This window comes from Stegostoma tigrinum, chromosome 14 (genome assembly GCF_030684315.1).
Source record: "Stegostoma tigrinum isolate sSteTig4 chromosome 14, sSteTig4.hap1, whole genome shotgun sequence".
NCBI lineage: Eukaryota > Metazoa > Chordata > Chondrichthyes > Orectolobiformes > Stegostomatidae > Stegostoma > Stegostoma tigrinum.
In genome coordinates, this window is record NC_081367.1 from 68,834,290 (window position 1) to 68,906,378 (window position 72,089).

The window sequence follows — 72,089 nt, forward strand, 5'->3', positions numbered from 1 at the left end:
CACCTGAGATGCTGCTGGCCTGCTGTGTTCATCCAGCCTCACATTTTATTCTCTTGGATTCTCCAGCATCTGCAGTTCCCATTATCACTGTGGCCTAAACATGTCCTGTACAGCCACAACATGACCTCCCAACTCCTATACTCAATGCACTGACCAATAAGGGCAAGCATACCAAACACCATCTTCATTATCCTATCTACCTGCGACTCCACATTCAATGAACTATGAACCTGAGTCCCAAGGACCTCTTTGTTCAACAACACTTCTCAGGACCTCACCATTAAATGTATAAGTCCTGCCTTGTTTTACCTTTTCCAAAATGCAACACTTCATATTTTTCTAAATTAAACTCCCTCTGCCACTCCTCGGCCCATTGGCCCATCCGATCAATATCCTGTTGTGCTCTGGGGTAACATTCTTCGCTGACCACTACACCTCCAATTTTATCATCAGGATGCATTTGCCCACTCACTTAATTTATTCAAATTGCACTGAAGCATCTCTGCATATTTCTCACAGCCCACACTCCCACCCAACTTTGTGCCATCTGCAAACATGGAGATATTAGAGTTCCAGCTGTCAGTAATGCTGCTTTAAGCATTAATCCCTGCAGTGCCCCACCAGTCACTCGCTGTCACTCAGAAAATGACCTGTTCATTCCTAAAATTGGGGATTCTCAAGTTACCTCATATTTTGGATTAGATAATCACCTCATAATTGAATGAGATGATCAGAATTCGCAGAGCTTTCTGGAGACGGAGGAGACTGCAGCGATAGGGAAGACCAAGATCCGGGAGAGATTTGGAAAACAAGGATGAGTATTTTGAAATTGAGATTTTGCTTGATCAGGAGCCAACTCAGCACAGAGCACAAGGCTGCTGGGTAAGTGGGATTGGGTGAGACCAATGACATAGACAGCAAAGTTTTGGATGACCCATAAGTCCACAGAGAGTAGAATACAGGAGGTTGGCTGGGAATGTTTTGGGATAATTAAGTGTATAGAAGTATGGGTGAGCATTTTGCAACACACAAGTTGAGGCAGAGACTAGTCAGGCAGTTGTCAAGATGGACATAAGTAACCTTAGGTACAGAGAAGTGGTCAGGAGTTTGTCTTGCGGTCAAATAAGATACCAAGGTTGTGTTTGATCTAATTCAATATCAGATAGCTATCAGGGAGAGGGTGGATGGTGATATTTAGTGAACAGAGTTTATGTTGGGATTGAAAACAATGGCTTCACTCTCCCAATATTTAGTTGGTCAGGCAGCATCAGAGGAGCAGGAAAGCTGACGTTTCAGGTTTACACCCTTCATTAGGATGCTGCCTGACTTGCTGTGTTCCTCCAGATCCACACTATATTGACTTTGACTCCAGCATCTGCAGTTCTTGCCATCCCCAATATTTAGCTATTGGAAATTTCTGCTCATTCAGCATTGAATAGTAAGTTGGCTACTTACTTTTCATTCTTCTGAATTTAAGAAACCCATTCTAGGACAAGAGAGAATCAATCTGGTGAACCTTCAGTATACTGCTTATCGACTGCAGCCCATAAGGCAGCTTGACACCATGTTGCTCACTGATTAGTCTTTGTATCTTTGCAGCCTCTTTATATCCTTCTCACAGCTTATCCAACCAGCTTTGTATTTCCAGCAAACGTAGACACATTGCTCTTGTCAACACTTGTCAATCTTTGTCTGAGAAATGAATATAGATTGTAAATAGCTGATAACATAGCATCGACCCTTGATCACAGTCCATCAATTCAAAAATGTCCTGTTCATTCCTTCTTGCTGCTTTCAGTTCATGAACCAATCCATGACCCGGACTAATATGACATTCCCTTATTTGTGTATTAACATTACATGAGGCATCTTATTGAATTCCACTTGGAAACCCAAGTGTTAATGCATCTACAGTTCCTCGTTATCTCACCTATTAGTTACATGCTTTAAAAAAATACAATAAATTTGCCAAATGGAATTTCCCTTTTGTAAAACCATGTTGACTTTGCCTGATTCTACTCTGATTTTCCAAATCTGTTTGGAAGCATTTGCTCCGAAAACAATCGCTCCATAGCAGGGATCATCCAAGTGAACCTTCTCTGAACTGCCTCCAATGAAATGACTTTCCCTAACAAAAGGACCAAAGCTGTATCCCAGATGTGGTCTTACCACAGCATCTTGCACAGTTGCAGTAAAACTTCCCTAGTCTTGTACTCCAACCCCTTCTGAAATAAGCACCAACATTTCATTCGCCTTTCTGACTGCAGTGCCAGTGTGCTAGCTTTCTGGTGTCTGGCTTTCTGAGTGTTCTTGGTGTCCTGTAGGTAAGTGGTGGTGTGAAAGTGGGTGTGAAGAATGTCAGGTACATAATCCTATCGAATGGCACAGCAGGCTCGAGGAATTGTTCAGTGTATTTCTGTTCCTATTTCGTATGGTTTTACGCAGAGTACTCCATCACACTCTTGACTATGCCTTATAGATGGGGAATAGACTTTGGAGACTCAGAAGGTGAGTTAGTTGCTGCAGCATTCCTAGCCTCTAACCTATTGTGTGAAATTTTACTTTCTTGCACTCACACCAAGGAATTCTTTTCTCTTTATTCAATTCACATAATGAGGATGTCACTGGTTAGGCAGCATTTACTGCCCATCCCTAATTGCCCAGAGGGCAGTTAAGAGGCAACCACATTGCTGTGGGTCCGGAGTCACTTGTAGGCCAAACCAGGTAAGGATGGCAGTTTCCTTTCCTGAAGGGCATGAGTGAACCAGATGGGTTCTTTCCTGACAACGGATTCATGGTCACCATTAGACTGTTAATTCCAGATACTTGTTGAGTTCAAATTCCACTATCTGCCATGGCAGGATTCGAATGCAGGCCTGCAGAACATTAGCTGGGTCTTTGGATTAACAGTCCAGCGATAATACCACTAGGCCATTGCACCCCCTTAAGAATACAAAGCACAAAGCTTCAGCAATATATTTATTTCAAAATAAAGGGAAACTTAGTTAAAGCACAGATGTTATGTAGTGAATGTCTGGAACGTTCTATCCCAGATAGTTGCAGTGGTTAGACCATTGAAAATATTAAAAGAGGAGGTAGGTAGATGTTTGAAATATCACGGAACTGAGGATGATGAGGAGCTGGCAGGAAATAGGAATTGAGATCCTCGGGCAGATCAGCCATGATTCTGATGTATCGTAGAATCCCTTCAGTGTGGAAGCAGGCAATTCAGCCCATTGAGGCTACACCAACCCCCAGAAGAGCACCCCACCCAGACACACCCCCAACCCTATTCCTGTAACTCTATATTTCCATTGGCTAATCCATCTAGCCTGCACATCCCTGGACACTGCGGGGCAATTCAGCCTGGCCAGTCTGTCTAACCTGCACATCTTTGGGCTGTGGGAGGAAACTAGAGTCCCCAGGGGAATATCATGCAGCCATGGAGAGAATGTACAAACTCCACACAGTAGCCCAAGGCTGGAATCAAATGCAAGTCTCTGGTACTGTGAGGCAGCAGTGCTAAGCACTGAGTCACCTTGCCAACTCACTGTGGGATAGAGAATTGTGGGGCCATATGGTCTACTCCTGATGCTATTTCTTAGGATTATGTCCATGAAGCTCAGGGATCTGGGTCTCTGAAGGGAATGATCAAGGATGTTAAAATGCCTCTTGAAGAGAAGTGGTAACCTTGTGGTCTAACAATTGTGTGAAAAGGTTCCTGATAGATAAGTACATAAGATGTAACTCTATTTTGAAATGAGGATTGCAGGAGGGTGTGATTGATGAAGATTAATGTAATGTAGATTGTGGTGAGATTTGTGATTGTTCACTGAAGAAATATTCATTGTTACCGATGAAAGAATATTTCAAACAGAAACTAAAAGAGTTCTACTGAAGCTCAGCAGATTTATTATTTGGAAAATAATTTAGCAATGGATTTTTTCAAGTTCATAGATAATAAATGTCACGGCGAACAAATTGAACTGAAGTGAGTAAATGATTCTGATCATATCATTGATGATATATTTTATTTCTGTTGCTAGGAGCTGACAGAGGAAGGATTGCAATGTTATAAATGTTTTGAATATCCATAAAAAGAGACAATCCATTAAGAATTGAGAGGTGCAAGTCTCACTAATGACATGTTAGGAAATATATTGATTTTTAGTTGGGCAAGAGACTATAACCATTAAAGCTGTGTGCATTATATTTCCTTTATCACCAGTAAGGGAACATTGCTAATCATGTGTTTTCATCTTATAGTTATTGGTTAGTGATTGAGATTTCTGTTACGAACATGCTTTGCTTGTGCATTAATTTCTTCAAAGTATTTGTTCAAGTTTAGTGGCTCAGTGTTCAGGTATGCTACCTTGGAGGGATTACTGTAAGATTTGTTTAGTCAGTGCTGTAAAATTTGGACAGGACGTATATTGTTAGAAAAATATTAAGTGTGGAAACTCCAATGTCTGAAGTTCATTTAAATTCTTGCATTTGTGACTGCGTTCCAACATAAATATTTTTGTGCGCTCCATGTACAGTGGTTTCTGACCATATTATGAGTACAGCTTCCATGCTCAATACATACTCGAGTGGTACTTAATCCAAGAAATCTTGCTGTAGTGGAGGGATGCTATCCACTGGGCCACAACATATCATATCTGCCTCTTGAATGCATTTGTACTCTCCACCTCAACCACTCTATGTGATATTGAGTTGTACATTGTAACCACTTACTGCAACATGAATGACCCAAAAGAGACATGGTTCAAGGTCACTAAGGCTGGGACATATATTATAACCACGCACTATAATGTGCATGACTGGATAGAGACATGGTCGCAAAGTGACAAAGGCTGGGGCATGAATAATGAAAGGATTTTTGATGTTTCAACATGATAGGAAGTTAGGAAAAGGTGCTGGCACATCTAAATGTATAAGCAGACATTTAATAACTGTCAGAAAATATAAAATATTCCAGTTCAAAATAATACTTCTTGGAGAGTGGCAGCCCATAGATAAACAAGATGTTAAGTTCAGTAATAATTTGAAAGAAACAGAGTAAAGGCACTCCACAACAAATGATATGGTTGAACTGTTTCCCGAGTATCAGCCTGCCTCTCTGGATTACTAATCCAAAGATATCACTGTTTCACCATTATCCACTGTAGCTCGATGCAGAAGGATTTGTATACATAACTCACAAGAGGTTACGTTGTTAGTACAGCAAGTGATAAGGACCATAAGAGACAGGAACAGAATGAGGCCATTCAGCCCAATGTGTCTGGCTCTACCGGTTCATCATGACTGATAAATTGCCTTCTCTCCATAATCTTTGATCCTCTACAAAACAAGGACCTATCTATCTCTGCCTTAAATATACTCAATGATTTGGCCTCCACAGCTTTCTGCAGCAATGATTTCCACGGAGGTACCACCCTCTAACTGAATAAATTCCTCTTCGTGCCAGTTCTAAAGGATTGCCCCTTGACCCTGAGGTTTTGCCATCAGGTCCTGGTCTCTCCTGCTAGTGGAAGCATTCTCTTCAAGTCCACTCTATCCAGACCTCATGGTATTCAGTCAGTTTCAATCAGATCTCCCGTCATCCTCCTAAGAAACAGAGTCCATATCTGCTTCTCATATGACAAGTCCTTCGGTCCCAGGATTACTCTTGTAAACTTCTTTTAACCATAAGAGAATCCTGAAGTAGAACTCTCAAGTCTCCTTGTGCTTCAGATTTCCAAAGCATTTCCTGATTTAGAAAATATTCTGCTCTTCTATTCTTCCTACCAAAATGTATAACCTCGCAATGTCCCACACTGTAGTCCATCTGCCACTACTTTGCCCACTGTCCTAGCCTGTCCAAGTCCTTCTGCAGCCTCCCTGTTTCCTCAACACTACCTCCGTCAACCTACCTTTGTGTCATCTGTAAACTGAGCAACGATGCCCTCAGTTCCTTCGTTTACAACCTTAATGTATAACGTGACTAGTTGTGTTCCCAGCACTGACCCCTGTAGCACTTCTTTAGGCACCATTCTGAAAAGACGCCTTTATCCCTACTCTCTGCCTTCTGCCAGTCGGCCAATCCTCTACCGAGGTCAGTACCTTGCTCCTAACATTATTTTGTTTAGTAGCTTCCAGTGCAGCACCTTCTCAAAGGCCTTCTGGATACCCAGAAAGGCCACATAATCTCACTCTTCTTTGTCTAACTTTTTGTTACCTTCTCAAAGAATTCTAACAGATTTGTCAGGCATGGCCTCCCCTTAATAATGCTGACTCCATCCCATTTTACCATGAATTTCCAAGTACTCTACAATCCCAGCCTTGACAATGGACTCTTAACATCTTACCAACGAGGTCAAGCTAACTGACTCACAGTTACCTACCTCTGCCTGTTTACCTTCTTAAATAGGGATGTTACATTAACAATTTTCTAGTCCCCTGGCACCTTCGCTGGCCCCAATGATTCCTGAAAAATCACCACCAATGCCTCTGCTATCTCCTCAGCAATGTCCTTCAAAAATCTGGGGCGTAGTCCATTCTGTCCAAGTGATTTATCCACCTTCAGACCTTTCAGCTTCCTCAACACCATTTCCTTAGGGATCGTCACCGTGCTCACCTCTGCCCCCTGACTGTCTTGAAGTTCTGTTATGATGCTAATATCTTCCACTGAGAAAAATGATGCAAAGTACCTATCTAATTCCTCCGCCATTTCTTTGTTCCCCATTACTACTTCTCCAGGCACATTTTCCAGTGTTCCAATGTCCACTCTTACCTTTTTAACTATCCAAAAAACACTTGTAATTCTTCTTTCCTATTAGCAGCTATTACTCAGACACTTCATCTTGCCCCCCTATTGATTTGTTAGTTATCCTCTGCTGGTTTTTACAGACTTACTGCGCTGTAATCTTCACTGCATTGCATGGTTTTTCTTTTGATTTTGTGCTGTCCCTGACTTCCCTTGTCAGCTACGATTGCCTCACCCTTCCTTTAGGATGTTTCTTGTTCCTTGGGATGAATTTCTGCTGGGCCTCCTGAATTACTCCCCAGAAACTCCAACCAGTTGCTCTGCTGTCTGCCCTGCTAGGCTTACCTCAGGAAAGGCAAGTAGGAATGTTGCTGTTTGTTGCAAAGTGAATGGAATATACAGTCTTAGAGTCATAGAAATATACAGCATCGAAACAGACCCTTCGGCCCAACTAGTCCATGCTGACCAGGTATCCTATATAAATCTAGACCCATTTGCCAGCATTTGGTCTATATCCCTCTAAAGATTTTCTACTCATAAACCCATCCAGATGTCTTTTAAATGTGATCATACCAGACCCCAAAACTTCCTCTGGCAGCTTATTCCATACATACATCACACTCTGTGTGAAAAAATTGCCCCCTTCGGCCCCTTCTAAATCTTTCCCTGGTGGGTCAGTGCTTAGCACTGCACCCTCACAGCGCCAGGGACCCGGGTTCGATTCCACCCTTGGGTGACTGTCTGTGTGGAGTTTGCACACCCTCCCCGTGTCTGTGTGGGTTTCCTCTGGGTGCTCCGGTTTCCTCCCACAGTCCAAAGATGTGCAGGCTAGGTGGATTGGCCATGCTAAATTGCCCATAGTGCTCAAGGCTGTGTGGGTTATAGGGGGATGGGTCTGGGTGGGATGCTTCAAGGGGCGGTGTGGACTTGTTGAGCTGAATGGCCTGTTTCCACATTCTAGGGAATCTAATCTAATCTAATCACCTTAAACCTATGCCCTCTAGTTTTGGACTTCTCTGCCCTGGGGAAAAGACCTTGACTATTCACCCTATCCATGCCCTTCGTGATTAAGTAGAAAATTTATACAGAATTTTAGTAAGAGCGCATTTGGATTCTTGTGTGCAATCATGATCTCCTTAGTCTTAAAAGCATGTTATTTCATTAGAAGCAGTTTAGAGAAAGTTCACAGAACATATTCTTAGGGCGAGGCATTTATTTTATGAAGAAAGATTGAGCAGGTTGGTCCCATACCAATGAGTTCATGAGATTGTAAGATGAATTTTTTGAAACATGTAAAATCTTAAGGCACCTTGACAGGATGGATATTAACCAGAGCTTTCACCTTGTAGTAGGCTATAGAACTAAGGGACACATTAAGCTGTGGAATTCTCTTTTTTAGAAAGCAGTGGAGGAGGGTAAATTAACTCCACAGGTGCCAGAATTCACTAATACCCCCTTTATTTACACACGGGGAGTTCTTAACACTGGCCCAGCTCCCTCAGAACCAGCTCTCAGAGAGAGCAGAATGTTTGGAACCCCTGTTTATATTGGCCAGTCAGTGCTCTCTGATTGGACCAGATTAACAGCCCCAGTCAGGGAATTTATGTTCCATAAGGCCCACGGGCCTGACTGACCTCACTACAGCCACTACATTCCTTGAGTCTGCGGACGTAGGCCTTTTATTAGTGTGGCTCCTCCTGGGGCCTTTTAGCACTGGGTCAGGTTCTTCCGACCCTGCCTCTGATATGGGTGGTGTGTAACACAGTAGCACGTGCTCTTCTGCCTGGTGCATCTCGGAAGAAATTCATTCTCCTCTTCAGGCAGCGAAGGCATCCAGGCAGTGACATCCACTGTGCCCATCCCAGATTCCACGCTATCCTCAATGCCCGATGAACAGGGAAATCCATGGGCTGTAGAACAGTCGGAAAGGCAGTAGAGGAGCGGGAACGCTTTGCTCCGGCACCATTTGTGAGTTTGTAGCTTCCATATGGTCCATGTGCTTGTTTGGGATGGTCACACCTACCCAAACTTTATATGTCACTGAACCTGACCTTGCATCGAACAAGCTACTTAGCCCATGCAGGGTCATTCCTGTGGTTCCTACACCAAACATCATCCCCTGAAGTATACTGTCACTCTCACTTAGCGGAGGCTTGTGTACAGTATTGGCATTCCTGATGCTGTTTCACCCTCAACCCTTCCACCCGACCCCACGTCTGGGAAGATCAAGTTTAGCCTGGTGCTGACTCTTCTCCCCATTAACAACTCTGTTGGTGATATCCCGTTAGTTGCATGAGACGTGATACTGTGCCAGGACAGTTCGGTATCTAGTGAAGCGGTAGACTGTTTCTTTAAGCCTGCCTTCACAGTTTGGACTGCTGTTTCTGCCAGACCAACAGATGATGGATGGTATGGAGTGGTCCTTATATGCCAAATACTATTCAACTTTCGGAAATACTCAAATTGCCCACTGGTAAACGATGGCCCCTTGTCTGTGACCAACGTTCCTGGGCGTCCGTATATTGCAAAAATAATGCAGGCAGTTTTTCTATCATTGTTCCCATGTTTGATAAGTAACCTCTTTCCACAGCCAGCCACTTTGAGTGGACGTGGACAATGACTAAGAACATTGATTCCATGAAAAGACCTGCATAGACAATGTGTAACCGAGTCTAGGGTTTACCCAGCCTTTCCCACAGATGTGGGGGAGCTGCGGGCAGTAATTTTAAGCCATGCGGGCAGTCTGAGCACTGTCCTACCAAAGCAGCTATGTCTGCATGTAATCCTGGTCACCAGACATAATTTCTTGCCAACATCCTCATTTTGGAAACCCCTGGGTGACTCAGGTGGAGTTTAGCCATTTGCTCAGGACAACCACTCCTGCTCCCCATGATAAAATGCTTGTCCTCTACTGTGACCTCTGGCTCCAGAAAGGTTTCAGTTCTGCTTGTGATGGCCCTTTGGTTTCCCCCATCACCACCGGCTGTTTCAGTTTTGCCCGGACCGGATGTATCTGTGTCCAAAGCCTGATATTGTCAGCTGTGACAGGAAGTGTGTCCAGAAAATTTAAAACCATTACGGACCTTTCCAATAGCGGTACCACCATATCTGCCAGTAGGAGATGACTCAATACATCCACATTCATTACTTGGCCTCCCAGTCAGTGTTCCAACTGGTAATTACATGCACTTAGTATTAGAGCCCACCACTGAATTCGGCTTCAAGCTATGGGCAGCACCACCTTGTCCTCTTTAAATAGACCCGGCTGGGGTTTGTGGTCTGTTATTATGGTGAAGTCACATAAGTAAGGGTATTGGTGAAACTTCCTGACACTCAGTGTGACCACCAAACCTTCCTTCTCTATCTGGGCGTATTTACACCCTGCATTAGCCAGAGTGCTGGATGCATACACTATTGAACATTCCTTGCCATTGGGCTACCTATGAGCTAATACTACCCCAATATGGCATGGCATCACATGCCAATAACAGATCTCACTTGGGATCATCGTGTGCCAACACCCTAGAGGATGATGGCTGGTTCTTCACTTCCCTGAAAGCTATGGCTTGGCTACGCAGCTATTTCCAAGGCTGACACTTTAAGAGTTGATGCAAAGGTGCCAGAATAGAGGCCAGTTTATGTATGGCTTTTCCATCATAATTCACCAGCCCAAGGAAAGACCTGAGCTATGGTACCGACTTGGGATCCGGAGCATGTTTGATCTCCTTCACTTTATCTTCCAACAGGTGTAACCCAGTATTGTTGACTCTGTAGGTCACTTGTGGTGTCTGGAATACACACTTTTCCCTTCTAAGGCATATGCCTGCCTGGGAGAAATGTCAATGGACCGTGCCCAAGTTCTCTAAGTGTTCCTTACTGTTATTAGCACGTCACCTTGGTAAATGGGGGTCTGGGGTAGACTTTGTAAAATGGTTCTCTATCATCTACTGAAAACCTGCACAGGCTGCCAATACGCCACATGGCACCCTCGTATATTGGTACAAACCCTCATGAGGTGTATTTATTGTAGCATACTTCTGGGAACCCTCATCTAATTGTAATTGCGAGTACACACGGCTCATGTCCATCTCATGACGGACAGTCCCCCTGCCAGCTTTGTGTATAAATCCTGTATGTGAGAGATTTGGTATTTATCCAGCTTGAAAAGTAATTTACCGTTTGATTAAAATCCCCACAAAGGCGAATCGACCTGCTGGGCTTCACAATCGGTACAACTAATGTCACCCATTCTACAAACTGGACTGGTTTGATGATTCCTTCACTTCCCAGCCTCCTGATTACTGCCTCTGCTTCCACCCGTAAGGCAAATGGCACTGGGTGGGTCTTGTAGAATCATGGAATTGCTTCCTGATCAACCTGCAAGATGGCTTTGGCTCCTTTGATAATCCCCAGACCTTCCTGAAAAACTTCCAAATATTTAATTTTGACTTCAGTCAGGCAGTCATTTTCTGGTTGAAAAATGTTGACCCAATCTCGGTGAATCTTTCTCAAGCCAATTTCACCATCAAGCTTTAGCCCAAGCCTTTTACTACAATCACTGATAACTGAACCATCTGCTTCTCATGAGAAACCAGAGACGAAGTCATACGCTTAACCTGTAAAGCCTGCTGGTATCGGTTCTCAGTCTAGCTGAGGTCTCACGCAAACTTAAGGGTTGGAATCCAGGATGAACTTTGCTCTGCGATCACTGAAACAGCCGCACTAGTATTAACCTCCATTAGAACTGGGCGACCATTTAACCAGATGTTTATTTTGATTGTTTCTGATTTGAATGTTCCCAAGCAATTTAAATGTTCCAAAACGGATGTAGGTGGACTTTCCAGGGCATGTACTCATCTGGATGCCGGCCTGTGAGTTCTCTTAATCAGTTTAGGTCAAGTAAAAGTCATGAGTCTGCATACCGGCAGCAACGACATTGGCTTGCTGGTCTGAGTCCTGAAGAAAATTTTAACTGTTTGGTTGAAGCTTGGTATTCTTTTGCAGTTTTGCTGTGGGCTGACCGAGAGTCCATCTGGTCAGGATATATCCTGAGTGAGGCAATGCAATTGTTTTCACTCAAATGATGTCTCCCAAGCTCAGTTGGACTGGTGAAGGTGTCCACTTCCATCGGAATATCCTGTAACTCATATTGTCCATTTGTCAAATTTTCCAGTGATAAAGCCAGTTGTAGCCTGTTTGAAGTCCAGTTGGGCTTCAGCTAGTCGGTGCTTTTACATGGTTATATCATCCCACATACCCAACTGTCTCTCAGCATCTCACTAAGGGTTAAACCAAACTCACATGCCTCTGCCAGTCATCTTAGCCTAGTGAAAAATCCCAATTCCACGGTTCTTGAATTGCTGAATAAAACTAATAGCATCTCAGAATTAGAGGAGGTTTGAGGTTATAATATTCCTTCACTCAGTCCATCAGCTCTTGAAAGGTTTCAGTGTCTGGTTATAATTCAGGAAAGTTAGGTTTCTTATAAGTGAAAAATCTGAGAGTCCAAAGTTGTCAGAACATAGAACATAGAACATTACAACACAGTACAGGCCCTTCGGCCCTCGATGTTGTGCCGACCTGTCATACCGATCTCAAGCCCATCTAACCTACACTATTCCATGTATGTCCATATGCTTATCCAATGACGACTTAAATGTACCTAAAGTTGGCGAATCTACTACCTTTGCAGGCAAAGCGTTCCATTCACTGACTACTCTCTGAGTAAAGAAACTACCTCTGACATCTGTCCTATATCTTTCACCCCTCAATTTAAAGCTATGCCCCCTCGTGCTCGCCGTCACCATCCTAGGAAAAAGGCTCTCCCTATCCACCCTATCTAACCCTCTGATTATTTTATATGTTTCAATTAAGCCACCTCTCAACCTTCTTCTCTCTAATGAAAACAGCCTCAAGTCCCTCGGCCTTTCTTCATAAGACCTTTCCTCCATACCAGGCAACATCCGAGTAAATCCCCTCTGCATCCTTTCCAAAGCTTCCTCATCCTTCTTATAATGCAGTGACCAGAACTGTACGCAATACTCCAAGTGCGGCTACACCAGAGTTTTGTACCGCTTCAGCATAACCTCTTGGTTCCAGATCTCGATCCCTCTATTAATAAAAGCTAAAACACTGTATGCCTTCTTAACAGCCCTGTCAACCTGGGTGGCAACTTTCAAGGATCCGTGTACATGGACACCCAGATCTCTCTGCTCATCTACACTGCTAAGAATCTTACCATTAGTCCAGTACTTTGCCTTACCAAAGTGCATCACCTCACACTTGTCCGCATTAAACTCCATTTGCCACCTCTCAGCCCAGCTCTGCAGCTTATCTATGTCTCTCTGCAACCTACAGCATCCTTTGTCACTAACTTGACCTCCTCATTTGACCTCCCTATTCTTAATTCTCTTGCCTATCAAAAATCTCGCTAGAATTAACTCGATTTTCATCTGCCCTAATAACATTTTCCTGGAAAAATGTAATGCATTCTTTCCACAAACTGGGCCCAGTCTCTGATGGTGACATCAAATGAGCCAAGCTTCCCAATTGGCGGCATGATGCCAGAAATGCTTACCCCAGCTCAAAGACAACTGTTGCGAGTGAATTTCTTCAGGAGCAAGCTTTTATCTCATTTCTACCGAAATAATTCTACAGAGGCCATTATCCTGTAACCAAGTCACGCTTTATCGAATAGTGGAGAGTCCTTGACACTGATGTAGCTCCCGCAGAGTCAGCTTCCAGAGTGAATGGAATTTCTGATACTCCTGTTCTTATCTGACAGCCAGGGCTCCCTGATTGGACCAGATTAACAGCCCCAGCCAGGGAACTCATCCTCTATAAGTTCCACTTGGCTGACCTCGTTACAATCACTACAGATTGGTTCATTGAATTTACTCAATGTGAGCTAGCGAGATTTTTGATAGACAAGCGAGTAAAGAGTAGGGAGGTCAAATAGTGAGGTCAAGTGAAGGGCGCGCTCATGATTGTTTTGAATGGTGGAGAAGACTCAAAGAGGTGAGTGATCAGCTGCTGCTCCTGAATCCAATGTCCCGACGTTATTGGCATATAGCAGAGGTTTAGTATTGCCAGATTTGTTTGGATTGTTCAGGTTGACCCATGTTTTAGCTTGATTCACCAACTCCACACTTGGTTGGCACCCTGAACCAAATTAAACAGCAAAGGCTCAGAAAGTGGGCCTCGTAGAATTTCCAAATTCTTGATCTTATTCTCCGTTGTGTCTATTTTTCTAATTCCTCCTTTCCAATGATAATATATTGGCATCATATTATTACATTATTTTACGCTCCGTCTGTTTCTAATTGAGGATTCATACAATTGCTGAATCATACACACAATGTGTCAGTGCTGCCTTTTGAAAAGAGCTATCTGATTAGTTCCACTCCCTTGCTTTTCTCCATAGCCCTGCAATCTTAAAAAGAATTCATCAACTTTCCATTGATAGCGACTGTTGAACCTACTTTTACAATTGTTTCAGGCAGCCCATTCCAGATTGCAACAACTCAGTGAGTAAAAACAAGTGTGACCTATGTCAGCATGAAGCATTTCACTTTTAAAGGCTCAAAAAGGGCCAACTGTTTGTTTTGAATGTTTTGAAGGAAAGATAATTACACTACAAGGTGAAGCAACAAGGCTCTGTGCTAACTTCACATTACGGCCAATTCAGTAAATTGACATGATCTTCTGTTTTCAACACTTCATTTGAGATTTCTGATGACTTCCGGTGAGATGGTGGTGGAGCAAGGTTTCTGGGCCCGGGACTTGGCTGCTCCATCGCTTTTCTTTACATTTCTTCTCTTTTATTTCTCTCTTCTCCTGCTTTCTTTTCTTTCTCTTTTATTTTACTTGCCCCTTGATGAAGAGCTCAGTTGTGGCAGTGACATTGGTGGCATTGAGTTACCCCAGCAGCACAGATTTGAGTAGGCCTAGGAGTGTGGTCTTGAATAGGCCCAACAGTGCCTTGTGTAGGCCCAGCAGTGTAGATTCAAGTAGGCCTAGTAGTACCTTGTGTAGTCCAGCAGTGAGGATTTGAGTAGGCCCAGCAGCACGGATTCATGTAGGCCCAGCAGCGCTTTGTGTAGGCCCAGCAGCACGGATTCAAGTAGGCCCAGCAGTGTGGATTTATGTAGGCCCAGCAGCATGGATTCAAGTAGGCCTAGCAGTACATTGTGTAGGCCCAGCAGTGAGGATTTGAATAGGCCCAGCAGCGTCTTGTGTCGGCCCAGCAGCATGGATTTGAGTAGGCCAGCAGCCCGGACTCGTGGCGGCAGTATCAGAGGTGAATTTGGGTTCTCAGTGACGTCTGCATCTATTGTGGATTCATGAAGGTGGCGGCTGAGGCAAGCTTGTGTCAGTATGTGACCTGGTAGCATCAGCAGGTTGGCCCAAAGCTGACCAACAGTGACGATGGAGTCAGGTTTGGGCCAGTAAGGTACCCTGCAGCATCAGTGAGGTCTGTAATGGCCATTGAGTAGCCCCAATGGTGAGGGTGTTGATGGAGGCAAAGATGGCGTCGAAGAGTGGCAACTTTTGTTCAAGCAGCAGTGACACCACAAGAGGGACTTGTGCCTGGCCACCAGGACCGTGGCCAAGCACATAACAAGGAGTACTGTAAAGTTGGACACTTCATTTATTTTCATTTTTGTGCCTTTATATTCTACATCTTAGTTTATTTTCCTGTGTTTTAAGATGGCGCCAGAGCGTGGTGCCACTGTACAACACTTTTCACTGCATTTTGTAACAAAATACACATACCACTAAATAAATAAAGAGATTTTGATTGGCTCTAGAGGTTTCCTCAAATGCCTGACTTTAAAACAGAGAAAAATGGGTTTAGGTCTCTGGACTTTGTTAGGAACAGAGGCCCTGAAGAGTGTGGAGAATTATTTCAGCTCATGTTGTTCAAACTAGCTTAGTGGACTGCAGTGCAGTACATTATTCCGCCAATGGCATAGCTTCAGTCCTGAACCAGCTAAGGTATTTAATGGGGCATGCCTCTCCTCCTTGTTACCGTGACATTATTCAGTCATGATTAACACCTTTGGATCACAAAAATGTTAGACGATGTAAAGAAAGGGTAGCTGTAAGTCAGAAGGAACTCAGTCAAATGAAGTTTGACAAAATTTTGGCATTTTCCAGCTTATTATTTTGCTTTACTTTGCCATTGTGCAGGGTTAAACTATCACTGATTATTGTTGTTTCATTGTGAAACTGATATAAAACATATCCTAAGTTATATGTTGGAAAAGAAAGCCCCGCATATTGTGCAGTGGTGCACAGAGGCAAGGGACAACAGAACACATAAGTTGAAGAAAGCAGAAAGATGTGAATATAATGAAAGCTACAATTCTTTTCTTGGCTGCAAACTGTGTCTAATCATTAGAATTTTCGTACTATATTCATAAGTCTATTTTCCCACAGTTTTGTTAAATATGTTAAGCTGTTTTCACTTAATAATTTCCATTTTAATAAAATCCCCTGCTGTTCTACCTAATGTAACTAATCAGTTATTTTGTGCTGTCTGTAGATATGGAGTTTACCGAGTCACCAGAGGTGGTACAGGGCTACAGGATATAGTTAGTCAGTGTCATTGAGAGATCACTTGCTCCAGTCTAGACTATTAATGAGGCTTTAAATTGTGACCCTGTCTCTTTGCTGTGGTGGCTGAGGTGGAGGTTCCCGACCCACAGGACTAACTATGAAGACTGCCAGGAATGTACCCAGAAAGGAATTCTGGAGAAACTTCTTTCCTGAAGAAGAGGTGTTTTCACCGAAATAGCTGAAGTGAATGCCCCAGATGCAAGTAGGGGTAAGTTAGATAAATTCTTGATGGAGAAATGAACAGAAGATTAGACAGAGAGACCTCTCTGATGAAGGGTCTATGCCCGAAACGTCAGCTTTTGTGCTCCTGAGATGCTGCTTGGCCTGCTGTGTTCATCCAGCCTCACACTTCGTTATCATTAGACAGAGAGGGTTGGATGATGTTTAGAGTGGAAGGTAGGGTTCAGAGTATAAAATTTGGCATAGATCAGTTGAGCCAGGTGGCTTGACTCTGTGTGATAAGAGCTATCTCGGTACATTGGGCCAATTTTCACCCTTACAATTTTATCCCTCAAAGAGAAATATCAGGGAACCTGGTTTCTACAACAGCCAAATCAATTAACAATGTATTGGTTGCTGTGTTTAAGACCTCAGATAATTGACTATTAGAAGTCAGAACAGGAGTAGACCCCTACAGCGTGTTCTGCACCTCACTGTGATCATGGCTGATCTGAAATTCTTCACGTCCATTTTCCTGGTCTTTCCCTGTAACTCTTGATTCCTGGCTGATCAAGAATCTATCGACTTCAGCCATAAATATGCCCAAGGATTCTGCCCCCACAGCTCTCTGGGCAAGGAGTTCCAAAGACTCACAACCATCTGAGAAACCTCAAGGCCATGAGATACAGGAGCAGAATTAAACCATTCAGCCCATTGAATCTGCTCCACGTGTCGATCATGGCTGATGGATTTCTCAACCCCATTCTCCTGCCTTCTCTCCGGAACCCTTGATCTCCTTACCAATTAAGAATGTATTTATCTCGGTCTCAATAACTTGGTCTCCATGGCCCTCTGCAGCAATGATTTCCACAGATTCACCACCCCCTGGCTGAAGGAATTCCTCCTCATCTCAGTTCAAAATGGGTCGTCACTTCATTTGACTGAATTCCTCCTGACTTGCAGCTACCTTTCCTCTACATCCTGTAACACTTTCATAATCCAATGTCCCTCTGAGGCTGTGCCATTAAGGCCAAGTCTCTCCTACCTGAGGAAACATCCTCTCCACGTCCAGTCCATCTAGGCCTCTTAGTATTCTGTAAGTTTCATTGAGATCCCCCATAACCCTAATAAACTGCAGGAGTTCGAGTACGAACCTAGAGTCCTCCATCATTAAGAGTGCCTCTGTGGCAGAACCCCTGTCTTATCTTGATACTGTTAAATGTTTTGAAGCCAAAATAATTACTCTGCAAGATGAAGCCACAAGGGTCAATGGTAACCTCACATTATGACCATTGCAGTAAATCGACACGATCTTCCAGAGTGAATGGAATCTCAGACACCCCTGTTCTTATCTGTCGTCTAGGGCTCCCTGATTGTACCAGGTTAACAGCCTCAGTCAGGGAACTCATACTCTATAAGCTCCACTTGCCTGGCCTCATTACAATCACTGCAGATTGGGTCATTGAATTTACTCAATGTGAGTTAGCACGATTTTTGATAGACAAGAGAGTAAAGAGTAGGGAGGTCAAATATGAATGTTGAATATTTTCTGAAAAACAAACTAAGCCTAGTGGGGCTTCAATGGCAATACCGTCTACACTCAAATTTGCCTTTGAAATGGATCAGTTGATTTCTTTGATAGCCCTGGTTGAGAAATCATCCGTGGAGTGTTCTACTACTGCCAACCACAAATCTACCATCACGAGTCTTTATACGTGGTGGCATTCATAGGGTTCCATGTGTTATATGATTGGCTATACAGCCCATCCCATAAATGGAGCCAGAACCATTGCTTCACTGTGCAAGCTTGACGTTGAACTGGGGTGTCTCAACACCACTCCGTATGTTAAGCACTACACTGCTCCCTCCATATCTTGCTGTATATTTGCAAACTCATGAACGGCTTTAAGGTTGTCAACTTTGTATCAAGCAGCTTATCTCTTGCAATAAGCAAGGTACAGCCTGGAGCTAAACATCCTACGCTTGCAAAGCTCACAGCACATTAGCCAACATCAGATGTGATTCTGCAAGTGGACAGTACTTGCTGATGATTCCGTGTATGTGAAGAATAATGCTGTCAACCAATTTAGGATTGCATGTCAGGCTCACAGTGTGGTTCACTTGTATGTACTGGAACTATATTAATACATAGGGCCCAGCTTTTTGTACACAGAAAGCTGATATGTGTCTGTATATGTGTGTATTATGTATATATATATATATATATATGAGTGCACATGACCCAACACAACAAAATAAGTGGCAGCCATTCTGGCTCACCTCTCAGGGCAATCCCTGACCAATCAAAGTCAACTGTCCTGGTTTAAGATTTAAACAAATCCTAGTAATTAACTGCCATTCATTATGAACTGGTGCATTCTCTCTTGTAACACCTCTACCGTAGAGCCATAGAATAATACAGTATGGGAATAGACCCTTTGTTCCAACTGGCCAACGCTGACCTGTTCCCAAACTAAACTAGTATCACCTACTTGCCCATGGCCCACATCTGCCCAAACCTTTCCTATCTGTACTTATCCAAATGTCTTTTAAATGTTGTAACTGTGCCTGCATCCACCACGTCCTCCGGCAGATCATTCCATACACTAACCATTCTCTGCATAAAAAAGTTGCCCCTTATGTTCTTTTTAAATCTTTCTCCTCTCACTTTATCTGTATGCCCCTAGTCATGAAATTACCCCACCCTAGGGAACAGACACCCACCATTCACCTTATCTATACCCCTCATGATTTTATAAAGCTCTATAAGGTCACCCCACAACCTCCAAAGCTCCAGTGAAAAATGTCCCAGCCTATTTTTGTAACACATACCCCCATTCCTGGCAACATCCTGGTAAATCTTTTCTGAACTGCTTCTAGCTTACTAATATCCTTATTCTACCAGGGCGAGCAGAGCTCTGGACACAATGCTCCAGAAGAGACCTCACTAATGTCCGGTACAGCCTGAAAATTGTGTCCTAATTCCGATACATAAAGGTTTGATTAATGAAGGTAAGTGTGTCAAACAACTTCTTAATGACCCTGTTTACTTGTGACATATGCACCTGAACCTTTTGGTCTCTCTGATCTACAACACAACACAGAGGTCTACCATTAATTGTATAAGCCCTGCCCTTGTATGTTTTAGCTAAATGCTATATCTCACATCTACCCAAATTAAGCTTGATTTGCTGCTCCATTGCCCAGTGACCCAATTGAGCAAAATGTCTGTAATTGACACTGTCTTCTTGTGCAGTATAATTGATTGGTTTACCCTTAAATTAGTACTTGTGAATTATCCAGATGAGTGAAAACTGAAAACTTTGATAAAATGTCTCCTCTCTCAGAGATACTCAAATCCTGCAATACCAAGAAAATGCTTGTAATAACATTTTTGAGTTATTTAAATGTAAGAAAAGTTGGGTATGTTTACTTGAAACTCTCTGGAGAATTTGCTTACTGTAACAATAATGCAATATACATAACACAAATACTACAAGGTAACCTATAGGCAGAGCCTGTGCCTCAAGTACTGAAATGCAGAAAGCCTTTAGCCTCAGGTCATTGGGCAATATTCAGATATGTGGCACAGTGGCTCAGTGGCTAACACTATTGCCTCACAGCATCAGGGACCCAGGTTCAATCCCACCTTTGGGAAACTGTCTGTGTGGAGTTTGCACATTCTCCCATGTCTGTGTGGATATGCTCTGGTTTCCTCCAGCAGTACAAAGATGTGCAGGTTAGGTGGATTGGCCATGCGCTATTGCCTGTAGTGCTCAGGGATTTTTAGGTTAGGTGGCTTAGACGTGGGGAAATGTAGCAGTAGGGGGATGAGTCAGGGTGGGATGTTCTTTGGGGGGGGTTGGTGTGGACTTGTTGGGCCAAATGGCCTGTTTTCACACTGTAGGGATTCTATGATAAAGCTGGTTGTTGTATTATTATATTAATCTCTTAAAGAGACATCACTGCAAACACTTTGGTTGCTAGAACCCTCATTCATATCTCTGTTTCATTTATACTCAAATATTCAAATGCATTTTACAGTTGTCTCGCCCATTCTCCCCTTGGGCCTCAACAAACTATACAGTCTACATTGTAACTTGCACCAACTCCTGTTGACTTTCCATGCCTTCACTTGCTGACCATTAATGTCTCCTGGGCAGGCAATACTGTGATGTCATAATTCTCATCCTTGTTATCGAATCTCTCCATGGCCTTCCCTCCTCCTCTCATTTTAATCTCCTTCAGCCTTGTCTCGGTGACTAGGAATGAGGAACAATTGCTGATCTAACCAGTGACATTCACGTTCCATGAATGAATATAAGTTAGGCCTAGAACATAGAACACAGAAAGGTACAGCACAGTACAGGCCCTTCGGCCTTTGTGCCGTGGAATAATCCTAATCCAAAAATAAAATAACCTAACCTACATTCCCCTCAATTCACTGCTGTCCATGTGCATGTCCAGCAGTCGCTTAAATGTCACTAATGACTCTGCTTCCACGACTACCACTGGTAAGCTATTCCATGCGCTCACAACTCTCTGGTTGAAGAACCTCCCTCTGACGTCTCCTCTATACCTCCCTCTGAACACCTTAAAACTATGACCCCTCGTGGCAGTCAATCCTGCCCTGGGGAAAAGTCTCTGGCTTTCGACTCTATCCATGCCTCTCATTACCTTGAGCACCTTGATCAGGTCACCTCTCTTCCTTCTTCTCTCCAGAGAGAAAAGTCTGAGCTCAGTCAACATCTCCTCATAAGACAAGCCCTACAGCCCAGGCAGCATCCTGGTAAACCTCCTTTACACCCTCTCCAAAGCCTCCACAATCTTTCCTATAATAGGGCGACCAGAACTGGACACAATATTCCAAGTGTGGTCTCACCACAGTTTTGTAGAGGGCCTCTCGTGCATCCCTGCTTTTATTCAGCCTACCGTTAGTTAATCTTGTTGGAATTCTCTCCTTTGCCTCTCTGTTTCTTTACAATTCTTTCCTCTGTCAAGATGCACCTAAAAACCTACTTCTTCTGAACCATCTTTTCATCATCTGATCAAATATCTTTTTTTATGTGATTGGGTGCCTTATTTTGTTTAATAACACTTTTCTGAAGCTTCCTGAGATCTTTGGAGATATAAAAAAATGGGAGTGGTTGGGGCTATTTAGCCCCTTTTGTCTGTCCCACCATTTCCACCAGATCAATGTTGACCTTCTACTTCAACACCATTTCCTTACGCCATCTCAGCCTGTGGTAGAAACCTATCAATCTCTGTCCCTCTGTGTTGGCTTTTGTTTCAAATGGAATGGAGGACAAAAGGAGGGAGGTCTTGGTAAAACAATATAAAGCACGAGTCAGACCACAGCAGGAAAACTCTGCACAGTTTTGACTGCCCTATCTAAGGAAAGATGCACTGGAAGCATTCGAGGTGGCCCAGTGAAGATTCTTAGACTAATGAAACTGGATGGATTGCCTTATGAGGCGAGGTTGAGAAGGTTGTACCTCTACTCATTGGAACATAGAAGAGAGAGAAGTGAACCTTAATGAATCATGTGCAAATCTTAGGAAACTTGACAGGGTAGATTGCACATTTAGAACAGAGATGAGAAGAATTTATTGCTTGAGAGGGTGGTGAATCTGTGGAATTCTTTATCACACAGTGCTGTCAAGGCTGAGATGGGCAGATTTTGAATCAGTGACGGAATCAAACATTAATCAGGAAAAGGCAGAAAAGTAGGCGCACGTTAGAAATAGTTTGAAAATTCGGAATAAAAGGCCAGCATAAATGTAACCATGTATCACAGCTGATTATCGTAAAACCTCATCTGATTCACTGACGTCCTTCAGGGAAGGAAATCTGCCATCCTTAGCTGGTCTGGCATACATACGACTCCAGACACACCAGCAATGTGGTTGAATCTTAACTGCTCTCTTGTGCAATCATGGATGGGCAATAAGTGTTGGCCTAGCCGCATCTCATAAATGATTTTTTTTTTTTAAAAAAGTGCGTTCTAGCTGGTATGAACTCTGAACACTAACAAGACCAACCTGGCTGAGATTCAGAGAATTTAGTGCCAATGCTAAAGAGTTGTAAACCGCTGAAGATCACAGCTTGGACACCCCGGTTGAAATGTTTGATGTCAAACATATGCCTGATGACAACAGTGCAGTCATTTCATTTTATAGCTTTAATCATCCCATTGGATTCCAACAAAAATATGCTTTCTCTCCACATGGAGGCCCACAGTGTGTCATAAATCCACTTGACATATAATAAGCTTGCTAGACATTCAACAAAGTCGATGGTTCTTGTTTTTACGGTCTGGCACAGCTTTTACTGAGTTTTATGGGGAAAAGAATGTGTAGAGTAAGGTTTTATTGCGGAGTACTGACCAGCTAAACATTGGATGCAAGTACAAAAGTTCAGTTAGATCATGTGAGGCATGACTGAGTGAAAAAGATCTGTCAAATGTGGATTCTTTTTTCCGGTTTTCATACAATTCAAAAGTTTAATACACAATATCATCACAGAATTGGGGTATTCCACAGCGCAGAAATGCACCCTTACCCATTCATCTTCATCTAATCCCATCACCATATCCAACTATTTTCCCTGCATGTAGTTAGCAAACTTTGGTGCATCTATGATATTGAGCTCAACATTCCCATCAGCAGAGAGCTTCTCATGGAGACCACCTTCTGAAACAGTTACCTTATAGAATCTCTACAGCATGGAAGCAGGTCATTTGGACCTTTGAGTCCACACTGACCTTCTGAAGAACATCCCACCCAAGACCCACCCCCTACCCTAAACACTATAGACAGTTTAACATGGCCAATCCACCTAGCCTGCACTGAGAGGAAACCAGAATACCTGAAGGAAACCATGCCGACACAGAGAAACGTACAATGTCTACTCAGTTGCCCGAGGCTGGAATGGAACCCAGGTTCTGGCACTATGAGGCAGCAGTGGTAATCACTGAACCACTGTATCTGCCATCCTCTGGTATAATGCCTCATGTTGCCCATTGACATCTCATTGTGGTTTTCCAATGCCCTATGCATTTAGTGACATGGTGGGAGAGCAAAGCTGTAAATTTTCCATCAAATGTACAGTTTTACAAAGAAGTTATGGCTATGAAGACACAACTTTGATAGCAAATGAGTAATTCTACATTAACTTGGAAAGCATTGCTAATTTGTCAGTATTGCTTGTGACAAACTCACCTCTGTCAGAAAGTGTGGAATCAAGTCTTGCACCAGGGATTTGAGAAAAAAGTCTTGGCTAACATGCGAGTGCAGGACTGAGAGAGAGCATTGTGACATTGGAGGCATCATCATTTGAATGAACCATGAAAAAAAGATTCAGCCATCCACTCAGATGAATGGAAAGGAAACCTTAGCACTATTTTGAAGAAATAGGGGAGCTTTCAATCTCATCTCACCTCACTGCTGAAGTTGCGGCTTGAACAGTTGGGAAATGTCTTGCATGCTGCTGCCTTGTCTTTATGCCCTTCGCCAAGTTGGATAACTTTTCCTTGAATCTCTTGTTAGATCTTTCGCACAGTCCTTTGATTTTGTTTTGGGAAAATGCCTCCTCAAGTGGCCATTTTTGCCTGCCTGAAGGTACTGTTTGTCTCCAGATAACTGTTTATGCCATTTCTCTAAATAGAGAGGAATTTTCCTTTAGAGATATTTTTAATCAACCTGTTCAGGAATGTTCTCAGACACTTCTGGACCAGGTGGGACTTAAACCCAGGGGTCCTGGTTCAGAGGCAGGGATTCTATCACTGTGCCACCAGAATCCTATGATAATGGTTCTTCCTGATTTGAAATCAGGCGTCTTCTCCATGTTAGATAAATGTACTTCTACACAACAGAAACAGAGTCCACCCCAAAGTGATAGATATATTCGAACCATAGAGCTGTAGAGCACAGAATTAGATCCTTCAGTCCATTCTACATTAATCTAGCCCCATTTGTCAGCATTTGGTTCATATTCCTCTAAACCCTTTCTATTCATATACTCATCCAAATGCCTTTTAAATGTTGTAATTGAACCAGCCTCCACAACTTCCTCTGGCAGCTCAATCCCTACACGGGCCACTCACTGTGTGAAAACATTGCCCCCAGGTCCCTTTTAAATCTTTCCCCTCTCACCTTAAGCGTATGCCCTCTCGTTTTGGACTCCCCCACCCCAGGGAAGATCGCTTGATGATTCACCCTATCCATGCCCTGCATGATTTTAGAAACCTCTATAAGGTCACTCCTCAGCCTCTGACAGTCAAGGAAGAATTGCCCCAACCCATTCAGCCTCTTCCTGTAGCTCAAACACTCCAACATCCTTGTAAATCTTTTCTGAACCCTTTTAAGTTTCACAACGTCTTTCCTATAGCAGCTCTACTCAGAATTGTTCATAACCTGGGCTTCCTGGCCTTGAGATAGGGTTGTTACCACTGTCCCTTTTCACCCCAATGTGATATCTTTTATGTTCTATACCTGTTGACACTTGCTCCATAACAGTTATCAGCCTGTTCAGGTTCGTTATTGCAGACCTCTGGAGCAGATGTGACCTGAAAACAAACCTTCTTGCTCAGAGGTGGGAACGCTACCACTGCACCACAAGAATCCTCCAAACTGCAGTGAGGTAATGGCCGAAGTACCCGTGGTTTTAATGATGCTGGTTAAGGGGTATACCTTGACTGGGGAGAACTCTGTGACCCTGCTTCAAAACTGTCTTGTGGGGGGATACTGGCACCATCTGACAGGGGATTCAGCTTAATGTCTCACTTAAAAAGTGATACATCTGTAAGTGCTGTAGCTCCTCAGTACTGCACAGTTCTCAGGGTACGGTCGCCTGGCCTGCAGCCAACAGGCACCATTAAAAGCTTAGGGCTTTCCTCAACTCCCAACTGAACATCCATTGCAGCAGCATTAATGAACTGTGATAATCTTAGAGTAGATTTGTAGCTCAGGTTGTGGATGTTGTGGTTAGTTGGCTCGCTGGGCTGGTTTGTCGGTCCATTGATGTTTCATTACCCTGCTGGGTAACATCATCAGTGCAGCCTCCGATGGAGCACCATTGTGTTTTCCCACCTGTTATTTAAACTCTGGGGTCCGTTGAGCTGGATTACCTCACTTCCGGTTTACCTCAGCAACGCGGTGTATGTGGGATCTAGCTCTATGTGTTTGTTGGTACTCCACTCAGAAAGCCATCAATAAACGCACAGAGCCAGATTCCGTCTACACTCCATTGCAAAGGAAAACCGGAAGTGAGGTAATGCAGCTTAACAGACAGCAGAGTTTAAATGCCAGGCAGGGAAACACAACAGCGCTTCATGGGAGGCTGCACTGATGACGTTAACCGGCAGGGTAATGGAACATTTACGGAAAAACGAACGATCTCAGCGAGCCAACCAAACACAGCAAACTGTAACAGTCGCAGTAATTATTTAAGTGGCTTCTTAACTCTATTTTTCATTTGTTTATGGGATGTGGGTGTCACCAGCTGTGCCCACATTTATTGTTAACCCTGATCGCCTAAGGGCAGTTGGGAGTCAACCACATTGCTGTTGGTCAGGAGTCACGTGTAAGGAAAGGACAGCAGATTTCACTCCCTCAAGGATATTAGTGAACCAGATGGACTTTTCCTGGCAATGGATTCATGATCATCATTTGACTCTTATTTCCAGACGATCATTGAATTCAAATTCCACTATCTCCCATGGTGTGATTCGAACTTAAGACCCCAGAACATTACCTGGGTCTCGGTATTAATGGCCTAACAGTAATACTGCTAGGCCATCACCAACTTTAACTGCGTGAGAAGCGTCAACGAATGATTGTTTCATCTACCAAAGCACAACCAGGCAGTCTGTACCAGTGACAGCATCAATATGTGTCCACACTGGAATCAAAGATGGAAGTTGTCTTTCATCATTACATTTTCTCACTCTTCCATTCTCTGCTCTCCTCACCATTCCTCCACCCTCCAACCTCCTGGCTAGTTACAGTACTAATGGTTTAATAATTTTGTATTGTGTTTCGATGGATCCAATCAAAATCCAATTACAATTTTTTTCATTCAAAAAAATTGCTTTTTAATGGCAGGCATTGCATGCGGGCTGGAAGTGCTCTCAACAGTTGTGTTAGTGGAAAACACAGCCAATAAAGAATCATAGGAACAGGTATAAAAGAAACATCCTGTAGATGTTGGAAATCTGAAATAAAAATGGAGAAATCTAGATCTGTTTTGAATCCAACATCCGAAGAGGAGTCATACTGGACTCAAAATGTTGACTCTGCTTCTCTCCATACAGATGCTGCCAGAGTTGGTGAGTTTCTCTAGCATAGTCTGTGTTTGTTTCAGATTTCCAGCATGTTACTCTTTTCCTGAGCTACTCCAAAAGAGCAAAGTTCTCTTTGTGATGAGTCTCCCAAACGTTGTGAAACTCTCATGACCGCTGACATGAACATTATATTCAAGCTGTTTGAAATAACTTTGAAACAGAAGGCAGGTAGATAACCTGGCAGAAAGAAAGAAAGATGCCTGCCTTGAAGAAGTTACCCCCCGGACCTACTATCTGTATATTAGAAGGCACTGACCCCACTAATGCTCATTACAACATAAACCGTTGAGTAATTTTACCATAACATATGTGCTTTTATCCTGTAGTGTTTTGCCATTGATAGCTCTCTTGAAATACATGCCTGAAAGCATATAACCCTGACTAAATACTACGAAGACCCATCTCTTCCTTTATGATGTAGCAGATGCATTATCTTCAAATAAACAAATTACTCATGTGAAGTGTTGCCACCATTTGCATAATTGAGCTGCACGATTTTAGCAGTCTTTTCATAATAATTAAACTAATCTAATCTTAGCCATTGTAAACACACTTACAAATCAAAGCAACCTTGCGGCAAAGAAGTTTCGACATTTATAGAAAGTCTGCAGTATAAAGCTGATAGTATGTTTGTTAATCATGCACGGTTTTCCACTCCTACTGAAGATAATGTCTGCATTGCCCTGAGCTTATCGACAGCCTACCAGCCTCTTGAAATTCGGCACATTTTTTTTCTTACGACATTGTCTGTTCGACAAAAGAAAAGACATTACAAAAATAATGCATCAAGAATGGGTCAGTTTAAAATTAAACAAGGTGATAAAAGGGATCCAAAGGGAATTTTGATGGATTACCTGTGCTCGGACCTTTTCCAAGATGGTGACAGAGTAGGCCACTCTGGGCTGAGCTCATCCTGCTCCACCTGTTCTTCTTTTTTTCTTCTCTTTTAGCGTTTTCTTTTTTCTTTTGAACTTTTATTTCTGCAACACCGGTCATTTTATTTCTCTATTTTCTAAGGTCTTGCAACAAAAGAAGCTGTACCAAGGCGCCTTTGTATCTAAGATGGTTCTGAAAGTGGCGACATATAAACTTTTCACTGTACTCATCGAATATATGTGACAATGAAGACTAATTCCATTCGATGCTGTGGTTGCTTTGTCATCCATTCTTGACAAAGTGCCTCATTGGGTAGATTGACTCACACTGGGAGTGAATTATGCTCAAAGGAATTATTTTAGAGAGAGTGAGGCAATGAGGGTTGGGAAATATCCTGGGAATGTGGGACTGGTGATGGCACTGAAGGGACTAAAACTCTTTCCCTTTTACAAGTAGCGCCAGAGATAATGGGAACTGCAGATGCTGGAGAATCCGAGATAACAAAGTGTGGGGCTGGATGAACACAGCAGGCCAAGCAGCATCTCAGGAGCACAAAAGCTGATATTTCGGGCCTTGACCCGGTTTTACTCTCACACACTCTCAATGGAAAACAGTTCAAACAGAAGCAGTTTCCCTGCCTGCGGGCAGCTTGATAGTATCACCATCATGCCTGCTCCAAAAGTGGATGATGCACAGCCCTAAGCAGAAACCAGCTTCGTGGAGCTACACAAATCAGGGCCATATTGTGGATATCTTCGATCAACCTGTTCAGACATGTTATCACATACTTACAGTGAGACTTGAGCCTGGGCCTTCTGGATCAGAAATAGGGACACTACCACTTCATCTCAACAGGCCCAGGGCTAGAATGGGAAACTAACTGAATTCCTGGTCCTGGGTAGTGAATCTGATGGAACCAGTAGCCAACAGGGAAGAACAAAGTGGTTAATCAGAAAATATACACATATACCTTGCATTGGTAGGAACAGAGTGCTCCTCTGGCCTTGCAAAGGAAATTGTGTCTTGCTGCACTTCAGAATTCCCACTTTACCTCCCTCAAGGTTGCTTCAACTGTGCAAGAATGGCAATAAGCTGTGTGCTAGGTTCTTGAATTTGTTAGGACCCTTGAAGCAGAAAGCTCGATTGTCCCATCCTGATCTCTCGCCAACAATCCCATTCAGCATGGGGGCTCACCTTGCCAACATCCTCCCCATTAAAATCAGCTCTCACTTCATTGTCTTACTCCACACTGTAGTGTTCAATTGTTCTCGGTTTGATAACTGTGAGTCCGAGTACTATTGATGCTCACTGTGTTTGATCAGTTAAGCCTGAGTATGGACTCTGGGAAAAGTAAACAAAGAGTTGAATCCTGGAGATAGATCATAAAGCAGATGTTTGAAAGCAATAGAATATACAGAATGTTAAATCTGATCTTTTCTCTACAGATGCTGCCAGACCTGCAGAGCTTCTGTTTTCGTTCCTGATTTACAGTATCCGCAATTCTTTCAGTGTTTATAAGTATACAGGATGTTTGTAACATAAAAATGATATCTTGATAAATCTTCTTAAATTACAAAAATGCATAAAATCAATGGAAATCATGTTGCATCATGTCTCACAATCAGGAAATTTTACTGATGGGAGGACAGAATTGGGGAGCTAGTCTGCCTTCATCAGCAGATTAAAATTCTCTCTCTTGAGAGTTTATTTACAGAATATATTCATAGCTCTGTATTAAATAGGCATTTCAAGGATTGGAGGTTTTGAACTAGAGGGAGAAGCTGAATAGGCTAGCGTTGTTTTTCCTGGAGTGTTGGAGGCTGACGCATAACCTTATAGAGGTTTATAAAATCATGTGGGGGCATGGCTAGAGTAAAATAACAAAGGCCTTTTCCCCATGGTGGGTGAGCCCAAAACTAGAGGGCATTGGTTTAAGTTGACAGCGGAAAGATTTAAAAATGACCTCAGGGGAAGCATTTTAAAAACTCATTCACGGCATAAGGGTTTATTGCTGGCCGAGCAGCATTTATTGCATAGAGGGCAGTTAGGAGTCAATCATATTGCTATGGGTCGAGAATCACATGTAGGCCAGACCAGATAAGGATGGCAGTTTCACTCCCTAAAGGACATAAGTGAAAGAGATGGGTTTATTTCATGACAATGGATTCACAGTCATCATGAGATTCTAAATTCCAGATATTTATTGAATTCAGGTTCCACCATCTGCCATAGTGGGGTGCAAACCCAGGTCACCAAAACATTATCTGGGTCTCTGGATTAACAGTCCAGCAATAATACCACTCGGCCATCGCCTTCCCTGTTTTCACATAGTGGGCGATGTATGTGCAAGGTGAGCTGCCAGAGGAAATGGTAGAGGCTGGTACAATTTCATCATTTAAAAGGCATCTGGGTGGATATGTGAATAGGAAGGGTTGAGAAGGATATGGGTCAAATGCAGGCAAATGGGACTGGATAATGCAGAAAATCTAGTTGGCATGGATGAGTTGGACCAAAGGGTCTGTTTCGATGCCTTACATCTCTATTTACTCTATGACGTTATTTCATATGTCAGCTTATCCGTTCCTATAGAAGGAATTTTCCACTATACTGATTTATTTGTAGTCAAAGGAAAAGTCAGGAGTTTGGATTTCAGCGTATCTACAAGTTATTTCAAATCTCATTTAGTACTGCAGAACGATAGCCAGTATATTGCCACTGATCTGTCACTGGGTAACTCTGAACACTGGGAGATATCCGAGTTTGATTCTATTAAAATCAGTTGCCTCTTTTCTTTAGACATTTGTCAGATGAACACAATCCCTCAGACCATTTGACATTTACTTCTCACAGCTCAACCAGCTCTTGTTCCTCCTATTCGAGGCAAAATCTGCCATTCAGAAATCGCTTTTCAAATTACTTTGTTCAATTTGTTACTGAACGATGGATAAGCTCACTGTTCATCATTCAGAGCCATGCTCTTCCATCAGCTGCTGTTGTACTGTCAGAGCATCCCTGTCGAGATTACGGCCACTTAAGATTGTTCGCTCCTTAATCAAGCGAACACTTGAATTGTTTAGGGACCAAGCAAAGTTACAGCGAGCAGGAAGATAGTTTAAAATTCATTTTGACAATTTGACACTTCCACTAACATTGGCACAATGCCTAATTCAATTTATATACTTGGATGTATATTATTTAAGTGTACACATACATATATGTACAAATAAATGCACTTTCACATGTAGAAATAAAAGCAAAATACCACAGTTCTTGGACACACAAAACTAAAATCTACCAGAAATAGTCCATAGATCTTGCATCTCCCAAGGGGGCAGAAACAGAATTACTGCACTAAATCTCCCTGTTTGCACTGAGAGAAGCAAGTCCAACCATTTCCCAAATTCACAATCCTGTTGTTGTCGGCTCAGGCGGAGTTATTACAGATTTTGTTCAAGCACATGCTGGAGGAACACTTGATAAAAAGTTCACCAAGGTCTCTCCCTGAAATACAACCAGTGTGACAACTGATTATGTGAGTGATAATGGGAACTGCAGATGCTGGAGAATCCAAGATAACAAAGTGTGGAGCTGGATGAACACAGCAGGCCAAGCAGCATCTTAGGAGCACAAAAGCTGACGTTTCGGGCCTAGACCCTTCATCAGAGAGGGGGTTGGGGAGAGGGTTCTGGAATAAATAGGGAGAGAGGGGGAGGCGGACCGAAGATGGAGAGAAAAGAAGATAGGTAGAGAGGAGAGTATAGGTGAGGAGGTAAAGAGGGGATAGGTCAGTCCAGGGAAGATGGACAGGTCAAGGAGATGGGATGAGGTGGTAGGTAGGAAATGGAGGTGTGGCTTGAGGTGGGAGGAAGGGATGGGTGAGAGGAAGAACAGGTTAGGGAAGCAGAGACAGGCTGGTCTGGTTTTGCAATGCAGTGGGGGGAGGGGAAGAGCTGGGCTGGTTTTGGGATGCGGTGGGGGAAGGTGAGATTTTGAAGCTGGTGAAGTCCACATTGATAACATAGGGCTGCAGGGTTCCCAAGTGGAATATGAGTTGCTGTTCTTGCAACCTTCGGGTGGCATCATTGTGGCACTGCAGGAGGCCCATGATGGACATGTCATCTGAGGAATGGGAGGTGGAGTTAAAATGGTACGCGACAGGGAGGTGCAGTTGTTTGTTGCGAACCGAGCGGAGGTGTTCTGCAAAGCGGTCCCCAAGCCTCTGCTTAGTTTCCCCAATGTAGAGGAAGCCACACCGGGTACAATGGATACAGTATACCACATTGGCAGATGTGCAGGTGAACCTCTGCTTAATATGGAAAGCCATCTTGGGGCCTGGGATGGGGGTGAGGGAGGAGGTGTGGGGGCAAGTGTAGCATTTCCTGCGGTTGCAGGGGAAGGTGCCTGGTGTGGTGGGGTTGGAGGGCAGTGTGGAGCGAACAAGGGAGTCACGGAGAGAGTGGTCTCTCCGGAAGGCGGACAAGGGTGGGGATGGAAAAATATCTTGGGTGATGGGGTCGGATTGTAGATGGCGGAAGTGTCGGAGGATGATACGTTGTATCCGGAGGTTGGTGGGGTGGTATGTGAGAACTGATTATGTTAATTTTCACATTTCATTTCAAAGCTTTTACTGTTCATTTGTCTTTGAGTACCTTACTGTACCTCACATATACTTATTAATAAACAAACTCATACCAGTTCTGCAGATGTCTATCGCATATTCTCATTAACTCTATGAGCATTATGGCTGTACAGTTCCCCGTCTGCTCTCCCATCACCTGGAGCATCTTATTCATCTTTGTGAACTTCACTCAGTTTTACAACTTACATTCCAGCTAAAACTGGCTTCACAGTCCATCACGGCTTACTCTCTCGTTCCGGGGAGTGCTCCTGGAAATTCCACTCTCATCAAATGAAACAATTGTTGTTGAACAAGGGAATAGGAACTAGGCAGGGGAATACACGATGAATGATAGATGGGACCTTGGGAAGCACTGAGGATCAGACAATCATCAGTATGTGTGTACTGCAGTTCCCTAAGGTATCAGGACCAGTGGATAAAGTGGCTAAGGAGGCACATGGGATACTTGAAGTTTACTTTTGAAGGGTCACTGGGCCTGAAACATTTACTCTGATTACTCTCCAAAGATGTTGCCAGACCTGCTGAGATTTTCCAGTGTTTTCTGTTTTTGTGTATGGGATACTTGGTGCTATTAGCTGAGGCATAGAATTTAAGGACTGGGAGGTTATGCTGGAGCTGTATAATCTATTGGTTAGGTTGCAGCCAGGGTGTTGCATGCTGATCTGGAATTCACATGATAGGAAAGACGTGATAACACAGCAGAGGATGCAATGGAGATTTTCCAGGGTGTTGTCTAGGCTGGAGAGTTTCAGTTCAGTTTCAGAAGAGAGATTGGTGTTAGTCTCCTCAGAGAAGAGGAGACTGAGGAGGGACATAATTGAGATGTGTAAAATTATGAAGGACATAAGTAGGGTAGACAGGAAGGAACATTCCCCCCTTGATGGAGGGATCAATAACCAGGGGCATAGATTTAAGGGAAGGGGCAGAAGGTTTAGAGGAGATGTGAGGAAAAACGTTTTCATCCAGGGGATGATGGGAATGTGGAACTCATTGTCTGTAAATGGTGGAAGAAGCAGAAGCCCTCGTAACATTAAAGAAATATTTATATGCATACTTGCGATGCTAAGGGAAACAAGGCTATAGACCACATGCTGGGAAATGGGATTAGAGCAGTTAGGTAATAAAGTGTGGAACTGGATGAACACAGCAGGCCAACCAGCATCTCAGGAACATAAAAGCTGACGTTTCGGGCTTAGACCCTTCATCAGAGAGGGGGATGGGGAGAGGGAACTGGAATAAATAGGGAGAGAGCGGGAGGTGGACCGAAGATGGAGAGAAAACAAGATAGGTAGAGAGGAGAGTATAGGTGAGGAGGTAGGGAGGGGATAGGTCAGTCCAAGGAAGATGGACAGGTCAAGGAGGCAGGATGAGGTGGTAGGTACGAAATGGGGGTGCGGCTTGAGGTGGGAAGAAGGGGTGGGTGAGAGGAAGAACAGGTTAGGGAAGCAGAGTCAGGCTGGGATGGTTTTGGAATGCAGTGGGTGGAGGGGACGAACTGGGCTGGTTTTGGGATGCGGTGGGGGAAGGGGAGATTTTGAAGTCTGTGAAGTCCACATGGATACCATTGGGCTGCAGGGTTCCCAAGCGGAATATGAGTTGCTGTTCCTGGAACCTTCAGGTGGCATCATTGTGGCACTGCAGGAGGCCCATGATGGACATGTCGTCTGAGGAATGGGAGGGAGAGTTGAAATGGTTCACGACTGGGAGGTGCAGTTGTTTGTTGCGAACCGAGCGAAGGTGTTCTGCAAAGCGGTCCCCAGCCTCTGCTTGGTTTCCCCAATGTAGAGGAAGCCACACCGGGTGCAATGGATACAAGAAGGCATACAGTGTTTTAGCTTTTATTAGTAGAGGGATCGAGTTCCGGAACCAAGAGGTTATGGTGAAGCTGTACAAAACTCTGGTGCGACCGCACTTGGAGTATCGTGTACAGTTCTGGTCACCGCGTTATAAGAAGGATGTGGAAGCTTTGGAAAAGGTGCAGTGGAGATTTACTAGGATGTTGTCTGGTATGGAGGAATGGTCTTACGAGGCAAGGCTGAGGGACTTGAGGCTGTTTTCGTTAGAGAGAAGAAAGTTGAGAGGTGGCTTAATTGAAACATATAAAATAATCATAGGGTTAGATAGGGTGGATAGGGAGAGCCTTTTCCCTAGGATGGTGACGGCGAGCACGAGGGGGCATAGCTTTAAATTGAGGGGTGAAAGATATAGGACAGATGTCAGAGGTAGTTTCTTTACTCAGAGAGTAGTAAGGGAATGGAGCGCTTTGCCTGCAACGGTGTAGATTCACCAACTTTAGGTACATTTAAGTCATCATTGGATAAGCATATGGACATACATGGAATAGTGTAGGTTAGATGGGCTTGAGATCGGTATGACAGGTCGGCACAACAAGGAAGGCCGACAGGCCTGTACTGTGCTGTAATGTTCTATGTTCTGTGTCCTCCCTCAGTACAGCTGTAACATTCTCCCTAAACAGGAAATCAACTCTCCCACCTCTTTTGCATCCCTCTCTAACTCACCTGAAATATCTGAACCCCAGAGTGTTAAGCTGACTGTCTTGCCCCGCTCTTGACCAAGTCTTTGCATAGTTATAACATCATAGTTATGTGTATTAATCCAAGTTCTGAGTTAATCTGCCTTACCTGTCATACTCCTTACATTAAAACAAATACACTTCAGACCACCAGTCCTGCTGTGTTCAGTAACCTCTCCTTGTCTGCTGTTCCTGTAAGTCTTACTGGCTGCAGTCTCTGAACTCTCCTTGGTCATTTCATTCGCTGACTTACTGCTCTGGATCCCCCCCTACCCCTAACACACACACTTCCTATTTTTAGTTTTAAAATGCAATGCTTTGGACGTGCTCTTGTAGAACTTCAAATCAAAGTAGGAAGTTTAAGGTTCTTGCGAAGATTTGTAGCTCGGGTTGTGGGTGAGGTTGTTGATTTGCTCACTGAGCTGACTGGTTATAGTTCAAATGTTCTGTCATCATGCTCACTGACACCATTAGCACGGTCTCCGATGAAGTGATGTCGTTCTACTCGGCTTAGTATTTATATGATCTGGACTGTTGAAGTGTTTTGTGTCATTTCCCGTTAATGAAGGCCATCAACTTAACTGGGACGACATGGCCACCTCAACTCAAGCAAACCATGGACAAGCATATGAACACAGAATTCCTTGAGGCCTGGTTCTCCATCCATAGTGCAATCAATAAACATGTGGAATTAGACCCAATATACAAAACCTTGCAAAACTGAACTGGAACTGACACAAAACAGCTCAACAGACCCAGATTATGTCAACACTAAGGGTGGCATGGTGGCTCAGTGGTTAACATTGCTGCCTCACAGCGCCAGGGACCCAGGTTTGATTCCACCCTCAGGTGACTGCGTGGAGTTTGCACATTCTCCCTGTGTCTGCACGGTGCTCCAGTTTCCTCCCACAGTCCAAAGATGTGCTAGATGGATTGGTCGTGCTAAATTGCTAGTAGTGCTCAGGGGTGTATAGATTAAGTGGGCTATAGGGGAATGTGTCTGGGTGGGATGCTCACAGGGTCAGTGTGGACTTGTTGGGCTGAAGTGCCTGTTTCCGCACTGTATTCTATGGTGACAAAAAGTCTGTATGATAACCAGCCAGCTTGGTGAGCAAGTCAACAACCTCAAAGTATGGCACCTTAGGATGTTCCAAAACAATTTTCAGGCCAAAAGGTATATTTGAAGAGCTGCAAATGTTGTAATGCTGTAAATACAACACAGTCAACTACATGCAACAAGTGATGACAAACATCAGTGTGCTAATGAACAGACACATCCAGTGTGGCCGAGAAGGTTCAATTGAGACAGTTGGAAAGGAGGCAGAATTTTGCTGTATTAAGAACCATGTGCAGGGATATGGGACAAAGGCAGGAAGTACAATGCTCACTTGGAGAGCTAGTGCAGACATAATGGGTTGAATTGCTTCTGTTGTAATAATTTTGTGATTCTGTTTGTCTTTTAATGAGGTTGGCTGAGTGATGAATGTTGACCAGAAACAGCTTCCTCACTATGGCGTGGTCCTGTACCATGTACATTGAAAATCCTAAAACCTCTCACATTACAGGAAGTATTTTTGAAATGCAGTTACTGTCATATCAGGACACAGCAAAGTCCTGCACATAAACCACAGGAGACCCCAACTAGCTAGAAGCTTGAACACAGCAATTTTGTAGGAAACTTATCACTTTTCAAGTTGTTCTTAAACTCATGCACTGTTCTGATTCAGACATGTATTGCACTTCTGTTGAGTCAATATTCTGGAATTCCCATTCAATTTTGTACTTGGAGCATCAGCATTACAAAATCACATCCGAAGAAATATTACATAAGAACAGAAGAAATAGGAGCAGGCCCTGTGGCGTTTCAAGCCTACTCTGTCATTCAATAAGATCATAGCTGATCTTCTTGTGGGCTCAACTCCATTTATCTATCTGCTCACTATAATCCTTAATTCCCGTACTGTTCAAAAATCTATCTTTGCCTTACAAACATTCAATGAGGTAGCCTCAAAATGATGGAGCTTGAACCCATAACCTTCTAACTTAAAGGTTAGAGTGCTCCAAATTGTGTTAAACTGGCAGTTTGGAAATAATTTTTCTTGTGGTTCACAATGAATCTAAATGCAAATCATATCTTGTAGATCAATTTGGAGATTTCCCTGTTTTCACAAGTAGTCTGGTATTGGGTCCATCATGCTATCTGTTACACAAAATACTATGAGTGTCAGTGATTGGGACTTAGCACAGAAAATGCTGGATATACACAACGGGTCTGGAGGCACTTGAGGCGAGAGAAACCAATTTAGTGTTTCAAGTTGTGAACTTTCATCAGGACACTTCTGTTTTCTCTTGCTTTGTTAAGGTTAAAGAGTGACTTTCTTAGTCGGATTTCTCAACTGCTTGTTCCTAACTTGGCTGCATCCTTTCACCAAGCTGTTCATTTCAGTCTGGTAATTAATTCACTATTTCTGTTTTACCATTATACTCACCAATCCTTAAATCTTTCAACAACATATTCTCAACAACAGTTCTCATCTTGAGAAGGTTTGTAGCACTCAGCCTGATGGTTTGCTCCTTCACCCCCTTGGTCTTTTTCACAAAGGAGGCAAGTCTTCACATTGGAATAGTTCTACAGTCAAGCAGAAGAAAATGAGGAGCTTGAAGATGTTTGATTTGAATTTATTCGATTATCTAGGTACAGTGTAAAGTTTTATACTGTGTGCAGTACGGGCAGGCCATACCATTCAAAATGCATTGGGGTAATAGAACAGAGCGAGGAAAACAATGTTACGGCTGCAGAGAAGGTGCACAGAGAGCAATATCAATGTTAAATTTAAAATTTGACAGGTCCATTCAGAAGTCTAATAACAACAGGGAAGAAGCTGTCCTTGAGTCTCTTTGTACATGTACCCAAACTTTTATATCTTTTGCCCAATGACAGAGACAATAACGGTGGGAGGGATCTTTGATTATGATTCAGTTTAGTTCATTCATGAGATGTGGGATTTTGTCGGTTAGGCCAGCATTTATTGATCGTCCAAAAATTGCCCAGAGGGAAGTTAAGAGTCAATTACATTTCTGTGGGTCCAGTGTCACATGTAGGCCAGACCAAGTAAGCACAACATCTTTCATTCCTAAAAGACATTAGTTGACCAGATGGGTTATTACAATAATTGGCAATTGTTACATGGTTGCCATTAGTCTAGCCTTTCATTCCAATTTTTTATTTAACTCAAATTTCATCATCTACCATTATAACCCATGTCCTCAGGGCATTAACAAATACAGAAACATCTGTGAGAAGAACGTGATTTTACTTGATTTATTGTTGTCACATGTACTGAAGTTCAGTGAAAAATTTTGTTTTTGTAAGCAGTGCAGGTAGATCATAGCAAACGAGGGCATACAGATCGCAGAGTGTTGAAACAGACCAAGGCATACTAGGTTACAGTTGCACAGGAGGTGCAGAAAAGCAAGATCAACGTTAGACTTGAAATTAGAAAGGTCCATTCAGTAGTCTAATAACAACAGGAAAGAAGCTGTTCTTGAACCTGTTCTTGCTCAAGCTTCTGAAGAGTTAATGTTTTGAGTCCAATATGACTCCAGTTCTGGAGAAGAGTCATATTGGACTCAAAAAATTAAACCCTGTTTTTCCCTCCCCGCAGGTGCTTCTAGACCTACCAGATCATATGTTTTCTTGCTAAGACCTGAAGTCTATTACCACTGTGCAGTGTGGCTAGTGTACCATGAATCAAAGTGCAATCTATTATTGACAACAATGGGATAATTTTCCGTATCTTGCAATTAGTTGAACTGAAAATAGTTTGCAATACATGACAAACAATTGGATATTTCTTTCCGAACCAGAATGAAAAATGCTACATCTGTTTTTGCCCACAATTCATCATGACTATCATTTGATATCAAAGGTTCTTTGGCCTATGTTTTGCAATATGTATTACAAATACCACATGAAGAGCTGTAGCCTTTGATTTTGGTGTTCACGCTGTGTCAATGCCCTACATCTCTCGCTTTGTGCAGGCATCTTTCAATCCCAATATGGCTACAGTGGATTTTCTCCCATTATTTTTGCCTTCATGTCTGTAGGGATAATGAGTCAGGTTTCTTTGAATTAGACTCACTGTCAAGCATCAGTTTACTAGTTTACTGAGGAAATGGATACTGCCTTTCATGTCAGGAGGAACATTACTTTCATATTCTGGTCATCTGAACAGAAAAATAAGGCTTAATTTTTGTAGGGCTTGACTTTTTTTGAATTTTTAACAAGTTCTTCTTCTGAGTCAGGAAGTTACCACACAATGTTAATGGTCTCTAACATTTGAATAAAGTTCTGCTCTAGCTTTGAATACTTTATTAAAAGGCCTGAGTAAGCAAATAGACTATGCTCAAGGAATTGTCTCCCTTCTGGAAACAGCACCATTCTTCAGATGTAGGTTGGAGAGGTCTCTTAATCCTGTCTCCAAGATGTTAAATGTGGTTCCTTATCATATGCTCTCCTCTATGTATGGACTGATCAAAAAATTTGTATTCACGATGTGCCGAGAGTCTTCTGTCCAAACTCTGCATTTTTCTTTCTGTTAAAATATCCAACATTGAGTTGCATATAGTGGACATATTTTTTCATCAATGCTGTTTTGAGATATGATTCTGCTGTGTCACAACATAATGGGAGCTTCACATCATAGGATATAAGAAAGGAAACTGAAGCATGAAAATTGAATGCTATGATGACTTTGGTAGTGACTGGTTGTTAAATATTAATTATTTTGCCATATCTCTTCTGCCTTGCCCGGAGCTTTTTTAATTCATTCATTCATAGGGTGAGGGATTTGCTGACAAGGGCAGAATTTATTGCCAATTCCAGAGGATACCGTAGTGCTGAGAGTCTGGAGCCAAATGTAGGCCAGACCAGGTAAGGATGACAGCTTCCTTCCCTAAAGGGCATTAGTAAACCAGACCGGGTTTTCTAAGAATGGATGCATAGGCATCATTAGTCTCTTAATTTCTGATTTTTATTGAATTCAAAATTCCACCATCTGCCATGGTAGGATTCAAAGCCACATTCTCCAACCATTACCTGCATCACTGGTTTAAAAATCAAGTGATAATACCACTAGGCTATCAGCACCCCTGCTTGATAATGTAGGCACTTTGTATATGAGAGATCAACACCAATCCTATGGAAACAGGTCAGTTGCTATCTTAGCCATGCTTTCTGTGCTGGTTTAGTTGCTCTTTATTTTAACCACCACATTGACGGAAGCTCTGTACTCATCAAGGTCTACAACACAGAGAAAGGCCTTTCAGCCCACTGAGTCTGCACCAGTTAAAAACAAGCATCTAACTATTCTAATCCCATTTTCTAACATTTGGCCCATAGCCTTGTATGCCTTAGTATTACATTCCTCCTATAATGTGGATTCCAGAACTGCACACAGTAATCTAGCTGTGGTCTAAGCAATATGTCGTACAGTTCCAGCATAACCTCCCTGCTCTTGAACACTGTGCCTCACTCAATAAAGGCGAGTATAAGTGCCCTTCCTACCACTTTATCCAGCTCTCCCAATTCTTAAAGGACCTATGCATTTGCACGTCAAGGTCTCTGAGCTATGTTTCCCATAATGTGTCAATAACTTGAACTCTGCCAAAAAACTAAAGCAACTTACTTTTGACTTAGACACAGCAAGAACTACAGATGCTGGAGTCAGACACAACATAGCATGGAGCTGGAGGAACACAGCAGGCCAGGCAGCATCAGAGGAACAGGAAAGTTGACATTTTGGGTTGGGAACCATTCTTCAGAAACATCCAAAAAACTGACCAAAATGTCAACTTTCTTGATCCTCTGATGTTGCCTGGCCTGCTGTGTTGACTCTCAGTTTTGACTTCAGCTTGATGCAGGTCTTTCTGGTTGCAAATGAAAACCCAGCATGATGCACGTTTGCAATTGATTATCATTAGAATAAAGATGGTGATTAAGCAGAGCCTCATTACCGGATCACCAATGTCAATGCTTTTCTGATGTCAGTACAACTGCTATTGAAATAAGGTCAGGTCAATTATGCTGCTTATCAGCACCCCAAGGATCTTATTGATTATCTCATTGGATAATTGGAGAGCCAGGTTTGTAACACCAGTTATCAATTGATTATTGAAAAGCTGTCAGTTGTCTATCATGTGCTAAATATTTTTTCAGCACAAAGTGCAACTAGGCAAGGAGCTGGTGTGAAAGAGGTGGAAGGCTTTAGTAGAAGTGGACCAGAGAAATAAAAGGCATAGATGATCCAATCCATTTGCTTTAATATTTAAAGTTGGCTATCCATTCAGTTGCAGTAACAACTGCTGACTTGGGCAGCTCCGTGACACGGGAGTCCGTGCTCAATGGCTGTTTCCCGGGATGCACACTGAGACCAACATCAACTGCGCCTGGAGGACCATCAATGCGGTGAAAGACGCTCTTTGGTCTGCCCGCAACTTGCTGGTCTGCCAGCTGAATGAACTGACCCCGACCGAGTGTTGCAGACTGGCGCACTCCAAGGTCCAGGACTACGTGCTGAGGGACGCGCTAAAGCTTGGGGCAGCCGCCGCCAAGGCGCGGTGGGGAAATACCACCGTATGAAACCCCTCGTCTAGAATAGAAAAAAGGGCCCTATCTGGTAACTGGGCCCAGCTGGCGCCTTCCCCAACTGGTCAGGGGGCCGACTGGGACTGTGTGGGGAGATGATCACCAGGGTTTTTCTTTGTTTTTTGCTTTTTTCCGTTAGTTTGTGTACGTACCCCCAGGGTAACCCGGAGTGGCTTGCATGACTGGGTCGGTGTATAAAAATGTTTTTATTTGTATATTCTATGAATAAAGTATATGTTTTTTAAAAAAAATAAAGTGCTGACGTGGGGATTTGCTAAATGATTCCAATTGTAAGAAGAGTTTGGGCAGAGGGTTGAAGTGAAAATTTTGTGTGTATTGCCCACATTGGGACATACTGAGAAATGTGGCTGTTTAGGTTTCTCACAAATTTCCCTGTTAGAGCTTTGTTTCTGGTTGGATATATCCCAGAAGCATCAGCTCCTGCCTTGAACCTGCCTCCTGCCCTCCTTCTCAGAGCCCTACAACCCTGTTGGAAAGACCAGTGAAACTGCTTATGCTGATCTGGTGTCTTGTATAATCCAAAATAAGATGTAGAAGTACTCCATATGGCCCATTAAGTCCACTCTGCCCTTCAATGAGACCATGGCAGGTCTGAATCTTCACTTCCCGAACAGTTTCCCCATAGTCCTTGTTTCCATTTACCAATTAAGATACTGTCTGTCTCAGTTTTGACTATACCTGACGGCCCTCTCTCAATATTTAATTACCTCTCTGGTAATTAATGTCACAGATTCACCACTCTCAGACAATAAATCCCTCCAATAAAACGTCTGAAACATGTGTTCTCTTACTCTGAAACAATAGCTTCTGGTCCTACGCCCTCCTGTGAGAGGAAACAGCCTTTCCATGTCTCCCCTGACAGATCCCCTGTGCATCTGATATGCTTCAATAAGTTTGTCTCTGATTCATCTAAAGTCCAACGAGTAAAGGCCTCAACCTCTCCTCATTCCGAGCCTGGTATCAGCCGAGTGAACCTCTCCTCGACTGCCTCCAATGCTAATGTATCTTTCCTTAGATAAGTGGCCAAAAGTTGTTCAGAAGTACTCCAGCTGTGGCCTGTCTAGGGCCCTGCATAGTTTTAACAAACCTTCCCAACTTTTATTCTCCATTTCTGTTGAAATAATAGATGCCATTCAATTTGCCTTCTCTGTTTCCCACTGAATTTGGATGCTAGCCTGTTGTGATGGACAAGGACTCCCAAATCCAATTGTTCTGTATTTTGCTGCAATATTTCTTTATTTAAATGATATTCAACTCCTCCATTCTTCCTGGCTAGTATTGATCCCTATAGCACTCCTCCAGGAAAGGCTGCCATCCTGAAAACTAGCTCTCCATCACCTTATGCCAACTGTCTGGACAGAATTTAACCAGGCTCTGGGTGATTATGAGCTATAGGAAGCTGTGTGATCGAACTCAGAGGGATGGTCAGTGAAGCCCATCTCGATATCAAGACCATCTTGCCATGTTTTGGTCACCTTTCTCAAACAGTGTGGGTAGATTTTTTGGTAAGCAGTAGCACATTCGTAATTGACACTCATCTTTGGTTTTTAAACAATTCACCACAGCCTGTGATGTTGCCAATCTCCCTGTACAAACTAGCCACCAGGAAAACTCAACGTCCTGCCCAGAGTACTTTCTTGACAGGTTCAACTTCTCTGCTTGCTTCAAAAGATGTCTATGTTAGGCATCTTAGGGCACATTAAATGGGCACCAGTTGCATGCGCCCCATGTGCAGGGGCATTGGCATCTGATGTGTGCCAGCCTCTGTGAACCCTCATGGCATGTCTTTGATTTCCTTACAGGATGCTCCTGCACCTCATGTTGCACTGGTACCTAAAATTGTAAAAAGTAACAGAACTGAGGATGCTGGAAATCAGAAACAAAAACAGAAATTGCTGGAAAAGCTCAGCAGGTCTGGCAGCATCTGTGTAGAGAATTCGGAGTTAACGTTTCAGGTCCGGTGACCCTTCCCCAGAATTAGCATTGTAATGCTGCAGAAAGGACACTGTGCACATAGGGATGGACACCAAGCCCATGAACTGGACTAGGCTGTATCTCTGGGCTCTTCCTCACTCTCCTAGACCTAACTCACACTCAGCCTACCTGGATGCTTGCAAAGTCCCTGCATAGCATTGCTTTCCTTTGCCCTTTTTTGTGTTGTGTGCCCTCAGCCAAAGATACCTGGCTCATATTACTGATGACCTGCCATTACCATTTAACATAGAGTATTGAACAAAGGCATAAAGCTCGCCAATATCTTCAGCATGTCTCAGTGCAGTCAAATGGATAGCAGGTTTATAATCTCACAAAGCAGGGAGATAGTGGTAAGCTTAGTACAAGGGCACAATGGTGACAAATGCAGTATAATGTGGGAAAATGTGAAGTTATTCATTTTTGAAGGGAGACCAAAAGAAATATTATTTGAATGAAGAAAAGCTGCAGATGGCTGCAACTCAAAGGGACTTAGTGGTATTTAGCAATGCAGAAAGTTGGTATAAGGAGGTAGGGGGCTAGTTATGAGGGTGGCAGCTTTATCGAGTGGAGTGCCATAGGCATTAATACTAGGCTAGCAAGAATAGAGGAGTTGATTATTAGTTAAGTAAACAAAGATTGCACAAAGCTAGAGAACGGTTGCATTTTATTTTGCATTCAGTCTGGAGGGATTGTCTTATGAGTAAAGGTTAAACATGTTGTGATTGCACTCATAGAAGTTGAGAAAAATGAGAAGTGATCTCATTGAAATACACAGGATTCTTAAAGGGTAAATGCTGACATGATATTTGCCCCCCATTGGAGACTGTAGGACCAGAGGGCATAGTCATAGCGTAAATGGACACAAATTTAAGACGGCGATGAGGAGGAATATATTGTCTCAGAGAGCTGTGAGTCTATGTAACTCCATGCCACAAAGAGTTGTGGGGACAAAGGCCAAAGATTGTGACGGATGGATTATAGAGACTTTTAATCATAGATTTGTACAACATGGAAACAGACCCTTCAGTCCATCTCATTCATGCCGACTATGCTCCAATCTAAACCAAAGGGGGTGGTAATGGGTTCCTGCATGGGCTCAAGCTATGCTTGTCACTTTGTAGGCTATGTGGAACAGTCCCTCTTCCGCACCTACAGTGGCCATAAACTCCACCTCTTCCTCCGTTACGTTGATGACTGTATCAGCGCCGCCTCTTGCTCCCAAGAAGAGCTAGAACAGTTCATCCACTTCACCAACACCTTCCAACCCAACCTCAAGTTCACCTGGAACATCTCCAACACATCCTCACCTTCCTGGATCTCTCTGTCTCCATCTCAGGCAACCAGCTAGAAAATGATGTCCATTTCAAGCCCACCAACTCCACGGCTACTTAGAATACATTGGATGTGAGTTTGCTCGCTGAGCTGGAAGGTTAGTTTTCAGACGTTTCGTCACCATTCTAGGAAACATCATCAGTGAGCCTCTGACGAAACTTCGTCGGAGGCTCACTGATGATGTTACCTAGAATGGTGACAAAACGTCTGAAAACTAACCTTCCAGCTTAGCGAGCAAACTCACATCCAGAACCTCAACCTGAGCTACAAATCTTCTCAAAACTCGCTAACTTAGAATACACCTCCTCCCACCCACCCTCCTGCAAAAATTTCATCCCCTATTCCCAATTCCTTCACCTCCGCCGCATCTGCTCCCAGGATGAGGCATTCCACCCCCGCACATGGCCGCGTTCTTCAAGGACTGCAACAGCACCCCCAGCAGTGGTCGAGAACGCTCTTGACTGTGTCTCCTGCATTTCCCGCAACACATCCCTCATACCCCCGCCCCCCCCCTCCCCCGCAATAACCGCCCAAAGAGAATCCCCCTAGTCCTCACATACCATCCCACCAACCTCCGGATACAACGCATCATTCTCCGACGCTTCCGCCATCTACAATCCAACCCCACCACCCAAGACATTTTTTCCATCCCCACCCTCGTCTGCCTTCTGGAGAGACCACTGTCTCCGGGATTCCCTTGAGTCCACACTCCCCTCCAACCCCACCACACCCGGCACCTTCTCCTGCAACCACAGGAAGTACTACACTTGCCCCCACACCTCCTCCCTCACCCCCATCCCAGGCCCCAGGATAACTTTCTATATCAAGCAGATGTTCACCTGCACATCTGCCAATGTGATATACTGCATCCACTGTACCCATTGTGGCTTCCTCTACATTGGGGAAACCAAGTGGAGGCTTGGGGACCGCTTTGCAGAATACCTCCGCTCGGTTCGCAACAAAAAACTGCACCTCCCAGTCACGAACCATTTTAGCTCCCCCTCCCATTCCTTAGACGACATGTCCATCCTGGGCCTCCTGCAGTGCCATAACGATGCCACCCGAAGTTTGCAAGAACAGCAACCCATATTCTGCTTGGGAGCCCTGCAGCCCAACGTTATCAATGTGGATTTCACAAGCTTCAAAATCTCCCCTCCTCCCACTGCATCCCAAAACCAGCCCAGCTCGTCCCCGCCTCCCGAACCTGTTCTTCTTCCCACCTATCCCCTCCTCCCACCTCAAACCGCACCTCCATTTCCTACCTACTAACTTCATCCCGCCTCCTTGACCTGTCCATCCTCCCCGGACTGACGTATCCCCTCTCTACCTTCCCCACCCATACTCTCCTCTCCATCTATTTTCTCCTCTATCTATCTTCAGTCTGCCTCCCCCTCTCTCCCTATTTAGTCCAGAATCCTCACCCCATCCCCCTCTCTGATGAAGGGTCTAGGCCCGAAACATCAGCGTTTGTGCTCCTGAGATGCTGCTGGGCCTGCTGTGTTCATCCAGCCTCACATTTTATTATCTTGGATTCTCCAGCATCTGCAGTTCCCATTATGTCTAGTCCCATTTGCCTGCATTTGGCCCATATCCCTCTAAAGCCATCCTATTAATGTACCTGTCCAAATGTCTTTTAAATGTTGTAACTGTACCTGCATCTACCACTTCCCCAGGAAGTTCATTCCATTCACAGGCCACTCTGTGTGTGAAAAAGCTGCCCCTCAGGTCTCTTTTAAATCTTTCTCTTCTCAGCATTGTTTTTCTTTACCGTCGGGAAAATACCTTTGCTTTTTACCTTCTCTATGTCCCTCGTGGATTTATAAACCTCTATGAAGCCAACACTCAACCTCTGACCCTCCAGGAAATGTGTCCCAGCCTATTCAGCCTCTCGATATAATTCAAGACCTTCAGTCTTGGCAACGTCCTTATAAATCTTTTCTGCATCCTTTCCAATTTAATATTATCCATCCTATCGCAAGACAACTTGAACTGTGCACAGTATGCCAAAGATGGCCTCACCAATGTTGTGTACAGCCATAATATGATATCCCAACTCTTGTTCTCAATGCTCTGACCAAATGCCAAAAGCCTTTCTCCCCACCCTGAGATGCCACTTTGAAGGAACTATGCACCTGAACCATTATGTTCGACCACATTCCCCAGCGCCCTGCCATTAACTGTATATGGCCTGCCCTCGTTTGCCTTATCAGAATGCAGTACCTTGCATTTTGCTGCATTAAACTGCATCTGCCCTCCTTGGTCCATTGGCCCAGTTGATCAAGATCCCATTGTACACTTAGCTAACCTCCTTCACCGTGCACTGTACCACCAATTTTGGAGTCACCGCAAACTTACAAACCATGCTTCCTATATTCGCATCCAAAACATTTATGTAAATTATAAACAACAGTGGAGCCCAACATCAATCCCAGACGCAACACCGCTGATGACAAGGCTCAAGTCCAAGAAACAACCCTCCAGCGCCACCGCCACCCTTCTTGATGAGTAGAGGAATCAGTGATTTATGCAGGAGAATAGATGTGAGGAATATCATGGTTCTATTAAAGATGTAACAAGCTTAAAGGAGCAAACACCTGTCATATTTCTTATGGTCATACGGTCTCTGATCTTATAGAACACCATAGTATTGGAGGAAGAAGGCTGGTTTTAACCTACCAAATTCTCAGTTTAGTTCATTTTCCCCTCGGTGACATTGTGGTGCTGCCACTGAACTAGTAATCAAGTAGCTCAAGTCAATGTTCGAGAGATATTGGTTTAAACATCACCACGGTAACTGAGGAGTTTCACAATGATTAATAAATCTGGTAGTGGAAGTTAGTTTCAGTAATGCTGACTGAGAAACTATAAGCCGTTGATTAAAAACCCATCTGATTCACTATTATCTTTTAGGAAAGGAAATCTGCTGACTTTACCTTAATCATAGAACCCTTATATCGTGGGAACAGGCCATTCATCCCAAAACATCCACACCAACATCGCCCACACTTACCGTGCATTTCGCATGGCTAACCCATCTGTATCCTCTACACAATGGCTAAATTGCCTATAGTATTTAGGGTGGGACACTCTATGAGAGGTCGGTATGGACTCGATAGGCCACATGGCTTGCTTCCACAATATAGGGATTCTACGATTAGGATGCCCAATCCATCTAATGTGCACATCTTTGGACTGTGGGAGGAAACCGCAGCACCAGGAAGAAACTTACACAGACATGGGGAGAATGTGCAAACTCCACACAGTCACCCAAGGGTGGAATTGAACCCAGGTCCCTGATACTGTGAGGCAGCAATGCTAACCACTGAGCCTCTGTGCCACCCCTAATTTACAATTAAAAGTAAAAAAGTAAAGCCTTGTCTTATCTCCCAGTGACCCCAGGTCCACAGCAATGTGGTTGACTCTAAAATGCCCTCTGAAATAGCTGAGTAAGCCAATCAGTTCCAGGATATTTAGGGATGGGCATCAAATGTTAGACTTGCCAGCAATACCTAAATCTAATGAAAGATTTTTTTGGTTGATCTGCTTTATTATTGTCGCATGTACCTAGGTACAGTGAAAAGTTTTGTTTTGCATGCAGTGTGAGCAGATCATACCATACAAAGTGCATTAGGGTATTAGAACAGAGCAAGGAATACAATGTTATGGCTGCAGGGAAGGTCCATAAACAGCAACTATCGACATTATATTTAAAATTTGCTTGATCCATTCAGAAGTCTGATAACAGTGAGGAAGAAGCTGTTCTTGAATCTGTTAGTAGGTTTGTTTGATTGTTTCTATCTCCTCCTTGATGGAAGAGATTGGAAGAGAGTATAATTGGGATGGGAGGGGTCTTTGATTGAGAGAAAAGAACTCATGGAAAAAATAACATTAAATGTTGGAGAACAGGCATTTGTTAAAAGAAAATTAAAGTTCCAAGTTTAGGCCATTGTCAGGCGGATGGCTCTGGCAATGGTTTCGTACGCAGACGTTTACTTGTTTCTTTTACTCCTTACAGATCTCCTGTACATTTTCAGTATTTAGTGCTTTGATTGCTTACTTGTATGTAGCTCTTTGTCTTTTTTTATTCCCTGGATGTGCTGAACTGACCTGCTGGATGCTTGATTGTGTCATGAATAACATTACAGAACACAAGGGCATTAATGTTTTAGTGTATTAGTATCTGAAAGTTGAGGTAGAGACTTGCAAAATGCATAACTCTGGGAGAAAAATATCTATTAACTATTCAGTCAATAAATGAAGTGCAACAATGAGCTGAAGGCTGAAATCAAATCCTCGTGATCAGATGTTGCTCTCAAATCACTTGAGTTTTGCTCTTTTCAGTGTACTGCAGAATCAGAGCCCTTGATTGAATTGGGTCCTTGTAACTGACTCCCAGATGTCTATTATTCTATATTTATAAAGTCATGTAGCACTGTGGGGGAGATGTGTTTCTGCAAACCCCACCTGACTGGGTTTAATTATCTAACACATGAGCTTTTCAAGCCTCAGGGAAATTGTTTCATTGTAGTTAAGTTGTCTGAATTAAGGTTAGCTGTAACCCTATAGTTGGGGATCATACGTTCTTCGTTTTTTTTTGAAAGAATGCCTTAAAAGTCCCCCTTTTTCCAAATACCTTAACAATCCACCATTAAAATAGTATCTAGTATTTTGCTCTGAGGGTTTTCAGGCAACATGTCGACTCTCATAATTCTAATGACCCCTTAACTGCCATAAATGATGTAAAGCAAATATGAAAAGACTTGTGTTTATATACCAACTTCCGAGACCTTGGGATTTCCAAAATACTTTGAAATTTAGTCACTTTTCGATGTAAACATAAGTCAACAGCCAATACATTGGGACCTAAATATTAAATAATGTTTGACAGTTTTAAAAAGGCACGAGGCTAGGAAAAGGTTCTGGGGTAATCCTGTTGATTAAGAGTGCCATTAGTATTGTATCTATGCCCTTAATTCAAAAGAGTGACGTCAGTTTGGAACATAAAAATCGGGAAAGTTAAGAGCTCACAGGTAGGAGTAGCTTATAGTTTGAAAAATAGCAGTTGCTTTGTAGGACAAAGATATATAGGAAGAAATAAATGGGGTGTGTAAGAAAAGATTCCACAATAACCTTGGTTGACTTTAACCTACATGTAGATTGAGTGAACCAGGTTGGCAAGGGAAGCCTAGAAAAAGAGTTCATAGATTGCACCTGGAACAAGTTCTTAGAGAAATATATTCTAGGGTATACAGAGTTGTGGTGGTTTCTGCCTTACTGTATGGGTCTGAGACGTGGATGGCCTACAGCAGACACCTCAAGGTACTTGAGCAGTACCACCAACACTGTCTACACAACATTGGCGATTCTGCTGGGAAGACTCACACACCAACACCAGTGTCTTCGACCAGGCCGACATCCCCAAACTTCAGGTACTGGCTGCCCTCGATCAGCTACAATGGGCTGGGTTTGTCGCTTGTGTGGCCGACACGAGGCACCCCGAGCAGGAGCTCTACTCCCAACTCCCAGTGAGCCCCAAGGTTGTCAGAGGAAGTGCTTCAGTGACTGCCTCAGGCCTCACTGGGGAAGTGTGGTGTTCCCACAGATACCCGGGAATCACTGGCCCAAGGCCATTCAAAGTGGAAGAGAGCCATCCAGAAGGCATCAAGCACCTCAAGATTTGCCGACGGGAAAAAGCAGAAGCCAGACAAAAACAGCATGCTGCCATATTGATGCCCACCCACTCCTTCCAGCAACAACCTTCTTCCCCAAGTTTTCTTTTCTTTTTGTTTATTCACAGGATGAGGGTGTCACTGGATAGACAGCATTTATTACTCATTCCTAATTGCAGTTAGGAGCTGACCACACTGCTGTCGGACTGGAGTCATACAGAGGCCAGATTACTTCCTTCAAGGGCATTAGTGAACCAGAGGGATTTTCCTGACAGTTGGTAATGGATTCATGGTCATCATTGGATTCTTAATTTCAAATGTTTATTGAATTCAAATTCCACCATCTGCCATGGTGGGATTTGAACCTGGGTCCCCAGAACATTTGAGATCGTAGGAACTACAGATGCTGGAGAATCTGAGATAAGAACGTGTAGAGCTGGATGAACACAGCAAGCCAAGCAGCATCAGAGGAGCAGGAAGGCTGACGTTTCGGGCGATCCCCCGAACGTTATCTGGGTTTCTGGATTAACAGCCCAGTGACAATACCACTAGGCCATCGCCTCCCGCCCTTAGTGTAGCAGAGTCTGCACTGGTCATATGAGTCTGCACAGCCACCTATGGACTCACCCTGAGAGTGAAATAGTCATCCTCAATTATGGGGGAGTGCCAATGATATTGTAGAGTTAGATAATGAACAAGCTTTTTCCTTTGTCATTCATTCAGGGCTATAGGCGTTACCAGTTGCCCCAGCACTTATTGCCTGACCCCAGCTGCTCTTGAGAAAGTGGCAATGAGCTGCCGTCTTGAACTGTTATGCTTGAACAGCTTGGGCCTTTCTCCATTGGAGTTTAGAAGAATGAGAGATGTCTCATTGGAATGTAAAAGACCTCCACGGGACTTCGAACAGCGGAGGGCACAGGAAAGCTACTCCTTGAAGAAATCACAGATTCCCTATAGTGTAGGAGTTGGCCATTCAGCCCATCAGGTCCACAGCAATTCTCTGAAGAGCATCCCATCAAGGCTTGACCCCTTATTCTATCCCTGTAAGCCTGCATCTCCCATGGCCAATCCATTTAACCTGCATGTCTTTGGACTGTGGGAGGAAACCGGAGCACCCGGAGGAAACTCCACACAGACAGCCGCCTGAGGGTGGAATTGAACGCAGGTTCCTGGTGCCATGAGGCAGCAGCACTAACCACTGTGCCACCTTAGTAGGAGAGAATACAGCCAGGGAGCACAGTTTAAGAGGGCTCACATTTAAGATAGAGAAGAGGACAATTGTTTCTCTCTCAGAGGATCATTAGCCTGTGGAATCTACCTTCCAGCCAGCAATGGAGGTTGGGTCTGAGTTTATATAAGATGGAATTTTATTGGGAATCTCAGTGTTTTGGGAGAGCAGATAGGAACTTGGAATTGAGTACATAACCTGATCAAACATGATCTTATTGATTGGTGGAACAGATTTGACTGACTAAATCCCATCTTTCTTATTACACAGCTAGATCCACAAGCCATAATGAACAGATAACATATTCTGAGTGAAGATGCTGAGAGATAAGAACCAAAGTGTCAGCGAAAACTCCCCTCCTCTTCAAAATATTGTATGGCATCTTTTAGTCCACTTGAGAGATTAAGTGAACCGTCATTTTAGTGTCTCAATCACTAAACGGCACACCCTGAGGTGAGGGTCCCTTACAGAGAATGTCCACCTGGATTATATGTCAAGGGTCTGGAGTGGAATTTAAACCCATGATCTTCTGGCTCAAGTCAGACTGATACAACATTCCATGGCCCAGGGACGACAATTCGATTGAGAAAGTCATGGATATTCTTGCAGAATGAGTTAGTGAAAAATAGGGAAATATTTTCAGTCATACAGGGGAGCCTATACTCATGGCCAACACTGCAAAGGTTTATACCTACCACGGAGTAAGGAACTTTGAACAATTCAGTGGAAATCTGACAACTTGATTAAATATACCAGGATATGCAAAAAAGAAGTGAGTTGCACGTGGAAGCAGTGCCCTGGTGATGAATGGGTTCCTTTCTTCAGTATGTTTGTAATTTCATATTCTAACCAAATCAAAACACAATGCAATACAATATAGGACTGCTATTTGTAAGTAAAATAAAATTGTAAGCCAGATATTTAAAATTAATATCAATGCACCTTGTATGTAATCTTATCTGTAGATATGGCTGTTCATAATTCAGATGCCCGTAAATTGGGGACCACACGTGGCAGATTTGGGATTTACTGGAAGTTGTGGCAGATTTTGCAAAAATTCCTACTCGATTGAAGCCGACTTGGCACGGGTGATATTGTCTTGATGAAAAAAAACAGTAAGTTCAGTTTTTGACATGTCATGACTTTAATGTGAAAGGGCTGCATGGAGAAATTTGCATGGGCCATATCCCATTAAGTAAGCAACATTGTCTTGTGTTTAAATAGTAAACTGACATATTTAAGGTGAAAATGAGTGAAACAGGTGACAGAAGAAAAATAAAGCCTTGTATTTATAAAGCATGTTTGACATTTACTGGACAGTTTAACTACTTTACAGCTAACGAAGAACTTTTAAAAGTAGTCACTATTGAAATTTGAATGCAGCAAAACCCTACAAGCAGCTCGTGATTCTGAACAGATAGCCTGTTTTGGTGATGTTTATTGAGGAATTAATAATGACCAGATCGCTCCTCTTCAATATAGTGGCACTGGTTCTTTTGCGTTGACTTAAGAGGGCAGACAGGCTCTCATCAACATTTCATCTGAAGTCAGTCTCTATTGACAGTACAGTCCTGCACTGGAGTGTCAGCCTCGAGTGTTGTTGTCCTGAAACAGGACTTGAATCCTTGTAATCAGAGATAACGGGAACTGCAGATGCTGGACAATCCGAGATAACAAAGTGTGGAACTGAATGAACACAGCAGGCCAAGCAGCATCTTAGGAGCTCAAAAGCTGACGTTTCGGGCCTAGACCCTTCATCAGAAAGGGGGATGGGGAATGGTTTCTGAAATAAATAGGGAGAGAGGGGGAGGCGGACTGAAGATAGATAGAGGAGAAGATAGGTGAAGAGGAGAGTATGGGTGGGGAGGTCGGGATGGGATAGGTCAGCCCAGGGAGGACAGACAGGTCAAGGGGGCGCGATGAGGCTAGTAGGTAGGAAATGGAGCTGCAGCTTGAGGTGGGAGGAGGGGATAGGTGAGATGCAGAACAGGTTAGGCAGGCGGGGATGAGCTGGGCTGATTTTGGGATGCAGTGAGGGGAGGGGACGAGCTGGGCTGGTTTTGGGATGCAGTTGGAGCAGGGGAAATTTTGAAGCTGGTGAAATCCACATTGATACCATTGGGCTGCAGGGTTCCCAAGCGGAACGTGAGTTGCTGTTCCTACAACTTTCGGGTGGCATCATTATGGCACTGCAGGAGGCCCATGATGAGCATGATGTCTAAGGAATGGGAGGGGGAGTTAAAATGGTTCGCGACTGGGAGATGCAGTTGTTTGCTGCGAACTGAGCGTAGGTGTTCTGCAAAGCGGTCCCCAAGCCTCTGCTTGGTTTCCCCAATGTAGAGAAAGCCACACTGTGTACAACGGATGCAGTATACCACATTGGCGGATGTGCAGGTGAACATCCGCTTGATGTGGAAAGTCATCTTGGGGCTTGGAATGGGGGTGAGGGAGGAGGGGGCAGGTGTAGCGCTTCCTGTGGTTGCAAGGGAAGGTGCCAGGTGTGGTGGGGTTGGAGGGGAGTGTGGAGCGGACAAGGGAGTCGCAGGGAGAGTGGTCTCTCCGGAAGGCAGACAAGGGTGGGGTGGGAAAAATATCTTTAGTGGTGGGGTCGGATTGTAGATAGCGGAAGTGTCGGAGGCTGATGTGTTGTATCCGGAGTTTAATGTGGTGGTATGTGAGGACTTGGAGGATTCTCTTTGGGCGGTTATTATGAGGGCGGGGTGTGAGGGATGAGGTGCAGTAAATGCAGAAGACATGGTCGAGGGAGTTCTTGACCACTGCTGGGGGGATGTTGCGGCCCTTGAAGAACGAGGACATCTGGGATGTATGGGCGTGAAATGCCTCATCCTGGGAGCAGATGCGGCGGAGGCGAAGGAATTGCGAATGGGGGAATAGAGGATGGAATTTTTGCAGGAAGGTGGGTGGGAGGAGGTGTATTGCAGGTAGCTGTGGGAGTCGGTGGGCTTAAAATGGACATCGATTTGTAGGTGGTTGCCTGAGATGGAGACAGAAAGATCCAGGATGGTAAGGGATGCGTTGGAGATGGCCCCTCCCCCCACTGCATCCCAAAACCAGCCCAGCTTGTCCCCGCTTCCCTAACCTGTTCTTCCTCTCACCTATCTCCTCCTCCCACCTCAAGCCGCACCTCCATTTCCTAACTACTAGCCTCATCCCGCCCCCTTGATCTGTCTGTTCTCCCTGGACTGACCTATCCCCTCCCTACCTTCCCACCCATACTCTCCTATCCACCTATCTTCTCCTCTATCCATCTTCTGACCACCTCCCCCTCTCTCCCCCCATTTATTTCAGGATACTCTCCCCATCCCCCTTTTCTGATGAAGGTTCTAGGCCTGAAGCATCAGCTTTTGTGCTCCTAAGATCCTGCTTGGCCTGCTGTGTTCATCCAGCCCCACACTTTGTTATCTTGAACCCTTGTAAGTCAGAGTACAACCCAAATGAACCACATCAACAGCCAGAAGAAAATTTTCACTGAAAATATGGTGAAATCTGTAGTTGTAACAGCAAGGGAGACTTACTGACCTGAGGAGGTTGGACTGGGGTGCAGATTTATTAATCACACATTTGATGATTTGCCCCATATGTTACATGAACATGTCTATGCACATTGTACTTAATTGCTCTTCTAATGACAATACAGTACCTCAGGGTTCTTATGCACTCTTGATGTTCCATCTGCTCTCTTTGCGGTGGTTAGCTGCTACACACCAACCCTCATTGAGCATACTTGAATTAAGCAAGACAGAAACACTTGATAATGAATATCGTGATTAACAGTAAAGGCTTTTCCCCCACTTATATTATGAGAAAATTGTTGTTAAGGTTGCTGTTAAGAGAATATTCCACAGTATTAATCTCACAATTCTCACCATATATTTAGTCCATTGCTTCTCCCCTGAAGGATTCATCATCTGCGCAAGTCTTTTCCTTCATACAATGCGCCTTCATAAAACCTTTAGGCACAGAATTAGTGTTATTTAATCAAGGTGATTGGCTCATTTAAATTCCTTCCTGCAGTCCATTCATTTTACAATCAAGGCATGTCTCATGCTAATTTTACTTAAGACATTTTCCTCATGACATTCTTCCCATTACAGCTCTGTTCATCTCTTAAAGAAAAACTCATATTGCAAATCGAAATTTAAAAATGACAATCTTGTTGCATAATTACTTTGTTGCATATTAGCTTTAATAATAAAGCAAGAGGATAATATACCTGACATTTAAGTGAAACTTATAATGAGTCATTTTCTGAAACTCCCTAAAATTAATAAAGGCTTGAAGACATTATTAGAAAAAATAATGGTATAAGATTTGTCAGCACTTGAGTGTTTGATGAGAAATAATTGAGGAAATCATAACTGTTGAATTCATAGTCTTCCAAAACACTCTCAATTTGGAAATTGCCCCCATTGATTGGAAAACTGAAGTTTGACTTCATTATTTAAGGACATTGAAAGAAACTCACCTGTTTTGGGAAAGTTATTAGTTCTATTAAGGGAATGTGATTGAACAATTTTGAGCTAATTGTACAGTAAAACAACTTGAACTTGTAATAAACAGGTCCCGTCCTATGAAAGATTACTTTTTGGGAAAGCTGTTAAAATAGTATTCAAGGGAATGTGTCTGGATGTAGTGGACTACTTAAAAAAACATGCAATAATATTCACAGAAGAACCTGTTAACTAAAATCAAGGCTAATAGAAATGAAGTCCAATTATTGATCTCGTTAGTGTCACACTTCCTGCGTTATTAGCAGGTAACACAAATTAAGTCGAGTGGGCTCTACTAGGATGGAGAAGATTGTTGTGAAATCCATGGGATTTATTTTGACTCCTTTTGCTTTCAATGTGCTCTGTGGGGTTTTTGACCACAGTTTGTCTGCCAATCATATTTGCCTCGTATTAATTTTGGATGTTAGAATATAATTTAAGGTTATCATTGGACAGCCTGAACACTTTGCTGACAATTTTTTGATCTTTTTATCCAAAAGTACCTAGCTAATTTGTTTCTAATACTAAACTAATTACAGTATGACTTTTATGTATTTGTTCTGGTTAAATTTAACAACTTTCATATCACCAGTTGAGGAGTAGGTCTAGGAACTAAATCAGTGCAATCCCCACTGTAATAAAATGAATAATAGAATTTCTTTTCTTCATGAGATGTAGCCTTGCTGGCTAGGCAGCATGTATTGCCCATTCCTAATTGTCCAGAGAGCAGTTAAGAGTCAATCACTGCCGTGGGTCTGGAGTCACACTTAGGTGAGACCAGGTAAAGAGAACAGTTTCCTTCTATAATGGGCATTAGTGAACCAGATGGAATTTTCCTGACAATTGATTCATAGCCATCATTAGACTCTTAATTCTAGATTTTTATTCAAATTCTACCATCTACCATGGTGGGAGTTGAACACATATTCCCAGAACATTACATGGGTCTCTGGAGTAATAGTCCAGTAATAATATCACTCGATCATCACCTCCCCCAATAAATCAAATTGAAAGGAAGTGATTAATGATGTCCAAGAAGGACCTACACTAAAGTCTTAACTATTTCTTTGACTCAAAAATGACCTGGATAAGAAAACAGAACTACGTATTCATGTTTTCCAAAGACACAAATATATCTGCCATAAAGGTACAAAGACACATTGAAACATATATAGATTTACAGCACAGAGAAAGGTCATTCAGTTCATTCTATCATTGCTAATCAAAAGGAATTATTAAATCTAGATCATGACCTCTAGGTCATGGTCCATAACCCTGGGGGTTATGACAATTTGAATGAATAAAACTGTGGCAGCTAAATTTCATTACGGATAATTTCTAAAATGCATTTTGAACCAAAACTAGTGCATCTGAGTATTTCCTTACATGGTGTAAAGCAGTGATTCCCAATCTTTTAAAGTATAATATTAAGTCTTGAATTTAATGCAGTCTAGGATCTATGCTGACAAAGTAGAGTACCAGTTTATTTTTAACGTTATATAAATCTAGACAAAGTGTAAATAGCTATTAATTTTGCCCTCTACTCACCCTGTTTCATTTGGTTGGATGGTTAGTGTTAAAGGGAGAGGTTGTATAGACTGGGGGTATTTTCTCTGGAGTGTCAGAGGCATAGTGGTGACTTTATAGAGGTTTATAAAATCATGAGTGACAAAGATAGAGTGAATAACAGCGCGGGGGAGTCCAAATGTTGAAGAAATAGGTTTAAGTTCAGAGGAGAAAGGTATAAAAAGGACCCAAGGGGCAAATTTTTCATGTGGAGGATGGTGTGTGTTTGGAATGATCTTCCAGAGGAATTGGTAGAGGTTTGTACAATTTCAACATTTAAAAGGAATCTGGATGGGTACATAAATAGAAAGGGTTTGGAGGGATTTGGGCCAAATACTGGCAAATGGGACTGGATTTATTTAGGATATCTGGCCAGCATGGACGAGTTGGACTAAAGGGCCCATTTCCGTGCTGTACAACTCCATTACAAACGTGCAGATTATCAAGCAAGTGCCTTAAATTCTGGGGTTTAGTTTGAGTCTGCTATTCATATACAGTCAATCCAGAGAGGCAGGTTCAATAAACAGACTTGATTATCTTTACTTAAAAGATCACTAAAATCACAGCATGTTTAGAATGAGTAATCTCCTGCGTTGATGAGTCCCCAAAAATCCCTTGATCTGATTTTCAGGACAATATTTAGAATGGTAATTATCTCCGTATCAATTTGTAAATCAAAACTGATGGAATTTGGTAGCCATCCAATCAATGTCTAATTGAATGAATTTAACTTATTCCATCTCATTTAATTCTGAAATCACCTGTTGAATTCCTCCGCTAACTTCCTCAGGTATGTACAGAAATTTCTGGGTGGAGCCATTTCTCCGTTTGTCTTTGATTTTTTTCTAGAATTTTCTCCTGATGTCACAAGTGTTACTGTGTCTTACTTTTCAATTGGGAGAATCGCTGACACAGTTTCATTTCGAACACACTCACAGTGCTGATATGTGACAAGTCTCTGTCCTTCTCCTACAGTTCAACTCATTCAATTTTTCACATTAATGTGTGTAAATCTCAGAAATATGTAAGGCACCGATGTGGAGGAATTTCTTCTCTGAGGGTTGTGACTCTTTGAAACTCCTTGTCACAGAAAGCTGTAGGTTTACAGCCCTTGTATATTTTTAAGGCTGAGATATGCAAATACTTGATCAGTTGGAGAATCAAGGATGACAGAGAAAGGGCAGGAAAGTGGATATGAAGAATGTTGGATTCACCAGGAATGGTGGAACAGGCTTGAAGGGCTGAAGGGCCCACTCCAGCTCCTATTTCTTATGGTCTTAAGGAAACTCAAGGCAAACAACCAAGTGTTGTCTTACAGTTCACTATTGACTTCATTCCTCAATTTATGAATATAACAATTTCAGGCGTCAGATCTGAAAACCTTTGCAGGACTTTCTCTCCACTGAACCACATCACATCAGCATGGAGGATGAGTAACCTAATTTACATATCCCCGAATACTACTGGCAATTTAGCGTGGCCAATCCACCTAAACTGCACATCTTTGGGTTGTGGGAGACAATCCAGAGTACACGGAGGTAACCCATGCAGACGTGGGGAGAACGTGCAAATCCATGCAGTCACCTGGGTGTGGAACTGAGTCCATGCAGAGGCTGGGAATCTGCACTGCTTTCACCCTGGACATTGCCGATGATGCTACCAGGGACAGGAGGTAAATAGATAGAGGAGGATAAAGGGGAACAGTAAAGAAAAGGCGCAGTCGGAGCAGAGTCCTAATCTGCTGCTGTCTTGGGATTATTCTTATCCTGTAATGTGTGGCCCAAACAAGTCACTTATTTCAGCAAATACTCATTACCCAGATTTGAAAGAAAACTCACCTTTTGAAGCCAATCACACAGTTTGGTTTCGTGATGGAAATGTCCTTCCCAGGTTTGGCTAAAAATAACTAAATCATTGATGTAAACAGCACAGTTACATATTCACTCAGTTACTTATTGTTTAGACTTTAGAATGTTGTTTGTGCATTTTCCTTTCCAATTGGCACAACTTTGCATTGATAAAGTCCAACCGCTTTGTACAAAATCCAATACTTCATTTTTGTTCTATTCATTTGTGGGGTGTGGGCGTTGCTGGCTGGCCAGCATTTCTTGCCAATCCCTAGATGCCCTTGAGAAGGTGGTAGAGAGCTGATATCTTGAACCACTGCAGTCCTCCTGCTGTGCCATTGGGGAGAGAATTCCAGGATTTTGACCCAATGACAGTGAAGGGAAGGTGATATATTTCCAAGTCAGGGTCCTGAGTGATTTGGAGAGGTACGTGGAGGTGATGGTGTTCCCATATGTCTGCAGCCCTTGACCTTCTAGGTGGAATTGGTCATGGGTTTGGAAGGTAATGTCTGAGGATCTTTGGTGAATTTCTGCAGTGCATCTTGTAATAGTACACACTGCTGCTCCTGAGCGTCAGTGGTGGAGGGAGTGGATGCTTGTGGATGTATGCCAATGAAGTGGGCTGCTTTGTCCTGGATGGTGTCAAGCTTCTTGAGTGTTGTTGGGGCTGCACTCATCCAGGCAAATGGGGAGTATTCCATCACACTCCTGCCTTGTGCCTTGTAGATGGCATTGTCTTTGGCTCTAATACAAAGAAAACTTGCCAAATGCCTTTTAGAAAGTTGATTTTGGTAATAATTTGTGCATGCTCATTTCATTCAATTCAGCCCTCCAATCTCGGAACAGAATTTGAGTCTACTTTTGTTACAGTGTTGGCTTTCTGATAACCAATGCAGAATCTTTGTGACACGCCTGTTTTTAGCGCCACCACAATAGCCGAGCTTTAGCAACAAGATTCAGTTTAAGCACGTAGTTGCCCAGAATGAATTTTATCTCTTCCCCACACTTAAATTAATCTCTCTGGATTGAATCTGTAACCACGCTGTTTTACAGGTAATGCATCCCCACATTAATATCATAAAGAGCCAAAACAGTTTTTCCTGGTCAATTTCACAAATTGATATATGATTTTATAATAGTCTTCATGAGTCCCCTTGATAGTGTTCTGGAAGACAAAGCTTAATGCTGTCTGAGCTTTTATCACCTCCCAATTATTCAAGGAGGACAAACTTTTGAATTTTCAACTTCTGATTCATTCTACAATTATTCTGACAATTCAAATTCACTCCCTACTTGCTCATCACTGTAAGTTCACTTTTCCACTGACAATTGTATTTGTCATAATGTCTTTCTACAATGTCAGCATTTCTTTTTCTCTTTTCTGGAGTATTCACTTTAAATTATTATCATTGAGTTTCTTTCTGATTTAATAAGATCCACCGAACCTTGGTTGCAATGATTCCCTGATTACAGGGCACCATGCTTGCCTTAAGGAGTAAAATTTCAAACTTGGGCCTTTTTATTTACTCGAGATTTTATTGTTTGTTGAACACTCTTCAAATGTTTTATTGGTTAATTCACATGCTTTGATCATTTTCTCTCCAAAGTCTCAAATATAGGATGGAAATAGAGCTTTAGATTATCAAGTTTTCTTTAACAAAATTAAATGGTCTATTCACTTCATATTCACATTTTAGTTCAAAAGGGCTGGATTAAAAGTGTCCCTAATGGCCAACAGTAAGAAAGAAATTCCTTTATCCTAGTTATTAGAACATGTTTGACAAAACGTTCTAATCGTAGTCTTCAAATGTGCTGCCAGCTTTCGAATCCATCATGAGATTATGGATGATAAAACGTAAACTGCTTTATTTCCAAAGTAGTCATCATTTCTTTGAATATTTGCGAATTTGAACAAAGATAGACAAGCGTTACAGGGATGTAGTTACTCCTCAGCATGAAGAAAGCTGGGTCACTGTTATAATGGGAAAAAAGCAGTCAGTGCAGGGATCCCCTGTGGTCGTTCCCCTGAAAAACAAGTATAGTGTTTTGGAGATAATGGGAACTGCAGATGCTGGAGAATTCCAAGATAATAAAATGTGAGGCTGGATGAACACAGCAGGCCAAGCAGCATCTCAGGAGCACAAAAGCTGACGTTTCGGGCCTAGACCCTTCATCAGAGAGGGGGATGGGGAGAGGGAACTGGAATAAATAGGGAAGAGGGGGAGGCGGACCGAAGATGGAGAGTAAAGAAGATAGGTGGAGAGAGTGTAGATGGGGAGGTAGGGAGGGGATAGGTCAGTCCAGGGAAGACAGACAGGTCAAGGAGGTGGGATGAGGTTAGTAGGTAGCTGGGGGTGCGGCTTGGGGTGGGAGGAAGGGATGGGTGAGAGGAAGAACAGGTTAGGGAGGCAGAGACAGGTTGGACTGGTTTTGGGATGCAGTGGGTAGGGGGGAAGAGCTGGGCTGGTTGTGTGGTGCAGTGGGGGGAGGGGACGAACTGGGCTGGTTTAGGGATGCAGTAGGGGAAGGGGAGATTTTGAAACTGGTGAAGTCCACATTGATACCATTAGGCTGCAGCGTTCCCAGGCGGAATATGAGTTGCTGTTCCTGAAACCTTCAGGTGGCATCATTGTGGCAGTGCAGGAGGCCCATGATGGACATGTCATCTAGAGAATGGGAGGGGGAGTGGAAATGGTTTGCGACTGGGAGGTGCAGTTGTTTGTTGCGAACTGAGCGGAGGTGTTCTGCAAAGTGGTCTCCAAGCCTCCACTTGGTTTCCCCAATGTAGAGGAAGCCGCACCGGGTACAGTGGATGCAGTATACCACATTGGCAGATGTGCAGGTGAACCTCTGCTTAATGTGGAATGTCATCTTGGGGCCTGGGATGGGGGTGAGGGAGGAGGTGTGGGGACAGGTGTAGCATTTCCTGCGGTTGCAGGGGAAGGTGCCGGGTGTGGTGGGATACTGTTGGGGGAATGACTAACCAGGTGCATGCACTGGGGTGCAGGTCTCTGGCATGGAGTCTGTCCCTCTTGCACAGAAGGGAAGGAGGGATAGAAAGAGAGTGTTAAATACTGAATAGTTAGAGGGACAGATAGTAGGTTTGCCGGGAACGAAAGAGACTCACGGTTGGTGTGTTGCCTCCCAGGTCCCAGGGTCTATGATGTCTTGGATCATGACTTTGGGTCCTGAAGGGAGAGGGTGACTAGCCCCAAGTCGTGGTCCACGTAGGCACCAACGACACAGGTAGAAAGAGGGATAAGGATGTCAGGCAGGATTTCAGGGAGCGAGGGTGGAAGCTGAGAGCTAGAACAAACAGTGGTTATCACTGGTTTGTTACCCGTGCGACGTGTTAGTGAGGCAAAGAACAGGGAGAGATTTCAGCTGAACACGTGGCTGCAGAGATGGAGCAGGAGGGAGGCCTTCAGGCACATGGACAATTGGGGCTCATTCTGGGGAAGGTGGGACCTCTACAAAGAGGACGGTCTGCACTTGAACCAGAGGGGCACTAATATCCTGGATGGGAAATATGTTAGTGCTATTCGGGTGGATTTAAACTAGTTGAGCAGGGGAATGGGAAACTGTGGTGTAGTTCCAGTACACAGGAGCAAGACAGTAGGGAGGACATGGGCAGGATCTCACTGTCACAGGAGTGTGCTGGCAGACAGAAAGCTGGTTTGAAGTGTGTCTCCTTCAATGCCAGGAGTATCCGGAATAAGGTAGGTGAGCTTGCAGCATGGATAGGTACCTGGGACTTCGATGTTGAGGCCATTTCAGAGACATGGATACAGCAGGGTCAGGAATGGATGTTGCAGGTTCCAGGGTTTAGATCTTTCATTAAGATCAGGGAAGGTGGTAAAAGAGGGGGAGGTGTGGCTTTGTTAGTCAAGGACAGTATAATGGTGGCTGAAAGAACTTTTGACAAGGACTCGTTTACTGAGATGGTATGGGCTGAGTTCAGAAACAGGAAAGGAGAGGTCACACTGCTGGGAGTTTTTTATAGGCCCCTGCAAAGTTCTAGGGATGCGGAGGAGAGGATTGGCAAAACTATTCTGGGTAGGAATGAAAGGAATAGGGTGGTCATTATGGGAGACTTTAACTTCCCTGACATTGACTGGGATTGCTATAACTCAGTACATCAGATGGATCAGTTTTTGTCCAATGTGTGCAGGAGGGTTTCCTGACACAGTATGTCGAAGGACTGACAAGGGGGGAGGCCACACTGGACCTGGTGCTTGGTAATGAACCAGGCCAGGTGTTTGATTTAGTGGTAGGTGAGCACTTTGGAGAGAGTGACCCCCCATAATTCAGTTATGTTTACTTTAGCAATGGAAAGGGATAGGAACATGCCACAGGGCAAGATTTATAGATGGGGGAAGAGAAATTATAATGCGATTAGTCAAGACTTAGGAGGCATAGAATAGGGGAGCAAAATGCAGGGGATGGGGACAATAGAAATGTGGAGCTGGTTTAAGGAACAGATATTGCGTGTCCTTGATAGGTACGTCCCTCTCAGGCAAGGAGGAAGTGATAAGGTAAGGGAACCGTGGTTTACTAAAGAAATTGTATCACTTGTTAAGTGGAAGAGGGAGACTTATGTGATGATGAGACGAGATGGTTGAGATGAGACGGTGGAGAGTTACAGATTAGCCAGGAAGGATTTAAAGAGAGAGTTAAGAAGAGCAAGGAGGGGACATGAGCAGACATTAGCAGGTAGAATAAAGAGAGCCCTAAAGCTTTCTATAGGTATGTGAGGAATAAGAGGATGACTAGGGTAGGAATAGGGCCAGTCAAAGACAGAAGTGGAAAGTTGTGTGTGGACCCTGTGGAGATCAGAGAAGTCCTCAATGAATATTTCTTGCTTGCCGGTGCCATCTTGCATCCCTGAAACTTTATTTTGGACCTCCCTACTCTCAACCTTTTCTATGCTCGAACTACAATTTTAGTTCCCATCCCTCTGCTGAATTAGTTTAAACCCACCCGAATAGCCTTAGCAAATTTCGCCCCCCCAGGATGTCGGTACCCCTCTGGTTCAGGTGAAGACTATCTTGCTTGTAGAGGTCCCACCTACCACAGAAAGTGCCCCAACTATCCAAGAATCCAAAACCCCCCCTCGTGCACCATCCCTGTAGCCACGTGTTCAACTCCTCTCTCTCCCTATTCCTCACCTCGCTAGCACTTGGCATGGGCGACAAACCAGTGACAACAACTCTGTTGGTCCTAGTTCTCAGCTTCCATCCCAGCTCCCTGAATTTTGGCCTTAAATCCCCATCTCTCTTCCTATCTATGTCGTTGGTGCCAATGTGGACCATGACTTGGGGCTGCTCCCCCTCCCCCTTAAGGATCCCAAAAACACAATCAGAGACATCACGCACCCTGGCACCTGGGAGGCAACACACCAACCGTGAGTCTCTCTCATCCCCACAGAACCTCCTATCTGTCCCCCTAACTATGGAGTCCCCAATGACTACTGCTCTGCTCCTCTTCCCCCTTCCCTTCTGAGCAGCAGGGACAGACTCTGTGCCAGAGACCTGTGCCCCACTGCTTTCCCCTGGTCAGTCGTACCCCCAACAGTATCCAAAACGGTATACTTATTGTTGAGGGAAATGGCCACAGGTATCCCTGCACTGCCTGCCGGTTCCCTTTCCGTCCCCTGACCGTAACCCATCTGCCTTTCTCCTGTACCTGAGGAGTGACTACCTCCCTGTAACTCCTCTCAATAACGCCCTCTGCCTCCCGAATGATCCGAAGTTCATCCAGCTCCAGCTCCAGTTCCCTAACGCGGTTTTCAAGGAGCTGGAGTTGGGTGCACTTCCCGCAGATGTAGTCAGCAGGGACACTAGTGGTGACCCTTACCTCCCACATTCTGCAGGAGGAACATTCAACTGCCCTGACCTCCGTTCCCATTATTCTAAATTCCCCAGACTTAAAAAATAAAGAATAAGCAATAAACTTGTTCCCTTACCAATCAGGCACACAGAACCTTTTTTTTTGGTTAGAGCAGGAGGATGGGTGGGAGACACTATCCGGGTAGTGTCTCGGGTAACACAACCACACAAATATATTACCTCACTCACTCACCGGTCCCGGGTCCGCTCCTGCTCAGCGTACCTCCGCCTATTCATGAGGTAAGCTTTTTATAGATTCAAAAACGGTGACTCACCGGCTTCCCGACAGGCCCTTGCTCCAAGCTCCCGCTCGCGCTGCTGCTCAACCAGAAATGGAAGGCACCGACACTCGAGGTAAGCTTTTTATAAATTCAAAAACAGTGGCTCACTGGCTTCCCGACAGGCCCTTGCTCCAAGCTCCCGCTCACACTGCTGCTCAACCAGAAATGGGGGAAAGGCAATTACGATGAGATTAGGCAAGATTTAGGGAGCATAGGATGGGAAGGACACTGCAGGGGATGGGCACATTAGAAATGTGGAGCCTATTCAAGGAAAAGCTCCTGTGTGTCCGAGATAAGTATGTACCTGTCAGGCAGGGAGGAAGCTGTAGAGCACAGGAGCTGTGGTTTATGAAGGAAGTGGAATCTCTGGTCAAGAGGAAGAAGAAGGCTTATGTTAGGATGAGATGTGAAGGCTCAGTTAGGGCGCTTGAGGGCTACGAGGTAGCCAGGAAAGACCTAAAAAGAGAGCTCAGAAAAGCCAGAAGGAGACATGAGAAGTTGTTGGCGGATAGGATCAGGGTAAACCCTAAGGCTTTCTATAGGTATTTAAGGAATAAAAGAATGACGAAAGTAAGATTAGGCCCAATCAAGGATAGTAGTGGTAAGTTGTGTGTGGAGTCAGAGGAGATAGGGGAAGCACTAAATGAATATTTTTCAACAGTATTCACTCTAGAAAACGACAATGTTGTTGAGGAGAATACTGAGATACAGGCTACTAGACTATGTGGGATTGAGTTTCACAAGGAAGAGGTATTAGAAATCCTACAGAGGGTGAAGATAGATAAGTCCCCTGGGCCAGATGGGATTTATCCTTGGATCCTCTGGGAAGCCAGGGAGGAGATTGCCGAGCCTTTGGCATTGATCTTTAACTTGTCATTGTCTACAGGAATAGTGCCAGATGACTGGAGGATAGCAAATGTGGTTCCCCTGTTCAAGAAGGGGAGTAGAGACAACCCTGGTAATTATAGACCAGTGAGCCTTACCTCAGTTGTTGGTAAAGTGTTGGAAAAGGTTATAAGGGATAGGATTTATAATCATCTAGAAAAGAATAAATTGATTAGGGATAGTCAGCACGGTTTTGTGAAGGGAAGGTCGTACCTCACAAACCTTACTGAGTTCTTTGAGAAGGTGACCAAACAGGTAGATGAGAGTAAACCGGTTAATGTGGTGTATATGGATTTCAGCAAGGCATTCGATAAGGTTCCCCACAGTAGGCTATTGTACAAAATGCGGAGGAATGGAATTGTGGGAGATATAGCAGTTTGGATCGGAAATTGGCTTGCTGAAAGATCAGAGGGTGGTAGTTGATGAGAAATGTTCATCCTGGAGACCAGTTACTAGTGGTGTACCGCAAGGTTCAGTGTTGGGTCGACTGCTGTTTGTCATTTTTATAAATGACCTGGTTGAGGGCGTAGAAGGATGGGTTAGTAAATTTGCAGACGACACTAAGGTCGGTGGAGTTGTGGATAGTGACGAAGGATGCTGTAGGTTGCAGAGAGACATAGATAAGCTGCAGAGCTGGGCTGAGAGGTGGAAAATGGAGTTTAATGCGGACAAGTGTGAGGTGATGCACTTTGGTAGGAGTAACCGGAAGGCAAAGTACTAGGCTAATGGTGAGATTCTTGGTAGTGTAGATGAGCAGAGAGATCTCGGTGTCCATGTACACAGATCTTTGAAAGTTGCCACCCAGGTTGATAGGGCTGTTAAGAAGGCATACAGTGTTTTAGCTTTTATTAATAGAGGGATTGAGTTCCGGAACCAAGAGGTTATGGTGAAGCTGTACAAAACTCTGGTGTGGCCGCACTTGGAGTATTGCGTACAGTTCTGGTCACTGCATTATAAGAAGGATGTGGAAGCTTTGGAAAGGGTGCAGAGGGGATTTACTATGATGTTGCCTGGTACGGAGGGAAGGTCTTACGAGGAAAGGCTGAGGGACTTGAGGCTGTTTTCATTCGAGAGAAGAAGGTTGAGAGGTGACTTAATTGAAGCATATAAAATAATCAGAGGGTTGGATAGGGAGAGCCTTTTTCCTAGGATGGTGACAGCGAGCACGAGGGGGCATAGCTTTAAATTGAGGGGTGAAAGGTATAGGACAGATGTCAGAGGTGGTTTCTTTCCTCAGAGAGTAGTCAGGGAATGGAACGCTTTGCCTGCAACAGTAGTAGATTCGCTAAGTTTAGGTACATTTAAGTCGTCATTGGATAATCATATGGACGTACATGGAATAGTGTCGGTTAGATGGGCTTCAGATCGGTATGACAGGTCGGCACAACATCGAGGGCTGAAGGCTCTTAACTGTGCTGTAATGTTCTATGTTCTATCTAATATTTCTCATCTGTTTTCACTCAGGAAAAGGAGAATATTGTAGAGGAGAAGACTGAGTTATGGGCTACTAGAATTGAAATGATTGAGGTTAGTAAGGAGGAGATGTTATCAATTCTAGCAGATGTGAATGTAGATAAATCCCCTGGGCCAGTTGGGATTTTTCCGAGGATTCTCTGGGATGCTAGGGAGGAGGTGGCCCAGCCTTTGACCTTGATCTTTGAGTCCTCATTGTCTACACATTTAGTACCAGAGGACTGGAGGATTGCAAATGTTGTGCCCTTGTTCAAGAAGGGCAGTAGAAATGACTCAGGTAATTATAGACCTGTGAGCCTTACGTCTGTTGTAGGAAAAGTTTTGGAAAGGATATAAGAGACAAGATTTATAATCATTGAGCAAGCAACGATTTGATTGGAGATAGTCAACATGGATTCATCAAGGGCAGGTTGTGTCTCACAAACTTCATTGAGTTTTTTGAGAAGGTGACCAAGCATGTGGATGAGGGAAGGACAGTTGACGTGGTGTACATGGACTTCAGTGAAGCCTTTGATAAGGTTCCATATGGTAGGCTATTGGAGAAAATACAGAGGCATGAGATTGAGGGAGATTTAGCAGTTTGGATTAGAAATTAGCTTTCTGTGAGAAGGCCACGAGTGGTGGTTGATGGAAAATATTCAGCCTGGAGTCAGATCACTAGTGGTGTGCCTCAAGGATCTGTTTTGGGACCATTGCTGTTTGTCATTTTTATAAATGACTTGGACGCAGGCATAGGTGGATGGGTTAGTAAGTTTGCAGGTGACACTAAAGTCGATGGATTGGTGGACAGTGTGGAAGAATGTTGTAGGTTGCAGGGAGACTTGGATAAACTGCAGAATTGGGCTGAAAGGTGGCAAATGGATTTCAAGCAGATAAATGTGAGGTGATTTCCTTAGGGAAGAATAATAAGAAGGCAGAATACTGGGTCAATGGAAAGATTCCCGGTAGTGTAGATGTGCAAAGGGATCTTGGTGTCCATGTACATAGATCCCTGAAAGTTGCCACCCAGGTTGATAGTGCTGTTAAGAAGGCTTACGGTGTGTTAGGTTTTATTGGTAGAGGGAATGAGTTCTGGAGCCGTGATGTCATGCTACAACTGTACAAAATGCTAGTTCGGCCTCACTTGGAATATTGCATGCAGTTCTGGTCGCCCCATTACAGGAAGGATGTGGAAGCATTGGAAAAGACGCAGAAGAGATTTACCAGGATGTTGCCTGGTCTGGAGCGCAGGCCCTATGAAGAAAGGCTGAGGGACTTGGGTCTGCTCTCATTGGAGAGAAGAAGGCTAAGAGGGGATTTAATAGAGACATACAAGATGATCAGAGGGTTAGATAGGGTGGACTTTTTCTGAGGATGATGACTTCAGCTAGTACGAGGGGGCATAGCTACAAACTGAGGAGTGATGGATATAAGACAGATGTCAGAGGCAGGATCTTTACTCAGAGAGTGGTAAGGGCGTGGAACGCCCTGCTTGCCAATGTAGTTAACTCAGCCACATTAAACAGTCCTTGGATAAGCATATGGATGATGATGGGATAGTGTAGGGGGAGGGGCTTGGATTAGTTCACAGGTTGGCTCAACATCGAGGGCTGAAGGGCCTGTTCTGCGGTGTATTGTTCTATGTTCTAAAGAACAAGAACAAAGAAAATTACAGCACAGGACGAAGCCCTTTGGCCCTCCAAGCCTGCACCAACATGCTGCCTGTCACCGTAAAACCCCCTATCCTTCTGGGAACCATATCCTTCGATTCCCATCCAGTTCATGTATTTGTCAGGATGCCCTTTAAAAGTTACTGTTGTATCTGCTTCCACTACCCTCCCCCAGCAGTACGTTCCAGGCATCCACCACCCTGTGTGATATTTGATCTGATTACATTTCTTTGCTTATTTCTAAACTTGTTGAAAAATTGAACTAACTTTTCCATTATCACTTTTACAGTAATTTTCCTCAAAAGCCTGCTTCAGAGAATAGAGTCATGCAGGCATAGAAGTGTTACAGCATCAAAAAAGACTCTTGCACCAATTCTGTCTGTGCTGGTCGCCAATCATCCAACTAATCTAATCCCAATTTCCAACATTTAACCCATAATCTTGCACACTATGGCATTTTGAGGATTCTTCTAAATATTTTTGAGAAGATTGGTAGACTGCAACCTCATTCATCTAAATAGTTCCTAAAAGTCTTGAAGGTTCCAAACTCTACCATCCTTATCTTAAAACTGCGACATCTGGTTATTGACTCCCCTATTAATTTGGGAAAAAAAATCTTCTCCCAGCCCACTTTATTTATGCCCCTCATAACTTTATCTACCTCAGTCAGATCTCCCTCAGCTTTCTCTGCTCAAAGGAATCAATGTGCAAATATTCATAATTATATTAAAAGATACTGATCCCCAATCTTGGTTTTCAGTAGGGCTCGTATGGGCTCCTAGGGCGGCACGGTGGCTCAGTGGTTAGCACTGCAGACTCACTGCGCCAGGGACCTGAGTTCAATTCCAGCCTCGGGCGACTGGCTGTGTGGAGTTTGCACATTCTCCCCGTGTCTGTGCGGGTTTCCTCCGGGTGCTCCGGTTTCCTCCCACAGTCCAAAGATGTGCAGGCTAGGTGGATCGGCCGTGCTAAATTGCCCGTAACGTTCAGGGGTGTGTGGGTTACAGTGGGATGGGTCTGGTGGGATGCTTCAAGGGACGGTGTGGACTTGTTGGGCCGAAGGGGCTGTTTCCACACTGTAGGGAATCTAATAAAAAAAGTCTAATATTAAGACCTTGCAAAATAGTTTGTCAAAAGGTAGTATCAGAATCAAAAGAGCAGATTTAATTGAGGATCAGGGTTTCCCCAATGCCAGACATGTCTAGCAAAATGTGAACACATTTTTATATAATTCTAGTCAAGAAAAATGTCTTAATATCTTAGTCTGTGGTTTTTCCTAATGCTGAAATGTGAGTCACTTATAATATTTCATTTAGATACTGTGTTGGGGCTGCCATCTGATAAACCATTCCCCATTCCTTATCAGCTGGTATTTGAGGTGGTGCCCATTTCCTCATTTGCCAATTAATAACATTCAAGTTTTATTTCTTAATTCCAGATGACGCCATTTCATAAAATTCTTTCAATTATGAATCCATTTGTTGCATTTCTATCAAAGAAGGTGGGCTAAACATATCAGACAGCATCAGAGGAGCAGGAAAGTTGACATGTTGGTTCAGGACCCATCTTCAGAAATGGGGAGGAGGAAGGGAGATCAGAAATAAATAGAGAGAGGAGGGGTAGAGCTGGGGAAGATAGGTGGGGTGGTGATAGGTGAGTGCAGGTAGGGAATGGTGGGCATTGGTCAGTGAGGTGGGAGGAGCAGATGCAGTAGACCAAGGGATGTGCAAGTGAGTCCCTCTGATGTGTAAGGTTTGTTTTGTGCCTTGAATGAAGGCGAGGGAGGAGGTGTAGGGGCAGGTGTAGCACTTCCTGTGGTGGGGTGCTGGGGTAGTAGGGTTAGTGGGGAGTGTTGAGCAGACAAGGGAATCACTGAGGGAATGGTTACAAATGTCCCTACACCTCCCCCCTCACCTCCACTCAAGGAACAAAACAAACCTTCCACATGGCCTACTACATCAAATGCTTCCAATATGGCCTCCTCTACATCGGTGAGACCAAGCAGAGACTTGGACACCGTTTTGTAGAGCATCTGTGCTCTGTTCACAACAAACGACAACACTTTCTGGTTGTGAACCATTCTAACTTCCCCTCCCACTCCCGGGGTGAAATATCCATCCTGGGTCTCCTCCAGTGCCACAATGACACTATCTGCAGATTGGAGGAGCAGAACGTCATATTCTGCCTTAGGCACCTACAGC